General features: G+C 34.6%; 1 protein-coding gene across 3 annotated transcripts; it reads right to left on the minus strand.

Moving 5' to 3' along the window:
- Positions 1-17,438: 17,438 nt before the first annotated feature.
- On the minus strand, positions 17,439-54,379 carry LOC149782060 (protein mono-ADP-ribosyltransferase PARP12-like). 3 transcript variants are annotated; one of them, XR_016414214.1, is made up of 7 exons: positions 52,756-54,379; positions 46,175-46,312; positions 45,286-45,423; positions 40,671-41,066; positions 29,611-29,791; positions 24,005-24,344; positions 17,439-18,795 (listed from the first exon to the last, which is right to left on the minus strand). XR_016414214.1 is itself a non-coding variant. In XM_089933473.1 (6 exons), the coding sequence occupies exons 1-6, from the start codon at positions 53,640-53,642 to the stop codon at positions 24,141-24,143; spliced, it is 1,944 nt and encodes a 647-aa protein (XP_089789599.1). In that variant the 5' UTR covers positions 53,643-54,379; the 3' UTR covers positions 17,439-24,140. The 3 variants fall into 3 exon arrangements, 2 of the variants coding, with proteins under 2 accessions (XP_089789599.1, XP_089789600.1); XM_089933473.1 differs by having other exon boundaries at positions 17,439-24,344; XM_089933474.1 differs by lacking the exons at positions 17,439-18,795; positions 24,005-24,344 and adding an exon at positions 38,989-39,009 and having other exon boundaries at positions 29,655-29,791.
- Between the last annotated feature and the right edge of the window lie 609 nt (positions 54,380-54,988).

A 54,988-nucleotide genomic window follows, 5' to 3' on the forward strand; every position in this document is an offset into this window, starting at 1 on the left:
GGCGCTGGCGCCTCTACGTCGATTACACTCAAGACAGGTCAACACGGTATTTTCTCGTGTATGACCGCGACTTTTATCTTTTCTGTCTACGGTAAATTGTTTTGAATCATTACTCGAATACCTCCACAGCATTATACAATTGCAACTTGTGCAATGATTATTCTGCTGCTGTTTTAACTCAATAATAAATTCAACATCAAGATCAAAGTCGCGTTTATTTTTTTTATCAGATTGTTTGTGATTAATTTTTTTTTATTATATCATCATCAATGACGTTAAATTTATTAACGATTTCAGGAATTATAATTCTACGTAATTGAGATATTTTTCTGACCCTTGATACCGCTAAATAGACTAAATTTGACCACTCGATGTGATCGTCCACAATCCAGACTCGTGTGTCAGAAATAGTTAATCCCTGAGACGAGTGGATCGTCATAGCGTATCCCAACACCCATGGAGATTTGTCAGCGCGTAATGCATCTTCGACCACACTGATATCAACAGCGACAATATCATTTAATACGAGATTTTGATTCTCAGTCTGTCCTGGAATATCAACATTAATATTCTGTTTTCGTGTATCTGATGGTCTATAACATAAAGGAACAGGCAATTCTGAATATTTTTCTTTATGCAGCTGAAATAACTGCTGTTGTAAATCGTCTCTGATTATTTTTCTGCTTGCTACTATCAAATCGTTGGGTCTCCATAAATTTAAAAAATCACTAATTGAGGTCTCTGAGATTACTCCGCGTATTATTTCACACTGAATTTTGTTTGATTGTAATCTGATTAATTTTTTTAATTCCTTTAAATTTTCATCGAGAGCTCTATGATCATCATCTATTTCTTCGTAACAATCGACGAAATTTTTTAACCAATCATGTGGAGATGGTCCAACAAAAGGTGGCGGTTGACCATGATCGCCACACATTATTATAGCGGTATTTTTCGTCAACAACCAATCAAGAAACGTTTTTAATGTATCCAATGACACCGTACAAATCTCGTCCCAAATAATTATTTTAGGTATATATTTTTCTCCCATTCGTTCAGGAGTCCATGTATCCCCGCGCCACCGAAAGAAACTATGATACGTGCACGATTGTACTTGCCGTTGTTTCATCTCCCGTGCAAGTCTATGTGTGGGTGTCAGCACGATCATATCTGAATTTCTAAAAACATTAATTGCTCGAGTCGTTTTGCCGCCTCCACCAGGCCCACTGAGATATACTGTCTTATATCTAGTTATTGGATCACTCAACGATGGCGCTTTCGACATTTCTGATATTTATTACACTTACGATAAAAATGTCTCATCGGAACATCTGCTGATTCTGTATAATTGTGTAATATTCCTTTTTTATTCTCCACGAACTCCATCGTTCATCATTACTTGTAAATTTCATAACAGACTCGAAATATAAAACGAATCTGTTGCGACTCTGACTGCGGTCTCAGGAAATCTATTAATCATCGATAATAAATTTATAGAAACATAAGCCAATATGGAAGATCTTAGGTGAGTATACTGTGGGGATACATCATTTATGTAACTAACGATCGTACCCAATTTTGTTCCGTCGGATAAATAAACACTTTCTCGATTTACAAATATATTTTTCGCTGTTGTATCAGCGATTATAAAATCGTACTCGGCATCATCTAGAATTAATCGTGCGTGATGTCTTTTATGATCATATGCACCACCTTGAGTAAATTTACCTATAATTTTTCTACCGAGATCTTATGCGGTTTTGAGTTTAATCTCGAGAATTTTAGGAGCTTCTTTGATAATATCATATTCGGAAACGCCAGGACATTTTTCCTTAAACTCGCTAATAATTTCATCAATACTGATAGAATCTGACATGGGCAACCAAACTTCGCTCTGCGCGTGATATGATATAATTGCCTCACTGACAACCAACGATGTCAGTACCGCATAATCTAGCATATATCGTAATAAAACTATAGGTGCCCAATGTTTTTCACAAAAATGTCTGCCAAACCAAACATAACAAATCTTGTGAAGATTTTCGTTAAGCTCGAATGATTCAACACAAGCGAATCTAGTCAGATCAAAATCAGGTAACGGTCCATTAATTGCCACTCGCATCATCTCGTTTGTAGGGTGACCGAATCTTTTAAAGTACATAGAAAAATCTCCGTATCCTAGAAAACTTCCCGGATAACATGCAACCATATCAACCGAAATAACATCGTTGTAATTATATTTGGTATTCCACAATCCACCGTCTCCGTATTCGACGCAACTTGCGCGTACGTCCTCGAGTAAATCAAATCGTGTTGGTTTCCATGAATTTCTTTCTCTAGCGAAAAGAGCCGCAACAGATGGAACGGTAAAGCAATTAGTTAGTAATTTGTCAGTATTTTCGGCGTGTTTGTACTTGGAAAACTTCTCCGCGAGATTTTTCATCTCGTCATGGAGAAATTCTGTTCGATATATTTCACCGTTTGGTCTAACAAACTGATCAAATCCACCTTCCTCATTACTTTTAAATAACCATACCGATACAGAATCGTTTTTACTTATTTCATTGATAAAATCAAGCATATTCATATCTGGGGGGTAAAATCTAACAGTTCGATCACGTGGAAATATTGTTACTGCGCTGGTCCATGCGTGCGCGTTATGATCAATAATATTTATTGAAGCTCCTTTCGATTTATATTTCGATTCATATAGTATTTCTCCCGTTATTGTCGCTACGGTTATTGGAAATTTTAATAGTTTTCCTAACTCAGCAACATCTTTTATTGTAGCACCGGTATCCTTAACTGAATCAGCCCACGAGTTTATTTTTTCACGTCTTAAATCAGTTAATCCGTTTCCACGCATCGCGTTTGTAAAGTGTTCTATTACTCGTTCGGCTACACAATTTAACCTTGAAAATTTCATGGGTGTCAGTTTATCAACGTTGGTTTTTTTATTTATCTCATAGATTCCATAAATAACCGCTGTTACAGGATACGCTCGCTCATAATACGGTTTGTCAATACCCGTCAACAGACCCGGTCTGGAATTTTTACTTAATATGGCGATTTTATTATTACCAAGGACAGGATCATATTTGTCACGGATAATCCAACTACCTGTTTCTGTAAATACAATAAATTTTACTCTAAAGAAATATTTTTGATTGCCCTCGTATTCAGCGATGTAGTTAATGATAGTTGCCGCTCGCTTGTCATTCATTGTAGCGTCCTTGACAGTATTGCGTATAATCTTGAACGTTGACCATGTATGAGATGCACCATCCGTGTAAAATTCTTTCTTGGCGTCGTGAATTTTACTGATCAAACTTTTATTTTTCGGATCAACCAAATCTCGTACTGGTAAATCAGAAGATAATCTGTCGAGGTTGAATTTATATTTAACAGGCCTAGTTTGGGATAATCTCTCAAACTCATTCATATAATTAAAACAAATATTTAAAAAAAGAATATTATATATATACAATGTCTCAATGCAGATGGCTCATGATCGGTTCAGTAAATCGATGCAACAAATCCTGTGGAGGTGAATTTTGTTGGATGCACTTACAAAATATACGGCGAGGAAGTCTAGGACCAATACCGTGTCTGCGATGTGGTATTGGAGTGCGAGAAAAAACAGAATTATGTGGAAAGTGCGGTGGAAAACGGTTCAGAGAACTTAAAAGATATTATGACAAAAAAAAATAATAATAGTGAAAACGCTATAAAATCCGTGGAGGATTATATATCAAGATTTCAGACAAACAATGATTTAAACAAATAATAGTATTGCATATATGGAGCAAAATATATTTGTCCCACATCCTGTCATAACAAACTATGAATCAGATCGTAATGGTGTCATCAGAAATTGTAGGTTAAAAAGACCGGTTGGTTTTGTTACTAATACTGGTTATCTAATGTTTACTGTTGGGAAGAAACATTATCATTGTCTTCGTTTCATCTACGAATGTTTCTTCGGAATGGTCAAAGATGGTCTAGTGATCGATCATGTTGACGGGGATCCTCAAAATAATAGTTTATCCAACCTTCGTGTTGTCACGCAAAGCGTGAACTCTGCATGTGGTAATACTGGAAGATGTAAAACAATCGGAAAGAGGGTGGTAAATTCTACAAACACAGAAACTGGCGAAGTAATTATATATCGTTCGATATGTTCTGCTGCGAAATACTTTGATATTCACTCATATTCAGTACAAAAGTAGCAGAAAATATGCATAAAACCGCTTTCTCAAAAAAACATATGCAGAAAATCACCTTTCGGTATTGTTAACTATCATCACCACCTCGAATTATATTTATTTTTTTGGGTCAGAAATTGTCATTATTATACTACTTATTTTTTGACTCATGAAAGGGAGGTAATTTTATGATCCTCGGTATATGGTCATAATCATATACAACATCCAAGGTCTGTGATGCCTGGTGGAGCATACCCGTTTATGATTTCTAACTTACAAAAATATACAGTTCGTGTATTTTTCTGCCCTATTCGTGAAACATTTAGAACAGCACAACACATAGACATTACATCTAAACTACAGAAAACCGACATGTATATTCCAGCTTACTGAGTGCAGAATCCAGCGTCTAGTCTGTATCGATCGTGGCGGGTTAATTTTAGATCTACAGTACAGCACAGGGATCCTGCATGTATTTACTCGATTACAGAAATACGTGTATATAGTGTTTGGAATTAAAAATCAGTTGCATTTTCCTTGTTCAGTGCAGAAATATAATGCGAGATTGTGTACGTATGTGTGATTATGTATTTATGCGTATGTGTGGTTATTTTTTTATCGAGTAATATTAACAACTAAATACTCCCATGACTATGATACAGATTTACGAGTGGGAAATATCGTAATATATATTTCTCCATTGAACAGTTATAGAGAGGATGGAAAATCTCGTAATAGTCATAGGAAGGATGGAAAATCTCGTAATAGTCATAGGAAGGATGAAAAAATCTAGCAATTATGTTATAGTAAGGATGAAAAAATCTAGCAATTAGACGATCTGGACCGGATGTTCTATCATAGATGGCGTGTTATAATAAATAGGAAATTCCTTAATTCAGCTTTGTTTGGTGAGAATATATTATATAAACGTATTTCTTGAATTCAGAATTGTATTTTGAGTAAATATATTCGAAATTAGTTCCTTTTCAATGATTATTAGCTATATATTAACTTTCGAAACATATGTTTGTAACAAGTTTCGATGGCTCAATCGGTATCGTATTGGACTGTGACGCTCGCGGTCCAGGATCGAATCCCCATGGCTGACAACATGTCGGTGGTGTGCGCATAATTGCGATTTTTATAATAATTGGGGGCTCCGCCAAATCTCCCGGCTCAGCAAAACTCAATCACCATATCAACCGGTGGTTGATACATATTTTCGTATCACCCACGGGCTTGATTATTGTGGGTGGGATTTTGCTGAGCGTATATGTTTGTGCCGTCCTTTATTCAATTATTCATTGTATATATTTCATTTCATACTTAATGAACTTGCTAAAAAGCTCGAATAGAAGTTCATTTCAAAATATATGTTTGTGCCGTCCTTCATTCATAATCTGAGCTCGCTAAAGACTCGATAGGGGCTCTTCATTGAAACATCCCGACGAACTCGCTAAAGACTCGATAGGGGTTCTAGGGATAATTTTTTTTTATTTTAAAGATTTATATATTATATAATGAACCATGAAAATATCAAAGACATTATTTCTGCTATTAAAAAACTAGAAGAAAACGGAATTAATATATCTGATGAACTAAATCCTGAAAAAATATTATCTGATTTTGAAACGTTAGAAGAACTTAAAAATGAAAATAAGTATGTTCTATCATCTCAATATAAGTTCATAAAGCGGATTCAGGCAGCTATGTTTCAGTCACTGGCTATGGTGAACGATGATCAAGTAAATGAATTTATTCCTCTTTCTGTCGCAGTAGAAAAGATCAGGTCGGGATTATCCAGCGAATACGAAACAAAAAAAAACAATCAGTACCCGCATAAGATATTTAAGAAAAATTATGTCAGCGGGTAACGACCAAAGCAACCCTGAGCAGTAGTATAATTTCCCTCACTGTATATCACATCAGAATTAATTTACATAAAAAAATAAAATATTTCAGAATAATAATAAAATATTTTTTGGAAAACTGATTAATTTGTATACTTTTGAGTAGCAACCACCCCATCAAAATTACAAAACTGATTGATTTGTATACTTTTAAGTGGCAATCACCCCATCAGAATTAATAAATTACTTGATTTGCATACTTTTAAGTAGCAATCGCCCAATCAGAATTAATAAATTAATTAATTTACATAAATAATGAAATATTTCAGAATAATAATAAAATATTTTTTTGTAGTAATTTTTGGAAAACTGATTGATTTCTATACTTTTAAGTACCAACCACCCCATCAGAATTAATAAATTGATTGATTTGTATACTTTTGAGTAGCAACCACCCCATCAGAATTAGCAAACTGATTGATTTGTATAATTTTCAGTACCAATTACCCCATCAGATTGATTCATTTCAGAATTATTTCAGATTGTACAAAATTGATTAATTTGTGTAATTTATCCCATCAGTGATTATATTTATTTATTCTGAAATATTATTTTTTTAAGTTGATCGAGTTTAATACAGGAGTATGTATAATTTAGAATCTGATCTCTGTTACAGATGATCTCGATAATATGTTCTCGGCGGAGCTCATCTAACTGTTCTTGTGTTAATAAGAAATCCTCGCTTCCGTATTCATCAATAACTAAATTAACGCTAAATTGCTCTGTGTTTTGTGAAAGCACTATTCTGATGGCGTTTTCAAGTGCTTCTTTGTCATGTATAAAAACAATCACGTGCTGATACATTATATAATATTTACTGGATTAATTAAGATTTCACATACAGATTTATCACAAGCTCTTCTCAACGCATGTCAGTTAAGCGATTAAGGTGGTCTGTGAGCTTAAAATTTATTCGTATTAACATATTATTGTGACACCGCAGATACACAGGATTAGTTGGTTCTTGCACGATTAAACTTCCAGGGGGGACTTGTGGTGTAAATGTATATAAAATATATCCTTGTTGAGCCTGATTTAATTTTCCGAGATCTATTTGATAGCTGCCATCGACTACGTCACAAACCAGACTGACCACGATCGTGCTGGTCATATTAACGATTCCCGGAGATTTGTGTCTGCCGCCGCCATGTGGATCATTATTATGTCTAAGAACGGTTGGATGTGGTGCTAGTTTTCTCCATGCATCGAGTATTTTAGGAAAATGTTCATCGATAACATCATTGACAGATTTTCTTAATCTATCTGGATTATAATCAGGGAACTTAAATGTTGCAATATCAGCTTCGGATATTTTGTACTTGGTTGCGAAGGAATTTTTATAATCGCTTGATGACTTAAGAACTACATCTATAATTCTATTATAGATAATTTCAGAAGAATCAACTATAAAATTTAAAACCTCTATGTACCTGATGATATTATCGCGCGCAGATGTCAAATCAAGTAAATACTCCCGAAAACTATCACGTAAACTATTTAACTGTATTGTATGGTCTGAGTTTATTGAAGAAAATATAGAATCAATATTCGAAGCAATAATACGTCTATTAAGATTATAAGAAATAAGTACAGGATCATAATAAAGTTCTCCCCTTACCACATCTGGTTTTAGTTCTATATAATCTAACCAATTTGAATTCATTTCAATACCGTGACGAGAGCTATTTGTTGACGTAAAATCAGATTTTTTCGGTTCTGGTGGTCCTTTATACACCGGGGAAACATCTGGCCAACCTAGTACGGATCTTATCGTGGATTGATAGATATCAACGGCATAATCAGGAAAATGTATCTCAACCGTCGAGGACAGCGTCGGTTCATGAACGTTAATTGATATATTTGCTTCTTTTCCGGTTATTGATTTTATTCTACGTTGAAATTCTTCATTGATTTGTTCGATCTCATAACTACCAGTGGGTATTCCAACATCTATCCAGTCAGGAGTACCATCTGGTTTGTTCTTGTTAGCAAATACAAGCGAATTATTTGCTGGTGTACCATTAAATGATTTTGATCTGATATTTGGCCAGCTGTAATATACTCGTAATTGCGCTAGTGCTATTTCTTTAACTGGAACTGCAGTAGGAAAATTAATACTAAATTCAGGATTAGTTGAACTTACCGAAATCATCGTTATCTTTGACGGAGTTGTATTAGTCACGATCTGCTGGAGTAATTCTGTCATTATTAGTACTTGTATCTTTAATACCGATACCTTCGTCATATATTTTAGTCATCATTGAAAAAATCAGATATAATTCCATCACTGAGACTCGCTGATAACAACGAGGACAACTTCGAGTATGCTACCGTCGTTGTATGTAATCTTATCATGTAATCGGATAATTTTTCATTCATGCAAGTACATTTTTTTTTTTTTGTGATGATATTGAGCACACCTGCAATCGTTGTTGCTGCTGAAATACAAATAGTTACAGCTACTGGTGCCATCATTGTCACCGCTGATAATATAACACCTGCTCCAGCAACAACAGCGGATACTGAATAAACAATCACATCAACGATAATTAATCGTTGTCGATATTTTTTTTACTTTTACTGTATATTGTTCGACTTGATCTTTTAGCGCCTCCTGCCATTCACGTGCTTGATTGTATCTGTATTGTGCACCGTCTATATATTTTTATGCAGTAAATAATTGAGGTGTTTTAGCTACAAATTCCAAACACCTCCAGTAAACTGTTCTGGTTAATGTCTTATCATCTGCTTCCAAAATAAATTCCTCTTCGGTTCCGCTATTTAATAGAACAGATACAACCCCGGAAAACTTATCAGTTGAATGGCGCCATGGAAACGTTGTAAATATTTCAAATTTTGTAATACTGAACACAGACAGCCTGTACACGCCAGTGACTGTTGCGGTATATTTGATAGTTTTATTTTGCTGCGACCATGTTGAAAATCTAGCTGATACTGTGTATACGATGTTGGTAATATCAGCGGGGGTAACCCCGCCGGGAATTTTAATCAGACTGGTTTTGTTAACGATCTCAGGAATCCCCGCTACGACATCTTCAATTGTTTTTTTAGTTGTGTCGATGTTCGTCTTGATATCAGAAAGTTTCATGTCAACGGAGTGCGGAGTGCCGAAGAATTTTTCTGCGGTTCTTTGATGGTTTCTGCGAAATCTTGCAAAAGCGCCCACGTGAACGTCATACTCAGCCCGCAGCGTGGATAATTTACCATCTACGGTGTCGACGTATTTTTTTGTTGCTGCATCTTCGTCGGATGTTGGATCTCTTAAAACTACTATTTTATTTCCGTTCATGCTGAGTTCACCCGTCATTGTGTCACCGGTATTTTTCACGCGATTAGCAACGCTTCTTGCAATTTCATCTCTGATGGTTGTAAATGATACACTTGAATCTCTGATTCTACCACCGTCAGTAAACACAGGAATATTATCCGTAACTGCACCGAGTACTCGTCGAACTATATCATTCCATCTGATATTGCTCGTTTTTAGTTTACCATATCGATCTTGAAAAATAACGACCTCATCTGGATCAACTCCAGCAAGATTCATCATATCAGCAAGTTCATCTTTAGTCACATACTTCGACGGATCAACATCGCCGGATTTTCTCTTAACGCGGGAAGATCTTCCATAAATATCAACCATTATATTTTAAGATCCAAGATCTGTTTAAAACCCTTTACGTGCAACAAATCGGTTGCTTGTATAATCATGCACGACTTTATGTGGCGGTTTGGATGATTTTGATATAGCGTCGAGTACATTAATTACCTCACGGCCGCATATTGGCGGATCTGTCATTGTTTGTGTGGGTAGCGTTGAATACCAAACTTTACAACCAGAGGTTCTTGCGTGAAGTGGTGCGACATACTTGATAAATTCAACAGGTGGAGCTAACCCGTACGAATCAAAATAAACAATTCCACGTGGATCAACCGCGTATGATACCCAATGAGTACTGGGTCCTGAATTCGAGTCGAGATTAATAATACCTGTTTCGAGTTTGCTTGGTTGTTTTGGTAATTGATCTCGCATAAAAACACCTCTAAAGGCTTTTATTTTTAATCATTTAGCAGCATCAAGTAAATCAAAATTTGATGCTGCAACATCTAACGTGGGAGCCTCAGACCTCTTCCCCCAGCGAGATCCCGGTAATCTTAGACCGCGTCCCTTTTTTTTGTATCCATTTCCTGTTGCTTTCTTTAGAGCCATTCCAGCAGCGGTTCCAACAGCACCTAACGCGGCTGCTTTTGCTACAGCTGGAGCAGAAGCAGCTATTAACGCTGGAATAGCCGCAAGAAGTGGAAATATACCACCCGTTTTAACTACGTCCTTGATGGCGCTCGGAGAAAGACGTAATTGAACTCCAGTTTTTGATTCTAGGGCTTTATTGAAATGTTTAATCTGATTATTTGTCAACGATAATTTGTTTGGACCACCACCAATCTGATCTCGTTTTAGTGATATTTTAGTTCCGCATTTGCTGGTGGTTTTTGATTGAAGCTTTGTGACCTGACCGGGAGTCCGAGTAACATTTAACATGACTATACGACATTTTTATATAATAATAATTTTCTGAATAATTAAAGATTTTCCACTGGTGCATCAACGACCCTCATTCGACCACTACCACCTTCAAGTAACATGGCTTTATCGCTGAGTATGACCGCGATTGCTCTGTAGAAGGCACCAGCACCTGGTGGGTTAGTAACACGAGCTCGAAAGTGTATATCAACGACAGACTGTTTGGACAAATCAAGATGTTCCAGTGAAAAATAATAAATCGGATATAGATTTGAAAAATCTAATTGTGATATTTGCAAACCAGTATCTATATTCTGATCACGTCCCATGAATGACATTAAACGATGATATGCACGCGCTACATGATTTTGATCAAAATTTAACAATATATCTTCAGCTGGTTCTTGATGTCCATTTATTCGCAAGGAAACTTCATTAACTCCAAGATTGTCAAATATCATATGTGAATGTTCTTGATTATTTGTCCGGTCATTATTTTGCAGCGCAATAAAAATATGTCGTGGTGAAGAAACACCCTGTTGTGATGCTATATGCCATGTAAATAAACCATTAACATTACTTTGAATAGCATCTGTGGTTACTGTTAACCATGATAGCAATGATTTACCGCCTGAATCCATAAAAGAAAGTAATTTTTGTTCCTCAGTAAAAATGGAGTCATTACTGGCATCCATAATGAAAGTTTTGATATTTTTACTTTACCATCAGCAACACCAGCACCTTGCCAGATTGCATCATTATCATCACCTTTTCTTACGAGCACAGTTGTGTGTTTAGCTCCAAAGATGACCTTTCTAACATTTCTGCAAAATCCAAAGATGTGAGATAATGGAATTGCACATGAAAAATTTCTATCATTTCCTGACAACGCTGCTCGGCGTGTTGCAAACCCTAAGTTGTAAGTCGCATTAACACTTCCTATAATATCAAAAGCAGCACCTGGTCTGTCTGCGTGCTCAAAGTCAGCCGGTTGTGGATCAGATGCAGTATCTCGTGGCGTCCGTATTTTAATATACTGAACATGATCAGCGTGGTTAGTAATATCTTTAGCAAACATCATTGTTGGACGGGCTGATCTTGTGTAATCATCAGAATATCTCGCTAGACCAATTATTGTTGTAGCAACATCAACATCCTTCTGAATCGATTCGATATTTTTTCCATCAATCATGTATGTGGCGCTATCAAACAACGCCATAATCCCGTTGTTGACAAAACCAACACGCAAATTAGCAGCATATGGCGTATTAGCTATAACATTCGTTACAAGTCTACCTTCTACTTCAATAAACGCCTCAGCGGGCAAGAAATATCTACTTGTATCATGAACCTGTAATTCGATTCTCCCCCACTGATTTGGTTGTCTTGCGTCATAGGAATAAAATTGATAATCATGTACAGATTCATACTTAAGGACAGGTGCCTCCATATCAAATGCTGGGTCTGATTCGCGCTTGAACATTTTTATTATAATTACCATTTTTCCAAATGATGATCTAAATCATTGTCGACGAAGACCGCTTGCTGCTATTAAATTTGCTTTTATATTTTTTTCTGCTTCTTCAGATAATTCCGCTAGTTTTTTATTTGCAGCCTGATTGGGTCCTTGATCTGCTATCAAATTTGATGTTATATTTCTTTCTGCCTCTTTAGATAATTCCGCTAGTTTTTGATTTGCAGCCTGATTTATTATTTTACTTACGTCTGCGGGCATCACTTCAGTACTTGCCAGTTTCACTGGTGGTTGTCGTTTTCGTCGCAATAATCGTGCTAGTCTATCTTTGATCGCCGAGAACGCCTTACCAGCAACATTGACAATTGCTCCAGGAGCTTTTTCACGAACAATATCGATAGCTTTCATCGATAACTGTTTTGCAACAGGTACTGCTTTTGGAGCTATCCTTGTAAATAATCCCTGAATAACATTACCAAGTCCATCTCCGTAAGTAGCTCTGTAGATTGGTAATCGTGAGTTTACCGCTCTGACCTGTACGGGTTTACGATGATTATTATGTATGATCATCTTTTTTAATTTACCATTTATTTAACAACAAGTCATCAACAAGTTCATCGATAAGTTCTCGGTAAACTCCGATATCCATGATACCACCTTGAAATAATCGCCGACAAATATCAGATGCTTCATTAATTATTTCTGGTGAATTATTTCCGGCACGTTTTTCTCCTATGAGAACTTCTAACCGTGACACATCATTAATGATATTATCAGGACATAAACCAGATCCTGTTTTAGGTTCATCTTGAGGTGTTTTAAATACTGGTGGTTGCATCACCGGATGAAGTACTTCAGTGGTGACCGGGGGTATGTCAGGTGAGTCACTTACTCGAAATCCATGTAGTGAATCTACCGGTGAATATGTCATTGCCAGCGCAGAAATTTTTTTACGTTGTAAAGGTGGAGGAAGTTGATACTGGGATAGTTGTTCTTGTTGTTTCAGTCTTTCTCTATGAAGTCTTTTTATTTCTTTATTAAGATTTTATATTCTGGACCTCTAGCTTGTTTTTTGTTGTCCTATACGCGATATATATATATATATATATATATATATATATATATATATATATATATATATATATATATATATATAATAAGATTATCATCATTTACTTTTTCATAACGGGGTTTTAAAATACTAGATTTATTAAATAGTATATTTAATATTGCTTCGGGTAATTGTTCTTCTTTAGTATTTCTAATTTCTTCAACAACCCCTTTCCTAAATTTTGCAATCAATTCTACGTTTTTTTCTACTAGTTCGGGTTCAGGTGCATGTTCTCTTTGCACGTCGGCGACTTCAGTACGAAGTTTTCCAATACTTTCAAGTATTTCTTCGCCGACAGGTGGAGGTTGAGCCGCAGCTATATCAGTTGGAAGATCTCGTAAAATCTTCTTTGTCTGTTTAGTTCTTCTTGCTATTTTTTCAGTTTGTTCTGCTGTTTGTTTTGATACCGGAAGAAGATCTTCTTTGATGACAGCTGTAACTTGTTCAGTAGCTGCAGTGACGGGTTTAAACAGTTTTTTAGTTTCTTCTTCGTACTCAACTTGTGCTTCTTGCTGCGCTTGTAGATTTTTTCTAAATGAGTCTCTGACAGGAAGAAATTTTTTAATTGCTTCTAATCGTTCTCGTGCTATTCTTGCAGTATGAGATTCTGGATGTACCATTATTTTTAATATAACAATTTTTTAATTAATAGCAGCAGAGAGGGTCCAGTCTACAATTCTGTTTGGGACAAACAATAATCGTAGACGTGGTATTGACCTCTATGAAGGGTCACTATTTTTTTTGGTCTAAAAAACGTACGTGACGCGTTAAGTGGTCTGTTCACCCTCTCTGCTGCAACTGAGTTTAAATAACCACTTGAAAACCATGTAAACAGGGGTGGGGTTTGTGACCAAGTAAAGTCTTTCCTGAAGAAAATTAAAAAAGATATACAACTCACTCTCCATGATCAAGATGGTGCTTTAAGGAAATCAGTGATACTGAATGAGTAGTAACATACCCGACACCTGCTTGTGTCCATGATCAAACAATGGCTGGCAGGATCGTAAAGCAAACATGGTACCACTTCTCCATATATCCAGGCCCCTAATGAATATTCAGTTGAGTATATGGAATGTAAACGGTCTTGCTACATCATAAAATTTATGAAAATTTACCATGTTACTTTGTAGTCACATGTATCGTGCTATCTAATGAATGTTCAAAAGTTTGTAGCGCCTAAGAATAGAATTAAAGTTATCGTTAACTTTTCAATGACATTTCTACCAGTATGCAAAGTTGCCGCTTTATGTTAAAGTGTTATATTTTATGAAAGGACATTGTAACATTACTCACAAAGAGTATTTGGGATGGTAAAGAATGTGTGTGTGTGTGTGTGTGTGTGTGTGAGAGAGAGAGAGAGAGAGAGAGAGAGTTTTGGATGTTTAATGCAGCTTTAACAATTCAGTCATATTGCTACCATGTGTGACAGTTTATGGTAATGGCTAAGAATAGGGCATCATGCACTTAGCATGATGTCCACCCTGTCACATTATCCTGACACCAGGCCGACCAGTCCTAACACTAACCTCTTAATGCTGAGTGCCAAGTGAGGCAGCTGCTACTACCATTTTTATAAGTCTTTGGTATGACTCGGCTGAGGTTTGAACCTGGACCTCCCATATCCGAGGCGGACACTGTAACCACTATGCCACGGGAGCAGTTGAGATGGTGTAGAATGCTAAAATAATCAAAAGGACTGAGAATACTGGTGGCTTGGAAAGTTCAAGTGATAGTAATTTAGATCAGAGGGGAAAAAAACTCCATATATACTGCTTTATATGATTGTTTTTTTTTTAGTAAACATTATCAGGATACAATTTGTTCTAAATACTCTTAATACTATTTGTATAATTTGTTTACATATTTTATATTAACATTTGAAATATTATTTGCAGCTTCAGTGGGATTTCTTTTCACATGTATATTCTTATGTGGTTTCAAGCATTACCATCTGTAGAACCATATTCAAGGGCCATAACAAACATGAGGTCTATAAGAAAAATATGAGTTTCCTTGCTTGAGATATAAAATTGATATGAACTTGGATCTATACTTAGCTTTAGATGGATTATAATGTTTGCTACTATATTTAGTAGTACAGTACAAACTATATTTGGTAAAAAAGAACTGTCACTATGCCATAAGCATGGAGGGATTGAAATGCTTTCAAACCAAAAATAAAAACATAATGAGCCAACTGTATTAGCACCTCAAAGGACAGAATGTAGTGCAATTGAAATTTTGTTGATCATGCTGGCTTTGATTGTAGGATCTTCGCTGTTTGTCTAACCAGAGATCACATTCATTGTATGAGTTCTAAGGCAAACTACAATCCATTTCTTACGAAAACCACCTAATTCTTCTATCATCAACAATAAAAGTAGTCATTCTATTACCAAACCTTAACACATTAACCCCTGGTGACGAGTTTACGTGGCAGGAGGTAGTAGCCTGCTGCCGAGCTCTTTAGCGTCAAAGTCATGTATGATACACTAAAGTGGGTGGTATTATAGAAAGGTAGACAGATGTAGCTCTACAATGATACCAAATAATCTGGAAGTTCTAGTTGCACTACAAAATACAGAGGGAAAAACCTCATTTTTTGGACCTGATTTTTTTCAACCAAAAATTCGCCAGTGGTCGGAATCCGATTTTGTGTCTGAATTTTAGACTTTTGGGTCTCAGATACAAGGCAGACAGGTATGAACTGCAAACAGACAGATGAACCTTTGCATAAAGTAGGATACAATGGGCATTTGGAATAAAGAGTGGTCTCGATACGAAAATAATGGGTCCGTTAAGGAAATAAAAATAATAATAAGAACTCCAACTTTTACCCCTCTGCTCATGCGCAAGCCAAATAGCCATGAAAAACTATGTTTCTAACACAACTAGGCATTATGTTATTGGAAAATCACGTGGAAGTTGATGTCTAAGGATGTATTCAAAAATAGCTTTTTAAACGTGTTTCCTACTCGAATTTCAGGTGAAAACGACAAAAACTTCCTGGGGTTAATGTGTTAAATAGATCATCATAGTCACAATGTCCAAGATTATTAGAAATAGTGTACATTTGGATAAATCTGCATGAAATAGAATACAAACGAAGAGCCTCTGAAGTCTGCTTCTGAACTTTTAACCTCTGGTCCATAGATTAACAAAGAACTCAAAACTCCGAAGTGATATATAAAACTTGTTTTTCTAGGTCAGTGAAACTTTATTTTTTAAAATCCTGAAAGTACGATGCTTCTGAAATATCAGCAGTTAAAATGACAGACTGCCAAATTAGTGGTACTTTGAGCTTGAAATGTTTGTTTAAATAGTTTGGAGAAAATACGGCATTTTAGAAACCTGAAACAATGGACACTCATCCTTCAAGGACAATATTATATTGTCATTGGACTAATGCTTAAAGAATGACTTCATTGTATCATTCACTGTAATGTTTCAAAACATTTATAACTTTCATTTTAAGATTTCTCATGGTTTCTATAAACTTTTGACGGCTTCATCAGAATGGCCCTTTATTTAAATTAAGCTACAAATAACAATGATGAGAGAGCTGAATCATTTAAACATGAACAATGTTAGGCAACAAAATATACTGTGACCATCACACTCGTTCATACAAATGTCCATCATAAATTTAGTTTCTCTGCAGTAACATTTGTGTAACATCATAGATTGTCAATTTTGCTTATGGTATTGATCAATCAAGAGGTGTTGGTCACAGTGATCCTCGTTTTACAACTCAATCATGTTCTTTATGTCGAACTGAGACAATATCCCGAGTGCTACTGTTTGTTTCAGAGGGCTATTAGTAAACTTGAATCCACATATCAACATTAGGTCTCACTTTGGAATTCTTTTTGTAATACTTTTGGCACTGTGCACTTTAAAATCTCAGTGGAACTAGCTGTAAGAGACATTGTAGGAAATCTGGAATACCCTTATCATTCAGTATTCTAACATTGGCATCAATTAGACAGACTTAAATACTAGCTGTACTTTTTATTTTACTGTGATTCCATTTGGGAGTGCACATGACAGTACATGCATGAAATTCCATATAAAAGCACACACACACACTACTAACCTGAGAGAAAATCATTATTCCTGTCTCAAATACAATATGTCTGGTTACATATTTATGTGAAAGAAATTTATGTTGATTAATGTCACCAATACGATCAAATAGGTTCAGAACATTTTATTTTCTATAAGATACAAAACAGAGGAAAATTTTTTTGTGTTAGTAGTTTGGATAAAATAAAAACACTAACTATTTAACACGCCATAACACAAATACTTCATATTTCACAAACTGGTATGCAGATAGTATAAGGAAACAATACACACCCAAAACTTTATGATGTCAACAGCAACTATTGATTAAAGGACAAAACAATATTATATAACAAGCAAACATAATTTTGAAAAATAGCAACTTAAAAACATCTCTAATACATCATAGAAAGGCATACATTTGAAAATTAAACAAGATATATGATAGTTTTATTTTTAAAGCATGTACAGAGGCCATATTTATTAAGGCATCAGCAAATAAGGGTGTTGAAAATTAAAACTAAAGCCTCCAATATTTTTAAAACAAATTAAAGAAATAAGTATTATGTAGCAAGGATTTAAACCTGAATGACAACACTTTTCATCTATCTATATCAATGGTTTCCAAACCCTGGAACACGACCCAAATCAGGATTGTAAAGACGTTCTCGTACGTCACAGAGGATCACCAGGACTTTCTGAGGGTTGCAAAACTTGTCAAAATGCAGAAACTGGATAGTAGGACTCAGAAATCATATTTTTTAGGGTCACAGCCAAAAATGATTGGGAATCACTGATATAGATGTTAAGAAACAGTGCTCTAACCCACTTGACCATGCACCTACCTGACCATGCACCCACTTGACCATGCACCCATTTGACCATGCACCCACTTGACCATGTGCACCCACTTGACCATGCACCTGCTTGACCATGCACCCATTTGACCATGCACCCATCAGACATAAGGATCAAAATGGTAAAAGGTAAGGACTAGATCTGTTGTTGTTGTTGTAGGGTTTAATGCCATTTTTCAGCACACAATAGGCTATACATAGCGTCCAGAATTATTGGTGGAGGAAGAACCTGGGAATTATCCAGAAAGAACCACCGACCCTCAAGAAGCTACTGGCAAGCTTTCTCACATACCAACATTGGCTGAATCCAAGACTCGAACTCAGACAGAGGTGAGATGGCAGTGATCTGTAACGGAGAGTGCTTTAGACCACTCTGGGCCCTGACTAGATCTGAATGAGAACATACTGGACATGGGATTTAGCACTGACATATACACACACACACACACATAATTATGCATAATAACATTTTATATAACTTCATTTATAATTAAAGCTGAAGTCAGGATTAAAGTTGTCATAAGTCTTCAACAGGCTTGCTCTGTTTTGTACTTGATTTCTTGAAGAGAATGAGAATATATGATTTCTCCTGGCAGAGGCAACTGTACATATTCTGAGTGTAAACTGAAACTGGAGGGAAAAGGAAATGGAACACTAAGTTGCTTCATTTTCTATTAATATTGGTGTCACTTATCTTCTAATATATATATATATATAATCATACCTCAGTTTTAGGAATTGGTTGCAGGAAGAGATTATGAAAGACTTAAATCTATTTAACGCACAATAAGTATTCTTCTTTCAATACAATTTCCAGCAATCAGATCACTAGAACTATTTTCTGAATTTCTTTGGTTCACACTTGCATGTGCCAAAACAATTTAATTTACGTGTTTCCCACTCACTTGTATTACTTTTCAGATCATTTGCAGAGAATGATATAAACTAAATTGCACTATGTTTCTTTACATTGACTATGAGGGCAGTGTATTGGAAAGTGCAAATCTAGCGTACATTGTAAAACTTTGCACTGTATGATACTTAATTCAACATAAGAACTTTGAAAATATAAAAACAGTATGCTTAATAAAAAAATTTAGAGAGGGAGAGAAGTGGGAGTCCCCTTATTCCATAATATTCTCCTTTAAGTAATATTTTAACAAGTATATCTTTTAAGACTTTTCAAAAGCATCTTTAAAGAGGTCACTGTTAGCTAATCATTCAAGTGGTACTGAATAGATGGGCTTTGCTTCACATTTAAACAGCCAAGTTTTTATGTTTATAGGACACTGTACCCAAAAGAAAACTTGATAAATATACACATTCTGTTCAGTTACAGTTGAAAGAAAAATTGTAAAAGATATTTCAAACAGTTTAGCTAAATCCCCATATTACAAAATGGAATCTGTCCTTGCTGACCTAAATGTTAGGCAATAAAGTTAGCTGAAGTGATGTTGTTGTTGTTGCAGGGTTCAATGCCACTTGTCAGCACAAGATAGGATATACATGGCAGCCAGTATTAATGGTGGAGGAAGAACCAGAGAAAACCCCAGAAAAAACCACCAACCCACGAGAAGCTATTGGCAAGCTTTTTCACATACCCACATTGGCCGAACCTGAGACTCGAACCCATGCAGACAGAGGTGAGAGGGCAGTGATCCATAACGGTGAGTGATTTAGACCACTTGGCTACTTAGGGCCCCAGCTGAAGTGATGTTGTGAGATGTACTGAATGTGTTTTGCAGAAGGAAGTCAAGGTGAGTAAACCCCATGAGTAGGCCTAAAATGTGACCTGGTTAAATCAAATGTTGAAGTGTAGCCTGATTATTTCTTTCAAAACCTAAGTCTAACCATGGTTATTTATCTAGATCTGCAGCCTGGCAATCTCTCTCTCTCTCTCTCCCCAATTTTTAAAGATACTGTTGATAAGAAATAAATGTATTTAATAAGTCAGAATTTTAGGTGGCAATTTGATTCTGTGATTCCATTCGGTCACTTGTGTTTGCTCCTTCTTTTCTCTTTTAAGGAAAGCATTCTTTAATGATAGTAATCACAAGCACTCCCCCTTCATTGCCATTTACATTTGTTTGTTATAAGCTCTCATCAACATACATTGGTGATTTTATAATGATCACGATTATCATTTCTGGTTTTGGTCTTAGGTCCAAACAATATGGTAAACCCCTCTCTCTCTCTCTCTCAGTTAAGAGTCGGTATAGGTCAATCAAATCTGCATTGAAAACTCTGACAAAAAATCTTATTAGGAGCAAAAGTTTTTATGCTTTTGTTTGTGCTACTCCTTAATTTTGACAATTTTAAATATGGGCAAATTAGTAAACAAAATATAAAATGATTTTGCATTGTTCATCAACTGTGTATTTATCCAGCATTGATTTATGTTTGTTTAAACTGACCTATTTGTCTGACAGGGGCTATAGGTATAATGATTTTACTGTCATGGGATGAACTGGTGCTATGTTACCAGGATAGTGATCATCTATACTGTATGCAAATTACAGATACATCTATTTTAAATGAGTCCATGCACGGTAAACACCTAATATATTTAATGATAGTTTTTTGTGACAGAGTTAAAGTTAATTTAATTATAGGTGTAAAATTAATTAAAAAGATCGACCATGAGTATGTTTTTAAATCAGTGAAATATGAACCAAAAAAAGTCTTTTGTAAACTTCAGTCACAAATCATACAGTTTGCATGGCATATTTTATCATAACAGCATTATGTCAGTTCATATTTCACTGAATTAAAACTATAAATGGTCAATCCTTAAAATGATTTGAAAAAGTTGACTGTCTTATTATAAACAAAAATATAATTGAATGAAACCTATCTGGCACAGTATTACATGTCTGGAATTAAAGATACAAATGATACTGTGAAGATAACAAAAATATGATGCTGTGTAGAAAAAAAAGTACATATGATTGATGCTGTGTAGATAAAATTGTATAAATTATGCTGTATAGATAAAAATGTACATATGCTGTGAAGATAAAATTGTATAAATTATGCTGTATAGATAAAAATGTACATATGCTGTATTGATAAAATTGTACAAATGATGCTGTGTAGATAAATTGTACATATGATGCTGTGTAGATAAAATTGTATAAATGATGATGTGTAGACAAAACTGTACATATGGTGCTCTGTATATAAAATTGTACATATGATGATGTGTAGGTAAATTGTACATATGATGCTGTGTAGTAAAATTGTACATATCATGCCATGTAGATAAGACTGTACATATGATAACATGTAGATAAAATTGTACATATGATGCTGTGTAGATAAAAATGCACAAATGATGCTGTGTAGATAAATTGTACATATGATGCTGTGTAGATAAAATTGTACATATCATGTTGTGTAAATAAAAATGTGCAAATGATGCCAAGTGTTTAAAAAAGTACAAAATGATGATGTTGTGTAGATAAATATATACAAAATGATGATGTTGTGTGGATAAATATATACAAATTATGATGGTGAGTAGATGTGTCATATAAAATTTAAAATATTAGCAGTTACAGTATATAATTTTTTTAAAACTTCATTGGGGAAATGTCCTTGATGCAGTGAATTAGCATCATGATAAGTTATGTGTGTGTGTGATTTGGATTTTTAATGTAGCTCTAACAATTTTGCAGTCATATCACTATGATGTTTACAGTGTGGCATTTTATAGTGATGTTTAGCACCGCGGCATCATGCCGCAGACATGTAGCATAATGTTCCACCCAGTCACATTATCCTGACACCAGGCTGACCAGTCTTAATACTAACCTTGTAATGCTGATGCCTAGCAAGGCAACTGTTAGTACCATTTTTTATAAGTCTTTGGTATGACTCAGCCGGGGTTCGAACCCGTGACCTCCCGCATCCAAGGCAGATGCTCTAACCACTCTAAGTAGTGTAGATAAATGTATACAAATTATGATGTTGAGTAGATGTCTCATATAAAATTTAAAATATTAGCAACTACAGTACATAATTTTTTTTAAAAACTTCATTGAAGAAATGTGCTTGAGGCAGTGAATTAGCACCATAATAAGTTACAATGACTGAGCAACTTGTTTCATGAAATAAAGAATAGTACTTTATATTTTTATTAAAAGCCTAAAATACAAAATGTAAAATCACTGAATATACCATTCCTTAAAATTATGCATACTACATGTGACAAAATAAAAGCAACAAATATTTAAAGCACTTTAATATGGGAAGAAAAACAAACGTTAAACTTGAAATTATTTGAAAATATTTTAGAATTTCAAATGTGGTTAATATGTAGCGAAAAATTCTCAACATATAAATTAAAAAACTTAAATCAAAATATATTCTTACTAAAGCAAAATCAATATTGCAAAATTAGAGGAATACTGATTAAGTCATTCACACAAGTATGCCCCTGTCTATCCTTCATGCCATCCATACCCAATGACCTTCCTAGATGAGTATATAGTCAGAAAACAATATTAAATCTTGTAAAAACAGTTTAAGTAGAATGACTGGTCAACATTTTCATGTTCTGATAATGTCCGTAATAGATATATATATATATATATATATATATATATATATATATATATATATATATATATATATATATACGTACATATACATATCAATTTTGATCACAATATGTACAAAATATGTTCACATGGTCATCCAATCACATGCAAGAATGCTGCATTAATGAGGTCATCCAAGCTCTCACTGAGACGAGTCTATGCACCAAGTCTAATTACAGCATGTTCAATGGTGTTCATGGGCAAGTACTAATGGATGGAAAATGAAGAATGGATATGGGTATATTTGCACAAAAATGTAACAGCAAAAGTCTGCAAGCAACTTTAAAAAGTTAATCCCTTTAAAAAATTGTAATTATGCAGTCTCACAAGAAAAAAATGTAAATATGTAAAAATTCTTTAAAAGGTATACAAATAACTAAAAAATATAACAAGATATAAAATCATTAAACTGTAAGTAATAATTTATTCTTGAGACAACATTCCTTTTTTTTAAAAAAAATGACATTTTTGATCTGGCGGTCTATTATTTTAAAAAATATTAACAGCTGTACACATAAAAAACCAAGAAGAACAATCCTATTTCGCATTGGAAGTCAATATACTCAACAAAAAAGAATGGGCACTGTTGTCAGTGGACACTGACAGGGTATGCATTCTGGATGTGGTTCACCGACCACAGAATGAATGCATAGTTCAGGCATAGTAAATGTGTCTTATATGCAAGTAACATAGTACAAGTCACATGGGTCATGTAGGCATTCAACACTGACTATTTCAGTAATGGGTGTCATTTTTTAGAATTTGATTCTACATACCTTTAAGAGGCAAGTATTCACTTCATTTGGAACAATTTACATCCATATTCCTTTGGAATGTCATTATTTAGACACCCTGAGAGATGCACTGCAGCAAAATCAATGTTAAAGTATGTAGACATTTGGGACAAAATGAACCTAAACGTGTGATCCAGTACAATCCGGATCTGAATATCGCATGATGTGCTGTCACAATGAAAGATACACATATTGATTAACAAACTCTTACTACCTTTGTTTGTGACGATTCCACTCAACTTTTATCTTGACCCAAGTTTAGTACATGGCCACAATAGTAAAAGTCCATAGTGATAGATAATTTTTTGTCTAGAAGTTTCTTGGTGACAGTTAAGGTGCAAAACATTTAATAATTAGGATCGAAGAGACGTTGGTTAAAGAAAATTAGTGTTAAACTTTAAAAAAACAATTTATATTTAACTTAAAATGAGTAAATGTGCATACTTGACCCATGTGACTTGTAGCATAATTTCTGTAATACTGCTCTGTAGGACAGCTGTCACTCTCCAATCATAAGTTTGGTTCTGCATCTGATGTCTTCATTATAATACAAATGTTGGAATTATGCATTAATCGTGCACTAATCCTGTGATGAAGTATGATGTTCCGGACGCCGCTTTACTTTGCATGTTGATTCAGTAGCCATATTTTGTTGAAACATGGTGAAGAAGTTCAAAATGTATTCATGGCCCTGAGTCTCAAACTGACATTGACCTTTGGGATTTTCCAGATACTTCTGCTCAATCACATCACTGCCAATATTGGTCTGGTACCCAGTCATGTTCTGAAATTAGAAGATTTTGTTCTATCACGTTGCTGTCAATATTGGTCTGGTACCTTATTTTGTTCTGAAATCAAAATATTCTGTTCTATCACATTGCTGTCATTATTAGTCTGATACCCTATTTTGTTCTGAAATCAGAAAATTCTGTTCTATCACACTGCTGTCATTATTAGTCTGGTACCCTATTTTGTTCTGAAATCAGAAGATTCCGTTCTATCACATTGTTGTCATTATTAGTCTGGTACCCTATTTTGTTCTGAAATCAGAAGATTATCACATTGCTGTCATTATTAGTCTGATACCCTATTTTGGTCTGAAATTAGAAGATTTTGTTCTATCACATTGCTGTCAATATTGGTCTGGTACCTTATTTTGTTCTGAAATCAAAATATTCTGTTCTATCACATTGCTGTCACTATTAGTCTGATACCTTATTTTGTTCTGAAATCAGAAGATTCCGTTCTATCACATTGTTGTCATTATTAGCTTGATACCCTATTTTGTTCTGAAATCAGAAGATTCTGTTCTATCACATTGCTGTCAATATTAGTCTGATACCCATTTTGTTCTGAAATCAGAAGATTCTGTTTTAACACATTCCTGTCAATATTGGTGTGGTAGCTTATTTTGTTCTGAACTCAAAAGATTCTGTTCTATCACACTGCTGTTATTATTATTCTGGTACCCTATTTTGTTCTGAAATCAGAAGATTATGTTTTATCACATTCCTGTCAATATTGGTCTGGTAGCTTATTTTGTTCTGAACTCAAAAGATTCTGTTCTATCACACTGCTGTCATTATTAGTCTGGTACCCTATCTTGTTTTGAACTCAAAAGATTCTGATCTATCACACTGCTGACAATATTGGTTTGGTACCCTGTCTTGTTCTGAAATCAAATAATTCTGTTCCATCACACTGCTGCCAATATTGGTCTGGTGCTCTGTTTAGTCATGAAATCAAAACAATGTGTTAAGTCATGACAACTTTGTACAAAAAAATGAGTTGTGTCCATTAAATACATAAGACTGAGATGATAGGTGTATTTAAGTTTGACTGGGCTGAATTGGTCATTTGGTGATCTTTGGCATATCAGCACAAGTAGGCTATTCACATGTAATGCTAAGGCAACTGGAGTAAACTGTTTTGCCCATGGATACTCTACCATGATAGATGACCCAGTCCCACCCTAGAAAAGGTTATTGTTTGTGCTCATTTTGTTAGCTGTCTGTTCAAAGTAAGATTTGAAATTATAGCATGTTTCTTGCCTTATTTAATGTATTTTTACCCAATTTTACTTAAGTTTATTTATTTTACTGATGGGGTGGGGAGTAGAGTTTGATATTTGCAATTATGGTTCTTTATAAGCAGATTCAAGTTTGTGTTTTCCTTATATACACATACAGTAACTGCATATATAGGTCATTTTTGTATATTGGCAAAGCATTTTCTCTGTAATGGTAAAGCAGTTTCTACACAGTTTTGTCAGTTTTTAATATAAGTTTTAATTAATTTTTACTTCAATTTATACTGAAAAGTATTAGCTTTTGTTTTATGTCTGCTATATCAGGTCTGAGTTATAAAATCATCTTTCTTCTTATCCTGATTTCAGATGATACAAATAATTTTCGCATGACCAACAACAAATGGGAAAGGGAAGTTTTGTCTGTCCATCTCTTCAGCCTACTTGGTTCGGTTATGTATTGTTTTAGTTCAGTTATTCAGGTTCTGTCCCTAATAGGGTGATAAAGTTTTGTGTAGGTCAAATTTGGTGAAAACTCAACTGTCATGCTAAATTTAATGTGTAAGTGCTTTGCTTATCCCTCTGGGGAAACAAGTAAAACACCCCAGTGAAAACTTTCCCCCAACAAAAATGCCCCCATTTTTCACAAAATTGCCTCCAATAAAAAATGCCCCCACTTTTCACAAAATCGCCCCCATAGCTAAATCACCTCCAATAAGAAAAATGTCCCTAATATTCATGCATAATTGCTGCTGTAAAGCACTTTAAATAACATGAACATTCATCTTACATATATGATATTGCAAACATTTATTTTTTTCTACAATTATCAAATCTTTTTAAGTTTGATCCAGGTAATGTTGTTATTAAGGTGCTGAGAGACAAAGCCATAAAAAGGCTGCTGAAAAACACGCAATAACTCCCAGAAAACACCTTGAAATTTTATAATAAGCCTCATATGGCTTGCATGATTCTGTAAACAGCGGATATTTTTATGATTGTAAAAAATTTAAAGTTTCATTCATGCAATACGTTGTTCCTGAGCTGCAGAGAAACACAGCCAAAACAGCTGGCTGCCAGAAAACACCTTTACGTCTTATAGTGTCATATTTCATGTATGATTCTATAAACAACCATTATTTCTATGACCTCTCCAGTAACCTAGTGGTTAGAGCATCGGTCTCGGAAGCGGGAGGCTGTGGGTTTGATCCCCGGCCAAGTCATAGCAAAAACTTACAAAAATAGTACGAGCAGCTGCTTCGCTTGGCTCTCAGCATTAAGAGGTTAGTGTTAGGACTGGTCGGCAAGGTATCAGGATAATGTGACTTGGTTCGACATCATGCTACATGTCTGTGGCATGATGCCCCAGTGCTGGACATCACTATAAACTGCCACACTGCAGACATCGTAGCAATATGACTGAAAAATTGTTAAAGCTACATTAAAAGTCCTAATCACACACACACACACACATGATATGATAACCTGTGTTCTAAGTCTGATCTGTCAAGGGACATGCTGTTACTGATCCGCCATGAAGTGCAGCCAAAAATGAAATAAAGCACCTCTCTCAGTTGTTCAGCATTTTTCAATCTCTTCAATATGTCAAGGACATGACAACCGCTGTTTCTTTAAACATAAAGTTATCGACTATTTTCCAGTTCATTTTGGTAAACATTCTAATTCTAATGAACTATTAAAAAAAGTATAGAACAAAATCAATCAAGGTTTGAATCAAAGCAATGAATTATAATAGTAAAAACAATCCATTATAATTATCCTTAATGACATGTAAGTATTAATTATTGGCAAATGCATTACCAATGATTACAAAGATGAATAAAAGAGTATAATTCAAACATAGATCTATAAATGAACCTAACTGAACTAATAAAAAGGCAGCAACAAAATCAATACCATGTAAAAATAAAATAAAATTTAGTATTTTTTTTAAGTTGAAAACCTTGTAATGAAGGTAATGTTTTTTTAAATCAGTGCATCTTTAACATGGCATGATTTTGAAAAGGTTACCATGTGAAAAGTGGGGGCATTTTTAACATGGTATGATTTTGAAAAGGTTACCATGTGAAAAGTGGGGGCATTTTTAACATGGTATGATTTTGAAAAGGTTACCATGTGAAAAGTGAGGGCATTTTTAACATGGTATGATTTTGAAAAGGTAACTATCATGGCAATGACATTGTGAAATAGTTGTTCTATGTCGTGAAATGGTTTTCTTTGCACATGAAAGCTGACTTATACCTGCCAAGTCCTGCAGTATCTCTGTCAACAGCTGTGACATCAATATGGAGTCTCATAATGGCCAGGGTGTTATAAAAAGTTTATTGATTCCTGGGTCTTGTAATCACCTCATAAAGCAATACAAAATGTCAAAGATACATCCTGACTGTAATTACTTGAGTGTATGATGGTCGCTTTTTGTCAAAATATTAACCGATGCTGGAATTCTGAAGAAGGATATAAGCAAGCAGGAAGAGGACAACGATTTAAAGGTTCATATAGCTGTCACAGAGTATGTTTCTCAAGGACTTTTCAGGTTGTTTTCAAGGACTTCCAAAAGTCTTCAATGACAATTTTTCCATGACAGAACTTGAACTTTCTTTATACATTACATGTACTTTTCTTATTACTGCATAAATAGACACTAATGAAGAAGAAATACACATAACTTAGCATGCCACTTGAGGAAATGAATGCTATTCCTTCTGGTAACTAACTGTGTCATTTGTAATTTGACCCACACATTCTAAGCATTTATCTTATAATTCATTATTTATGAAAAAATGTGTAAAATAAACAAAATGTCAAGCTACAAAGCATACAGAGGCAAACCTAAACAAGAATCATGATTAGCTTACAGTGAAATGAATGCTAAAAAATAATATATTAAATGTTAGAGAGCATTACTAAAATGAGAATGTTAGGAACATAAAGGATCATTTGAGTTCAAGGATGTAAAATGTCAAGTACTGAGATGTTGATGTTGATGTTGATGTTGTGGGGTTTAACGCCATTTTTCAGCACACGATAGGCTATACATGGCGGCCAGTATTAATGGTGGAGGAAGAACCCGGGAAAACACTGGGAAGAACCACCGACCCACGAGAAGCTACTGGCAAGCTTTCTCACATACCCACATTGGCTGAATCCTAGACTCAAACAAGTACTGAGAAGAAATGTAAGTAGTAATGACCAATAGATTTGAGAAATGTCCATTATATTTGAGAATTAAAATGTCTTTTATACCAAGGAATGAACAATTGAGATACAAAATATTTGTCTTTGATAAAGACTGGGGATAAATAAATAAGAAAATAAAAGTAAACTTCCCATTTTGAATTAGAAAAGGGATGTTGTGCCAGTCTATCTATCAAAGAGGAGACCACTCTTGTCCAACTTTCACTGTGGATAGTAAGCAATATTTTAGCACTATTGTTATTAAAATAAGCCAAAAAAACCAACATCTTATTTTTCCTTGGAAGGGCTGGTTTTCTTGAGATGTAGTGGAAGGACTGAAAATGTATAATGACTGGGTAATGAATTTGAAGAATAAAGGGAAGAAAAAAATTACATTGATAGATAGAAAGTGGGTGAGTTTTAAAGACTCAGAGAACTTATAGTATTATACATGTACTCCAAGTCTTGTACCACGCAATCATATCCATTTGGCAACTCTATTTTTATAACATTCATTTTAAATGGTACTCATATTAGCTGAATAATTCATCATTGTTTATCCATCCAATGACAAAATAACTGGTGATTTTTCTTATGTTTACTGTGATTTTTACTTGGTATGTTCATTCTCATTTCATTTTTGTGCCATTTTTGTGTAAAGATGAAACTTTACCCCTCAGTGACCAAAAAACTTTGACACATCTAAAATTATGTGACATTATGCTATAAAACCTGACATCACTGTGATGTATTAAGTATGATGATTCATTTTATGTTGTACATCTAAATGTATTTAATAACAGAGTGGTCTGTATTAAAAAGTAACCTTTGAGCCATATTCCACCCAGTTTCCTCTTTTATCTTGCCAAAACCAGTGCCATCTAGTGGCTAATGGCTGGCTTCCTTCCACAAAGGAAACTGTAGAGAGACGTCTGATTTTCAGCTTTTTCTTGTCATGAGTCTTTCCTTCCATCTTCTCAAAGAAGATATGTACCTGTCGTCCACCTCTGAGGAAGAATAATATACATTATTATAAATCACAAAATTATCACACACAGACATATACAGTCCAGGTCATGACATACATACAATTAAAATCACACTGAATAAATTATAGTTGTTGTTGTTTTTGTGGGGTTGAATGCCATTTTTCAGCACAAAATAGGCTATATACATGTCAGCCAGTATAAATGGTGGAGGGAGAACAAGGGATCATCCCAGGAAGAATATATGACCCAAAGGAAGTTACTGGCAATCTTTCTTAAGTACCTACAATGGCTGAGCCTGAGACTCAAACCCCAAATAGATTATATATTATATATCCAGAGATCTGTACAGGATACACCCATGAGCCTTTTAGCATAGTAACATTTTGAAAGGGCAATCACATAAACATCAGGAAAATATCATAAAAGCACACAAAAATTAATCATCCTTACTTGGCTCTAGCACAACACAGAATTTAAATACAACATTTCTTTTTAATTAACAAAAATAGTTTCAAAAACATATAAGATATAAATGATTTTTTGAATGAAGATGGTTCATGGATAACTATTGATGATGTAAAATTACAGTTTATATATTTTCATGGTTTGCTATTGGTACTAAAACAAGATCATTATTTACAAGACTTTCATAAATCATAATATATATTATATTATATTATATTATATTATATCACATTATATTATATTATATTATATTATATTATATTATATTATATTATATTATATTATATTATATTATATCACATTATATTATATTATATTATATTATATTATATTATATTATATTATATTATATTATATCACATTATATTATATTATATTATATCATATTATATTATATTATATTATATTATATTATATCACATTATATTATATTATATTATATTATATTATATCACATTATATTATATTATATTATATTATATTATATTATATTATATTATATTATATTATATCACATTATATTATATTATATCATATTATATTATATTATATCATATTATATTATATTATTATATCATATTATATTATATTGTATTATATTTAAAAAATTAAAAACATATGAAGGAATATTAAGTTCAATTGATTGAACATGACAAAATGTGATCTTCTAGAAAAATGCAGAGTTTGGAGTTTAATGATTTACAAAATAAAATATTTACATTATAACTACTAATGTCTTCCTTAAGAAAATGGTATTTTTTTTTAGTAAGCTTTGTTCACTTTGTATGTCAGATATTGAAAATATGGTATCTTCAGGACTGATAAATTTCTCAGAATTTTGTTAATAAAATATTAAATTTAATTGTGCACACACAATGTGCCTTTCTAGAAAAAGACTATATTTGGAATACATGAAATGATCCAAGCTGATGAAGTGCTAAATCTATAAATTGTATAGAACAATACAATAATATGTGTTGTATTGAAATATTTATACCAAATTTGTTACCAATTGTTAGGGAACATCCATTTAGTACATACACATGGAGGGGGATTTAACCCAAATGCATACACTTGCATGTGGGGGGGTTTCCTGATGATACATATGCATAGGAAATGGGGGGGGGGAGAACCTCAATAATAATTTGTTTAATACGTAACCTGTTTGACTGAGTTCAGTAGGCGTTTGAATTTTAGCGGACACTAGACAAACTTTTTAAAGTTACACAGCTTATTGTTTTGATGCAGCCAGACATTCAACGTCGGTAAACTATGTTTTATTAAACACGTTAATATTATTAATTCTTGATCATTTCTGCACAGATTAAATATATGCCAATCTTTAGAATTTTTTGGGGGGTGCATCAATCATATGTGCAGGTGGGGGGTGTAGAAAAGTATGCATGTGTAAAGGGAGTGGGCAGGGGTCGCGAAATTAAAATTAAGCGTTGCCAGATTTTTGCATACTTACTAAATGGATGGCCCCTTAAGAAAATAGTTAAACTGAAATTTTATAGTAGAAATATGCATAGTTTATAAAAAGTGAAGCTATTGGAAATTTTGTAGGAAGAATCTGACAGAATAGAACTGAAAAACTGTGAGCAAAAGTTAGATTCCATTATCAGTGTATGACTATCAACATATAGTTTTTCTATGACAAGGTACACACATTATAGATGAAATAAAAAAATTGGATCTAAAAATAATCTCGGTTGTAATAAGGAGATCCTACGCTGCTGCACATTTAAAAGGCGAGTATTATTTTTATGCTGAAGGTACAAGAAATTCATGTATATATCCTAAGATGTATTATAGTGACATGGAGTTCCCCAGAAAAAAAACTAATGAAACAAAGGAAGTAAAATATAAGTAAATACCTAATTTAACATTGGTGTTGCCAAAACATAAGCTGTAATATTAATACTAATTATGAAATTCTTCCATTTAACTCCGAGCAAGGTTTAAATAAAAGTAAATTAAGGTAGTACCTGTACTTACTATTTCAAAACCAATCAGCAATATGATTTGAGAATATTGAAATGATACTAAAAATGAAAATACAATTGATAATAAAAATGATTATAGCTAGCTATTCCTCTATCACCATTGGATAATTGGAGACATGCTGGAGATAACTGTATACTCAAAGACACTGCTATCACTTTTTTAAAAGTTCCTAATGTAAATGACAAATTATTCATACATTCGTTCTCAACATAGTGTTTGAAAGGCACATTTTATACTTCTATGTTTACTCATGATGCTTCAGATATGTCTAGAAATACAGTGGTCTTCCTCGTATACGGCCACCCCTTCTGCACAGGGAAAGTGGCCTTATAAGACAGGTGGCCTTTCCAGAGAGTGTTTGTGAGATGTGTATGTATATGTGTATATAGTAAAGCTACATATAACTTAAAGCAGTTAATATCTTTATTTAAAAGTAGCATTAGTTATTAAAATGTTCTTCTTGTTTTAAAAACAGATTTTTCACGGTAACATAAATTAACAGTTCTTATTCTTAGGCATGAAATGTGAGTGGGGTGTTGTTGGCATGCACATTACAAAACCATTCAAAAATGTTATTTGAGCCTTGGTACATACTCTGTTTTGTATTTAAAGTAATTCTCTTTCCATAATCTCCATTTTCCCCACTGTTACAGAAAATTCTCCTTATTTTGCGCTCTTGTTTATTTGAGTCTTCCCAATATTAATTTTTTGGCGTGTGAAACCTCTCCATTGTCATCAAGTCTAATAACTTATTTTTCTTCTAAAGTATTATTTCTTTGTTTACGTGATGATGTGTTAAAGTTCTGTAATGATTAAGTTATTCCTATGTGGCTAATTGTACAATACTGCAGTTTAATTCTGCTGAACAAATGTTTGTAAATGAAATGCCTTATTATACAGGAGGTGATACATGAACTGTCACATGAGTTTTTGGTCTTTGTCTGGTACCTTGTTTTGTTTAATGTTAAGTGTGTGTGTGTGTGTGTGTGTGTGTGTGTGTGTGTGTGTTAATCCACAAAATCTATTTTAGCCTATATGACCATGTTATGATCTTGACAGTCATAATCATCAATTTAATAAAAAATCATCCACTGTGTGAAGCCCAAAGCTTTATCAAAACACCGCTGACCCCATTTCTATCTGACCATGTTATGATCTTGACAATTAAAATTGTCTCGTCATAATCATGAATTTTAAAAAAAATCTGCTGTGTGAAGCCCAAAGCTCTATCACAATACTGCTGACCCCATTTCCTGCAAATGTCGGCATTCATGATATAATAATAATCTTAGAGGCACATATACTTTAAACAACACTTCTTTCAGTAACGAAAACCTGACATCCAGAAATAGACAGTGGGAAAGATAATCAGATTACTTACCTCACCATAATTAAATATTGGTCTGGACAAATTAATAATAAAATGTGGCCACTTGTGAGGGGTAAATTTTACCTTTGTGCACTAATATGGTGGCTGCTGGTCACGTTATTGGGGTGGCCTCTCTTGAGGGGTACTTTTGAACACAAATTCGTTGGTGCCAAGGGATTCTGGCTGTAAAGAGTGGGTGGCTGCTGGTCAAGTTAGCTGGGTGGCCTTTCTTGAGAGGTACTTTTGAACACAAACTTATCGGTGCCAAGGGATTCTGGCTGTAAAGAGTGGGTGGCTGCTGGTCAAGTTAGCTGGATGGCCTTTCTTGAGGGGTACTTTTGAACACAAATTCGTTGGTGCCAAGGGATTCTGGCTGTAAAGAGTGGGTGGCTGCTGGTCAAGTTAATGTGGTGCCCTTTCTTGAGGGGTATTTTTGAACACAAACTTGTTGGTGCCAAGAGATCCTGGCTGTAAAGAGTGGGTGGCTGCTGGTCAAGTTAATGGGGCGCCCTTTCTTGAGGGGTACTTTTGAACATAAACTTGTCAATGCCAAGGGATTCTGGCTGTAAAGAGTGGGTGGCTGCTGGTCAAGTTAATGGGGCGCCCTTTCTTGAGGGGTACTTTTTGAACACAAACTTGTCGGTGCCAAGGGATTCTGGCTGTAAAGAGTGTGTGGCTGCTGGTCAAGTTAATGGGATGCCCTTTCTTGAGGGGTACTTTTGAACACAAACTTTTCAGTGCCAAGGGATTCTGGCTGTAAAGAGTGGGTAGCTACTGGTCAAGTTAGCGGGGTGACCTTTGTTGAGGGGTACTTTTGAACACAAACTTGTCAGTGCCAAGGGATTCTGGCTGTAAAGAGTGGTTGGCTGCTGGTCAAGTTAGCTGGGTGGTCTTTCTTGAGGGGTACTTTTGAACACAAATTCGTTGGTGCCAAGGGATTCTGGCTGTAAAGAGTGGTTGGCTGCTGGTAAAGTTAGCGGGGTGACCTTTCTTGAGGGGTACTTTTGAACACAAATTCATTGGTGCCAAGGGATTCTGGCTGTAAAGAGTGGGTGGCTGCTGGTAAAGTTAGCAGGATGACCTTTCTTGAGGGGTACTTTTGAACACAAATTCATTGGTGCCAAGGGATTCTGGCTGTAAAGAGTGAGTGGCTGCTGGTCAAGTTAGCTGGGTGGCCTTTCTTGAGGGATACTTTTGAACACAAACTCGTCGGTGCCAAGGGATTCTGATTGTAAAGAGTTGGTGGCTGCTAGTCAGGGGCTGTTCATGAGGGGGATCACTGTTATCATATATTAAGCAACAGGTCAGCTTTTGTTCAAAGTTTACTATTTACACCCTAGAGTGAGAATAATACTGGTAGAATCTATATTGGAGTTTGAACTTGGACAAGGAAATCCCAATCAGAGTAACATTATTTGTCTCCCATCAGGGTCTGTGACAAATAATGTAACACCTTGACTGAAATTTCTATGTTTCAGCACAAACTCCAACATTGTTTTCTGCATATTTAACACAAACAGTAATGATCAGGTGCTATTATTTCTCTCACATTTTCTATACACCATTTCTTTACAAGTACAATCATCCTATGTCTGTTGTTCTTACAGTTTCTTTTTACAATTTGTGCAATTTTAAATTTTTAATGTAGCTTTAAAAAATTTCAGTCAAATCACTATGATGTCTGTGGTGTGGCAGTTGATAGTGACGTCCAGCACTGGAGCATCACGCTGAAGACATGTAGCATGATGTCCCACGCAGTCACATTATTCTGACACAAGACAGACCAGTACTAACACTAACCTCTTAATGCTGAGCGCCTAGCATTTTTAAACTTTAAAAGATATACATACATATATATATATATATAGAATCTGTAATACAAGCATAACAAGTTATATGCTACTGTTTTGTCAACACACCACATTAATATGAATATTTTAATGAAGACAGTGGTGGGATCAGTCAATCAAAAGTACACAAGTTCTATGTGTGAAAAAATGTCAAGAACAAATGTTTTAAAGTACTGGGTTTGTATCAAATTTAATCAATAGATGTTATATAAAAATAACAAATAATTAATTTTGTTTATAATTATAAAATTTTACATTTTATAAAGAAGTTTAAATGAGAAACTTGAAAACTGAAATAACTGGATGGCGATATGAAAAATAAAGTCTGCCAAGCTTGTCTGAAATTGGTTTGTTTCATGATTTTCTTTAGAAAGAAGATAAAAGTAGCAATTATTGATTGGCAAAAGAGCAACAACAATCTGTGCAGCACATGATGGATGAAGGGACATGTTGAAAGTTGAACTGACTTACAAAAATGTCAGCTAAAATTATATAAAAATGTAATAAAAATTAAAATGAAATTGAACAAAAATTGTGAGAAGAAACACAAATGAACTAAAAATATGGAAATTAGCATTAATAAAACTTTTAATAGCTGAAAATGACTAAGGGTTAATTTCTAAATATAATTAAATAAAAGAGTTAAAAAGTTAAAAAAATTAAAATGTGACAATACCTTGTCCAAAACTGTTTTCTGCCTTTGAATGCTAATCATATTTATAATCATGAAATTATATCTAAAAAAGTGAGGCATTGGATTTGTAGTCATGAGTTTTGTTGGACACATGGAACTTGTGACAATGAATGACCAGATGTTTCTGACAGGCAATTCATTTTATATGAAAAAATTAATTAAAATTTCATTATTCCCCGACCTTTAAAAGCTGAGCAATGGAAATATGTTAAAAACCTATTTCAAAGCTAAATTATCATAAAAGTTTAATAAATTTTGATGTTCAAAATACCTCATTTGAACATGTACAAAAATTATTAATAAACTTCTGTTAGATTACACTTAAATTCTTATTTTCTATAATAATAATTTGTTTGTGGACTTGTAAATTAATTTTAATTCTTTTAAAGTCCTTACTGGTTAAATTTGCTTTATTTTGCTCAAATTTTTCCAATCCTGGTGAGAGAGAGATAAAGAGAAAGAAATATCAACTGACTGCTTGAAAGCAACTGCCATTCACACATGACATGGTGTATGGTGCAAGATAACCAAGGCTGAACGATATCCAAGGTAACTATATGACAGGTCATGCAAATAAAAAAATCAATATTTGAAAATACATTCACTGTGAGTGTAAATTACAAACTATTAGCTTGTACGGTTTACAGAAAGTATTATTAAAGCAAGTAAATGTTGTGTATACTATTTACCCTGCAAACATCAATGCCTGTCTGTATCAATTATTACTACAGATGGCAAACAAATATAAGCCCAGGCAGTGAATAAACATTGGTAGTGAGCAATAAACATTGTTTGAACTTACCTGCAGGACATGAAATACAAAGTTACTTTATTACAGAGCAAGCTGACCCCAGAAGCTGACTTTGGATTCTTTTAAGTGTGCCAATTTTATTTTATAGATACCAAGTCAGCCATCATAGGGTAGCCAACTTTGGTTCCTTTTTCCCGGTATTCATGGGAATTTTGAAAACAAATTGAAACAGCTGAACAGTTTTTAAAGCAACACAATCTAGTGCTTCATGAATGGATATCAATGACCCAGCATCTTCCAGACAATTTGAATAAAATAAAGTCATTCAATGAATTCACTATGGCCAGAAGAAAAGAAGATGATTTTGCTGACAATAATGATTATTAACATGGATCAAACTCTAGTATGCTTTGATCTCATTCCTGGATGGACTGTTGATAAAAAGGGTGTATAAGTATGAGAATTCACATTGCTTGTGCAAATAAAAATCTAAGTTACGTCCTAGCAGTTTCCGCAGCTGGAGATGTGTTGCCTCCAATGATACTTTTTCATGGCATAAGGAAGCTAAAAAAAAATCATGCATCAAAACTATGGATCATATGTATGTTCCAAAAGAGCAGGGTTGATGAGAGGATGCTGATGCTGCAGTGGATTAAAGAGTTTTATATCAAGAACAGTTTAATATTTTTAAATAAAAGTTTAGTGAATTTTCTTACAAATTATTTTCAAATCATTTAAAAGGTGTCACACAACTTATGACTCTTAAAAAACGATGAGTCCCAGAACATACAGTGCACAAACAAATTACTTTAAAAATTAATTTTTGGTGTCCCAAGAAACACAATTTCCCAAAATATACTGAAAATATGGTATCTCCAAAATGTACAAGGTGTTCAGACTGCCAGCTGTAAAGTAGTACTTATGCTGCCACCTATGCAATAGCTTTGCTGTAAATAAGATGATTTTATAAACTGCATCAAAAGTTAAAATGCCTATACAAGTCTCTAATTTATGACCCAAATATATGAATAATTTCATTATAAATGTCACCAAAAATGAGTTAATGTGCAGTTGATAAAGCAATTCAAATCATTCACTAAAACAAATTTAGATTTTAATAAATCAATGCTGATTTGACAATTGCTCAGTATGATTTTAACTTGGCCCAAGGGAGGTAACTGCTACAACTAGCCTGCTGTAAACAGTCACCTGCATAATCAACAGTGGAAGCCAAGAGCATTATTGCCATTCTTTCATTGAAGGATACATGGGTTTCAAGATGGTTATAACATTAAGGATACCCTGGTAATTAATGTTGCACTTAATGTTTGGATTAGCTGGTTGGTTGGTATGGGTTTAACGCCATTTTTTCAGCACATGATAGGCTAAACATGGTGGCCAGTATATTTCGCCGAGCAAAAACCAGAGGAAACCCTAGGAAGAGCCACCAACTCATGGGAAACTTTTTCACATACCATGTTGGCTGAGCCTGAGACCTGAACCCATGCCAACAGAGGTGAGATGTCAGTGATCTAAAAATGCAAGCGCCTCAGACTACTTGGCCACCCAGGGCCCTGGAAATATTAGGATCTATGCTCTTTGTTTGAATTCACAAGTTGAACAAACAATGTAGACCATGATCAGCTTGTGCATCATGTGATGGTAGATCTGGTTCTACTATGTTTGCAGAAGACACTTATCACAGCTAGTAAAACATGTCATGGCAGATAGTAGATCTGGTTCTACAATATTTACAGTTAACCCTTAACAGCTGGTGTGTCATGTGATGGCAGATGGTAGATCTGGTTCTACAGTGTTGCAGTAGACCAGCTGGTACAATATGTGCTTGTAGATCTTGTTCAACAGTATGCACAGGCACTCAAGAATCCAAAGCCTTGCATTGAATAAGCCAAACATTTTCGAAAGATGCTCAGTTTTTCTTATCTGCACCTGCCCGTGACATGCTTCATTTTCCCTGTGACACATTTCTTTGGTCATCCATATTGGCAAATAAAGCTGAATACTTGACCAGCATAAACAAACAGCATGACTTAGCCTAATTAATCTGGTACATCTTACTTGAATGATCAGCAGACAGTCCTGGAAAAGATGTGATTGTAATGTGACACACCTTGTGAGAACACATGCAAGATGGAGTGTAATTTACATAATTTCATGTATCATGTGTGTACGTGTTAAGAGAACCTAAGGGTTTAATTTGATACCATTTTTTTTAATAGCCTCAGTTATAGGTCACTGCTACTCCATATGTAGACAGATAAATGTCTTGATAATTAAATTTGGGTTCTAGTAATTGTTATCAATCATGAGAATCAAATTTAATTATCAAGGTTCTTTAATGCTAGCCCATGAATTAGGGGATTTTCCAACAGAAATAATTTTCATAATTCAATGAACTGAATTATCAAAATTATTCTTTTAACACCAGGCAATACACATCAGTAAGAATAGAACAAAAAATTTCATCCACCTTGTTGTCAATTGCTTGGTCTAGTGGTGTGTGTGTGTGTGTGTGATTTGGATTTTTAACATAACTTTAAAAAAATCGCTATGATGTCTGCAGCGTGGCAGTTTATAGTGATTTCTATCACTGGGGCATCATGCTGGAAACATGTAGCATGATGTCTCACCCAGTCACATTATCCTGACACCAGGTCAACTAGTCCTAACACTAACTTCTTTATGCCGAGTCCCTAGCGAGGCAACTGGTAGTACCATTTTTTAAGTCTTTGGTATGACTCAGCTGCAATTTGAACCCATGACCTCCCATATCTGAGGCAGATGCTCTAACCACTAGACAGCTGGAGTGGTCAATGGTCTAGTGGTTAGATGGACAGGACAGCCTGTCATGCATGAATACCAGGTTTTAATCCCACAATTTACTTTTTTTCATTTTGTTTTTTATGTACTTGATTTTATCTTGAATTAGGAAAGAAAACTATGTTACTAATCATATTTTTAGTGTGAATATACACAAAGCACAACAGAACATAAACAGTAAACAGATGAAGTTATCATGCAGGACAGCATAAGAAATTTGTTACCAATACATTTGTGACTGGGTGGGACATCATACTACATGTCTGCGGCATGATACCCCAGTGCCAGACATCACTATAAACTGCCAAACTGCAGACATGACATTGTAGCGATATGACTGAATTTTTTTTAAAGCTATGTTAAAAATCCAAATAACACACACACCAATACATTTGAGCATAAAATAAAATTACATTTGTTTGTTCTGATTGAATAATTGATATTCTTTCAAGTACTTGATGAAATATATACATTATTTACTTGATAAAAGCAACATTCTCTAATTTCTTCATGCAACTAGTTGTAACAGCATTTCTAGCTCAAAAATGAAAATCAAAGGTACTTGGGTTAGAACAGATGACAATAATTTCTTGCAGTAATCATTTAAACTAGAGAGTTCTTACACTACCAAGTATTTTATGTTCATGTAATTATAAAAAATGACTGTTCTTTTTAATCCTTAAAGTATCAAGTGTATGTGATTCACCTTTTTAGAATACCTATTGTACTGCCTAGTAGCTATTTATTTATTTACCTATCTATCATAAAGTACTAATTAATAAATGAAAAAAATTATTTGAAAAACATTTTGCAATTGAAGTTCGGGACAATGAAGACTGAGGTTGAGAATTATAATATGGCAGGGGACTTGGATTCTGAGAAATTGGTATCAGCCCTGATAAATAAGCAATTTCAAATACCTGTCTTCACAAGAACAGTTATCACAGTTTGGGTTAGTGAAGTTGAACTCAACATCGAAATTATTCTGTTGATCAAGGTCTTCCCACACACCAACAGACTGGTACTGTATTTGCCATTGGTACGGCACATTCTTGTGCTCATTTCTGCATGACCGTCCGAACTGACACCGTCCTCGCAAATGGTAAAGGCAGATTACTTTTTCTTGGGTAGGGTTCGCTGACAGATGTCTGTTTGGAGTGTTCTTTATGTTTGGCTGGCTTTGATGCCTTACTGATGCTGCTGACTTTCTTCTTGCTCCTTCAATGGAAGACCCCTCACCTGAATCCATGTAAGAAGGGTCTGGCTGTGACCAAAAAGATTGTTTCTGCATAAAATGGTCTGGAGTAAACACAGCCCTGCAAGACAATTGTCATCACCATCATTATCTTCATCATCATCAATATCTCATTCATCATCATCTGCTTCATTATCATCATTATTATAATCATTACTGTCAAAACAATAGTCAGACCTACTTCCATGACTTACCATAATAGATCTCCATGCCTTTTATTATTAATTAATGCATCTTCCTTAACACCCATGAAACCTCTTCCTACTCCTCCAGGGGACTGTGACCAAAAAGTCATAACACTAATTATGTTTTGCATCTTCTAGCTATGACTGTGTATAATGTAGCAAAATATAATCAACAATGTCACTGTAAAAGTTTTGTGCATTTAACATTAGTGGGGTAGTGAAATAACAATGTTTTCAAATGCATTAATATTTAATACAAATTGTCAATTTCTTAGTGGCTTTGGAGCTGTCTCCAGGGGATTGTGACCAAACTATCTTTGCTAACTCATAAAGTACTTGGTATTATGCAACAACACCATAACCAGTCAAAAGTATGGTTGAGTAATGGCTGATGATCAAATTCTGCTGAATAAGCAAGAACCAGATTTTAGGCTCAATAAGCAAGAAGAATAGAACACTTTTTGATTCGCTTTGGTTTGAAATACAAGGAAGATGTTTAAGGTGAAACATTGTTAGTAGTATGTCATTACAATATACTATGATAACACTTGACATTTTGATGGACTACTCCTTACATACTTTGATAACACTTGACATTTTGATGGACTATTCATTATATACTATGATAACACTTGACATTTTGATGGACTATTCATTACATACTATGACAAAAACTTGAAATTTTGATGGACTACTCATTACATACTATGATAACACTTGACATTTTGATGGACTACTCATTACATACTATGATAACACTTGACATTTTGATGGACTACTCATTACATACTATGACAAAAACTTGAAATTTTGATGGACTACTCATTACATACTATGATAACACTTGACATTTTGATGGACTATTCATTACATACTATGATAACACTTGACATTTTGATGGACTACTCATTACATACTATGATAACACTTGACATTTTGATGGACTACTCATTACATACTATGATAACACTTGACATTTTGATGGACTGCTATTACATACTTTGATAACACTTGACATTTTGATGGACAACTCATTACATACTTTGATAACACTTGACATTTTGATGGACTGCGCATTACATACTTTGATAACACTTGACATTTGGATTGACTACTCATTACATATTTTGATAACACTTGACATTTTGATGGACTATTCATTACATACTATGATAACACTTGACATTTTGATGGACTACTCATTACATACTTTGATAAAACTTGACATTTTGATGGACTACTCATTACATACTATGATAACACTTGACATTTTGATGGACTACTCATTACATACTATGATAACACTTGACATTTTGATGGACTACTCATTACATACTATGATAACACTTGACATTTTGATGGACTGCTATTACATACTTTGATAACACTTGACATTTTGATGGACAACTCATTACATACTTTGATAACACTTGACATTTTGATGGACTGCGCATTACATACTTTGATAACAATTGACATTTGGATGGACTACTCATTACATATTTTGATAACACTTGACATTTTGATGGACTACTCATTACATACTTTGATAACACTTGACACTTTGAAGGACTACCAGCACCTTGCCATTTGCATGCATCTCCATAAGCTGTCTGTAAAAGCTAGACATTACTTTTATTTTAACACCACACTAATCTCCTATCTGTCAAAAAACAATCCTTCATATTTTTTCCCATAATAAAGAGAAACAGAACTTGAAGAACATGTTATTTGCATAATAGAATGTACAGGTTCAGCAAATTGTGCTGACAGTATCACATGTTTTTCAGTGGCAATACATACTGCTACATACTGTATGTAATACATACTGCAATACATACTGATACATACTGCAATACATATTAATACATACTGCAATGCATATTGATACATACTGCAAAAAATATTGATACATACTGCAACACATATTAATACAAACTGCAACACATAGAGCTACATACTCCAATGCATATCAATACATAATGCAATACATATTGATACATACTGCAATACATATTAATACATACTGCAATGCATATTGATACAAACTGCAATAAATATTGATACATACTGCAACACATATTAATACAAACTGCAATACATAGAGCTACATACTCCAATGCATATCAATACATACTGCAATGCATATTGATACATACTGCAATACATATTGATACTTACTGCAACACATATTACTGTAAACTGCAAAACATACAGCTATTTATTTCAATTCATATTGATACATACTGAAATACATATTGATACTGCAATACATATTGACACATACTGCAATACATACTGATAACACTGCAACAGATATTGATACATACTGCAATACATATTGATACATAATGCAACACACATTAATAGAAACTAAAATACATACAGCTACATACTCCAATGGATACTGATACATACTGTAATACATATTGATACTGCAAAACATACTGATACATCCTGCAACACATACTGATGCATACTGCAATGCATATTGATATATATTGCAACACATATTGATACATATTGCAATACATAGTGATACATATTGCAATACATATTGATACATACTGCAATGCATAGTGATACATAATGCAATACAATCATTTTAACACAATATGATTTTAACTGGCAAGATTCGCACCTAATTATCCTTTAACCCCCTCCAAAGGATCTGAAGGGAAGCAGCCAAAAACTGGACCACTCTTAAAGATGGTTACTATATAATACTACAAAAGTTTTGTGAACTGTATCTATATAGGATATGTGAGATTTGTGTGAGATATGGATTTTTAACGTAGCTTTAACAATTTTCAGTAATATCGCTATGATGCCTGCAGTGTGGCAGCTTAAAGTGATGTCTAGCACTGGGGCATCATGCTGCAGACATGTAGCATGATGTCCCACCTGGTCACATTTTCCTGACACCAGGCCAACCAGTCCTAACACTAACCTTATAATGCTGAGCGCCAAGTGAGGCAGCTGTTAGTACCATTTCTGTAAGTCTTTGGTATGACTCGGCCAGGGATCGAACCCATGACCTTCAGCATCTGAGGTGGATGCTCTAACCACTAGGCCACCAGAGTGGTACTACAGGATATGTAGTAAGAGACAAACAGACTGACAAACAGAAAGAGAGTATCACAGTATCTCCATTTTGGACATTACAATGTGGGAACAAAGAACAGCAACTAACAACACAGTGATAATTTGGATAGCAAATAATGTAGTCCACCATATCTCTAACACTCACAACACTGTATATCTTGATAAACAGTAACCAAAGTTAGACTTAACAGTGAATAATAGAGGTTGTGTTATTAAAATATTTGTTCATCAGCAAGAATTCTTTGTGAGAATAGTATCAGGTAAATAACAATATATCTACTCAAAACATGAATCACCTTGCCAATAGGAGAACACTTGGAGTGGCTGAAACATACATATATAGAGAAAAATGTCCAAGTCAGCAAAGTCTGAAAATTTGGTCACGATGAACAACTTTTGTTCGGTTTAGTTTATCACACTAGTTTGCATCTACATGTCAATTTTCATGTATAGTGAAAAAATGGTAAAAAAAACTAAATGTGTAATATAGATATCAATGAAAATGCATGTCACTCAACCAAGAAAATTAAGTCACAGTGACCTAACATTGGTATGGTTCAGTTACCATCTTTCAAATGCAATCGTATACCAATTTTCATGAGTTTAGCTAAAATATTGTCCAGGATATTGAGGGTTAAGCAAATGAACAGCTACAAATATAAAAATCCCTTGAGGATGATAAATAGGACACACTAACCTAGTTTTGGAATGACCAAATTATTTTAGAAATCTACATAACAATTTTCATGACAGTAGACAAAATAGGGATCCACCATATTGGGTGTGTAATGAAAGAACATCAGAAAGTAAGAAAAGTCATTAGAGCATTCAAAAATTAGGTCACAGTGACCTAATCTTTGTATGGCTGGCTTACTCTTTCTGAGGTGCACACATTGTATTACAAGCAAATATTTGCTCTTGCAAGTCCACTGACAGATTTTTGTCATGTCAGGGTGCTCTTTTTGTTTGGTTGACTTCAGTGCTTCTGACCTTGATGATTTTCTCTTTGCACCACCTGAAGCTCCTTCATTATCATCGGAATAGCTCTCATCTGAATCATTGTCACAAAAGACCAGCAGTGGTGGTAAAGATAGGTTCTGCATAGTAAGGTCTGAAGTGGACATGGCTCTGCAATAAAAAATTATCATCATTATTGCTACAGTAACTTAATTCCATAGCTTGCCATGTCAAATCACCATGTTTGTTTATTACATATTAATATCACCCCCACCCACCCCCAGGTTGGCTGCGACCAAATGGTCATAAGACATGATCTTTTGTCACAAGGTACAAATTAAAGTCACATGACTTCAACTGACTTGTACCTTGATAAACAGTAACCTATATTAGACTCAGACTGGTTATGGTAATTAAAGAGGAAATTTCTTAAACACAAATACAATAGCACATTTGGAGAAGCTGCCATAAGTCTAAGTCACTAAAGCCTGAAAATTAGATCACAGCGACTTATTTATATTTGGTTGGGTTTCTCACCTTGAGATGTAACCACTAATTTTAAATGTAGGTGAAAAAGGGTTCAAGTTACTGAGGATGTAGTGAAAAGACAGCTGAAATTTTAAAAAGTCACTCAAACATGAGAATTAGGACACACTAACCTAATTTTGATATGGATGAATTACTTTTATCAAGATGTATCTATATGCCAATTTTTGTGAGGTAAGGCAAAATAGTGGTTCAAGATACTGAAGATACAATGAATGAACAACTGCAACTACAAAAATTACTCATATTCAGATTAGGTCATTGAATTAGGCCACATTGACTTAGTTGTGATATGAATGGAAAACTATTTCTGTACAGGCAGATAGAGTCCACTGACAGATTTCCTGTGCTCTTTATCTTAATACCATTTCCTGACCTTGGTGATCTTCTTCTTGTACCGCCTGTGGCTCCTTTAAATTTATTAGAAGAGCTATCATCTGAATCACTGTCTGAAGAGTCAGGCGTTAGCCGAAAAGACAGGTTTTGCATAGCAAGGTTTGGAGTAGACATAGCCCTGTAAAAACAATTGTCATCATCATCATTATTGGTACATCAAGGTAGCTAGATCTATGACTCCTAATGTCAAACTTCCATACTTTTAATTACATATTAATAATCCCTCATTCATCCACATCTCTACCCCAACCCACCCAGAGGTTTATGACCAAAGGGTCATAAGACAAAATCTGACATAAAATGTTATGCGTTTTTCAGCCATAACTGCATATGTGCAGTATAGTGAAAACTGAGGAAATCAAATGTGAGTGTGCACATTTATCTATTTACCACATCCCAGGGAGAGAATGTGTAAAACATTATACTTTTCTTACAGATGCCACATGATAACAACCAATTACTGTGAATTTCAGCTAAAGATATAGATGTGGTAAGAGACAGAGCAGAATGATCATGTATCACAGAAGTTTGATGCTAATAGGGATGCCTAAAAAGCACTAATAATTTGGACATTAAAACTGAATTCTACAGTATCTCCAAAACATGACAAACTGTACCTTAGATTCAACTTACACAGATTAATAAAAGAGTATCATTGTATGTGTCCTTAAATCAAACCATTTATGAATCAGTTGATAATTCTGCTAACTTAAAGTGACATGTATGATTGCAGGTAAATGACAAGGGGTTTATGCATAAAACACAAATCTCCTTGACAACTAGAGCACATATTAAGTGGTATCAAGAAATATCAGTGTCATTAAGCAAGAAAATTAGGGCACAGTGACCTACTGTGAGTTTCTCTCCATGAGATGCATCTGCATATCAATTTTCACCAATATGGGGGAATCCAAGACATTGAGTATTGTGAAGAGATAGATGAAAATGCAGATATCATGAGCATTCAAATTAGGTCACAGTGACCTATAATTAGTATGGCTCAATTACTCTACTTGAAATGCCCGTCACATTTAGTGAATGTAGATGAAAGAGATTCAAAGTACTGATGATGTAATAACTAGACAGCTGATAATACATACATCACTCATGTATGAAAATCAGGTCACAATAACCTAGTTTTTACAAGATAGACTTGCTCACTTTGATATGCATCCACACTGCAATTTTTTCATTTGTGTGAGGTGATACTGAATCAAAGATATTGAGGATGTTATAAACATACTAAGCATCACTGCTAAAAAGAGTCTCTCAATAGACAGATGCTCTACTTCCTGAAAAGAACTTTCAGGATGCCTCAGAAAGTCCATTTTTCTGTCTAGTTATTCTTTTCAAATGCTTTGTATTGAAACCAAATGTCAAATTTGACTTTAATTTTTTTTCTTTCTATTTCTGAGTTGACATGTTCACAAGATACCTGCAAAGGCAATTCTTTGCCATAACCTTTGACCTTGAAAATGATATCATGGATAGAAAACCAGTAAATGTATCTCAGACTCTCATGATATATTCACATGTACAGGTTAGTTAAACCTATAATTATTAATATTTTTTACAAATGAACAGCTGTCACTAAGGCTTGCATATAAGGTTACAGTTGCCATTGATTTGGCTGAATTACTCCTTCTGAGTTACCACAGACTACATTTCATAAATGTATATAAAATAGGATCTGAGATATTTTGGATGTAGTAAAAAAATTTTTTTACAACTAACAACCTAAGACATCTATGGAATAAAAAGAAACAAGAGACTCCTTGCTGTTGAGTGTGCCTTTCATTTAGCTAAGCAAAAGATTTTGACAAATAATTTAGGGTGTGGATACCTGTATGGGCATGCATGTACATGGATGCCAGTTATCACCATGTCAATCTTCTGCTTGGGGGTGGGGATGGGGTGGGTGGGGAATGACAAAAGTAAGTATTGTAAATGTGATCTGTACAATGTGTCTCCCCGTATCCGACTTGCAAAAAATTTCACACTAGTTTAACAAAAGTCTTTATAATGGTCAAAATACTGCAATTACAGTTACCACATTCAAATGGATGATGTCTCTGGCACCATACCATCACTGTTTTGTTAGAGCAAAAGTGACGTATGTCTCTGATACCAATAATAATTACCTATTTACTATTTGTGATGAAGGTCATTCCTTAAGACCTTCATCTTAAAATAATCTGACATGGACATGGCAGTCTCTGTCAATAATGTTGGTATATCTACCCCTACACTTAACCCTGTATATTAAGTGATCTAATCTTAGAACACTGATACACTGTTATGTTCAATATTTCTACTGTGATAGGCCCACTAGAGGTATGAATTATGATTTTGTTTTAAACAAAAGGACTGAGCTTATAAATTGATGAGGTTTTGGTAACTATAAATTTGGCAATATATGGTAAAAGTAGGGCACAATGGCTTGTCATCAAGCATGGGTATATTCATATAGAATTTTGGTTAGTCAGAGATAGAGTGAGAAAAACGAAAGGAATAAGATGTTTTGAACAAGCTAGATTACATAATAATTACAGTAAAAAAAGAGAACTCTAAGCATAAATAAACAATGTAACAGCTGTCACGAAATGTTTCAATCTACTGGATCCTCAAACCATGAGTCACAATAATGAAACATTTGGGATCTCTGCGAAGCATTCATTACGAGTCAATTATTATAAGAATGCAATCCATTCCTCTGTGTATCTTCCTCGGTAAAGAGATGGTGTTCAAGATAATCATAAACTCAGGAACAGTATACTCTAATGTTTGTCTGATAATCGAATTTGTTGAATTAACCTGAATATCAGATAAATAAGTATTACTGATGGTCCATTGCTGATTATTATCATGTCAATTTGTATGCAAATTTAACATGAGCTGAAATTAAGTCTTGTTTGTTATTGTTACTTAAATACAGAAAAAAAAACACTTAATAATTATTCACATACCAAGTTATCCATTAATTGTTTCACTCTGTTTGAAGAAAGAAGCAGCATTAATAAAGACTTGTTGAGGAAAGAAGCAATTAATACAGATTTGCTAAGGAAAAGAGCATTGCTAATACAGGCTCACTGAAGAAAGAAACTTTATTAATACAGACTTGTTGAAGAAAGAATTTAGTTGTAATAGAGAATCATTAAAGAATGAAGCAGTAGTAATACAGACTCATGGAAGAAAGAAGCAGTAGTAATACAGACTAATGGAAGAAAGAAGCAGTAGTAATACAGACTCATTGAAGAAAGAAGCAGTAGTAATACAGACTCATGGAAGAAAGAAGCAGTAGTAATACAGACTCATTGAAGAAAGAAGCAGTAGTAATACAGACTCATGGAAGAAAGAAGCAGTAATAATACAGACTCATTGAAGAAAGAAGCAGTAGTAATACAGACTCATGGAAGAAAGAAGCAATAGTAATAAAGACTCATGGAAGAAAGAAGCAGTAGTAATACAGACTCATTGAAGAAAGAAGCAGTAGTAATACAGACTCATGGAGGAAGGAAGCAGTAGTAATACAGACTCATGGAAGAAACGAAGCAGTAGTATTACAGACTAATGGAAGAAAGAAGCAGTAGTAATACAGACTCATTGAAGAAAGAAGCAGTAGTAATATAGACTCATTGAAGAAAGAAGCAGTAGTAATACAGACTCATTGAAGAAAGAAGCAGTAGTAATACAGACACATGGAAGAAAGAAGCAGTAGTAATACAGACTCATTGAAGAAAGAAGCAGTAGTAATACAGACACATGGAAGAAAGAAGCAGTAGTAATACAGACTCATTGAAGAAAGAAGCAGTAGTAATACAGACTCATTGAAGAAAGAAGCAGTAGTAATACAGACTCATTGAAGAAAGAAGCAGTAGTAATACAGACTCATTGAAGAAAGAAGCAGTAGTAATACAGACACATGGAAGAAAGAAGCAGTAGTAATACAGACTCATTGAAGAAAGAAGCAGTAGTAATACAGACTCATTGAAGAAAGAAGCAGTAGTAATACAGACACATGGAAGAAAGAAGCAGTAGTAATACAGACTCATTGAAGAAAGAAGCAGTAGTAATACAGACACATGGAAGAAAGAAGCAGTAGTAATACAGACTCATTGAAGAAAGAAGCAGTAGTAATACAGACACATGGAAGAAAGAAGCAGTAGTAATACAGACTCATGGAAGAAAGAAGCAGTAGGAATACAGACTAATGGAAGAAAGAAGCTGTAGTAATACAGACACATGGAAGAAAGAAGCAGTAGTAATACAGACTCATGGAAGAAAGAAGCAGTAGTAATACAGACTCATTGAAGAAAGAAGCAGTAGTAATACAGACAACATGGAAGAAAGAAGCAGTAGTAATACAGACTCATGGAAGAAAAAAGCAGTAGTAAATACAGACACATGGAAGAAAGAAGCAGTAGTAATACAGACTCATGAAAGAAAGAAGCAGTAGTAATACAGACTCATTGAAGAAGGAAGCAGTAGTAATACAGACTCATGGAAGAAAGAAGCAGAAGTAATACAGACTAATGGAAGAAAGAAGCAGTAGTAATACAGACTCATGGAAGAAAGAAGCAGTAGTAATACAGACTCATGGAAGAAAGAAGCAGTAGTAATACAGACAACATGGAAGAAAGAAGCAGTAGTAATATAGACTCATTGAAGAAAGAAGCAGTAGTAATACAGACTCATTGAAGAAAGAAGCAGTAGTAATACAGACTCATTGAAGAAAGAAGCAGTAGTAATAAAGACTCATTGAAAAAAGAAGCAGTAGTAATACAGACTCATGGAGGAAGGAAGTAGCAGTAATACAGACTCATTGAAGAAAGAAGCAGTACTGTAGTAATACAGACTCATGGAAGAAAGAAGCAGTAGTAATACAGACTCATGGAAGAAAGAAGCAGTAGTAATACAGACTCATTGAAGAAAGAAGCAGTAGTAATACAGACTTATGGAAGAAAGAAGCAGTAGTAATACAGACTCATGGAAGAAAGAAGCAGTAGTAATACAGACTCATTGAAGAAAGAAGCAGTAGTAATACAGACAACATGGAAGAAAGAAGCAGTAGTAATACAGACTCATGGAAGAAAAAAGCAGTAGTAAATACAGACACATGGAAGAAAGAAGCAGTAGTAATACAGACTCATGAAAGAAAGAAGCAGTAGTAATACAGACTCATGGAAGAAAAAAGCAGTAGTAAATACAGACACATGGAAGAAAGAAGCAGTAGTAATACAGACTCATGAAAGAAAGAAGCAGTAGTAATACAGACTCATTGAAGAAGGAAGCAGTAGTAATACAGACTCATGGAAGAAAGAAGCAGAAGTAATACAGACTAATGGAAGAAAGAAGCAGTAGTAATGCAGACTCATGGAAGAAAGAAGCAGTAGTAATACAGACTCATGGAAGAAAGAAGCAGTAGTAATACAGACAACATGGAAGAAAGAAGCAGTAGTAATATAGACTCATTGAATAAAGAAGCAGTAGTAATACAGACTCATTGAAGAAAGAAGCAGTAGTAATACAGACTCATTGAAGAAAGAAGCAGTAGTAATAAAGATTCATTGAAAAAAGAAGCAGTAGTAATACAGACTTATGGAGGAAGGAAGTAGCAGTAATACAGACTCATTGAAGAAAGAAGCAGTACTGTAGTAATACAGACTCATGGAAGAAAGAAGCAGTAGTAATACAGACTCATGGAAGAAAGAAGCAGTAGTAATACAGACTCATTGAAGAAAGAAGCAGTAATAATACAGACAACATGGAAGAAAGAAGCAGTAGTAATACAGACTCATTGAAGAAAGAAGAAGTAGTAATACGGACTCATGGAAGAAAGAAGCAGTACTAATACAGACTCACTGAAGAAAGAAGCAGTAGTAATACAGACTTATGGAAGAAAGAAGCAGTAGTAATACAGACTCATGGAAGAAAGAAGCAGTAGTAATACAGACTCATTGAAGAAAGAAGCAGTAGTAATACAGACTCATGGAAGAAAGAAGCAGTAGTAATACAGACTCATTGAAGAAAGAAGCAGTAGTAATACAGGCTCATGGAGGAAGGAAGCAGTAGTAATACAGACTCATTGAAGAAAGAAGCTGTAGTAATACAGACACATGGAAGAAAGAAGCAGTAGTAATACAGACTCATGGAAGAAAGAAGCAGTAGTAATACAGACTCATGGAAGAAAGAAGCAGTAGTAATACAGACTCATTGAAGAAAGAAGCACTAGTAATACAGATTCATGGAAGAAAGAATCAGTAGTAATACAGACTCATGGAAGAAAGAAGCAGTAGTAATACAGACTGATGGAAGAAAGAAGCAGTAGCAATACAGACTCATGGAGGAAAGAAGCAGTAGTAATACAGACTCATTGAAGAAACACTAGTAATAAAGATTCATTGTGTACTGTAATGCACATATATGTATAATTAAGTAATTATTTGAGAGACAGTATACAATATTGTAGTCAATAACTATAGTTTTCAGTGAGAAAAAAAAACATTTCAAGTCTGAGAAAGTCAATCTGAGAACAGATAAAAATATAAGTGAACTGAATACCATTTTGAAGCAAAACTTTGGCCTATTCTAGGTCCCTGGTGAGACACTTCATTAATTTCAACTTCATCTCTTGACAAGGCATCTCGTAATTCTGCAAGGATTTCTCTGGGAGTTCTGCTGATATTTATTTTGTAGCGAGTCAGAGTTTCTTTCACATCAGGTGCAAAAATGTTGTGATTTCTTTTGCAGCGTTGTCCAAAAGAGCATCTGTCCATAATGTAATGCTTACATATATGTAAATGTGGGCATGGTTTCCTATGTCTCTGATAGCGGCATCCTTCTCCCACATTGTAAAATTTACATATTCTTGGAACTGTCATTTCAGATCGACTTTCGGCTAGATTCAGCAAATATTTCAGCTCTTGTCCTTTTAGATGATCCAACATATAGTTTCGCCTTACTTGCATATTGTGTTCTGTTCTAAGATCATGTCCAAATTTACAGTTATTTTCAAATGTACAAGTATCAAAAATATAATATTTACATACATGTAGCCCATTGCAAGGAACAAGGGGTCGTCCTGGACAATGACCATTCCTGGCACAGTGAATTTTGCAAAATTCAATCTTGGATAGTGGTTTGACTTCTAGTTGGTGTTGAGATATCCTAGTTAATGCAAAGTGATCTGGGTAACTATTCAGGATTTCGTTTAATTGGGACATGTCAAGTGCAGAAATAAACCGACTGTCTGTAAGCCCATTAACACTAAGGTTACTGAGTTCATCATGTATCTCCTTCAAAGACACTGAGCACTGCTCAGAGCATAAAATTTTCAAAACATGTCTTGCTATTTGTTCACGGAGATCAAAGCTGCCAGGTGGAGCTGGTACTCGCAAATGTTGCTGCATAAATTCTGGAGGAGGCGAACTATCTCGGCTGAATGCCATGGTAATTGGAGAAGATATTTCAATAAAAATCAGAACTATACAATAAAAAAGAAGCTGTTTTTCGGAAGAAGAATCCAATACATAAATATCTGATCTTGCAACTTATTGCCTCATACTGTACATCATCATTGTCTTATACCATACATTTATCACACCATCATTTTATCATACTATACATATATCACTTCATTACTATTAGATGTATTAAACAAATTATTGTTATATTTCCGAAAGTCCGGAAACGTAAACAGCTTTCAGTTTTTCTTTCTCTATAAAACACGACTCCCTCAAATCACTTGAGGTTTACAAGTGAAAATTCGGCCGAAAATAAGTGAATCAGTCAGGTTTCAGGCGTCACTGTTTTTAAAACCTCTATCAACTAAGAATCAAACAAGGTGGCGTTGAAAGACACGTCATTTTGATAACGAAAGAACGCTTATAAACCATTAATTATCGACTAGTTGTAGGCGGATGTACTTGACAATACCCGGTAGTCATAGCACAGATCCTAATAAAACGAAAGTAGGTCGTCATTGAAGCATTTAGGGAGTAGACCTTGTCCACAGTAAAGATGGTTTGCAATTCAGGTTCATTCAGTTTTCCTTTCGTTCATTTAAATACTTGTACAGGTTGGAATTTTGTGATTGAAATTTTGTCTATCAGTATACATCCTATATCCTTATGACGCGATGAAAATCTCAAAGAGAAAGTTATGTAATATGTATTGTAAATAATGTAATTGGAGTCTGGTTACCTGACGGTTATTTAATCTTCTCTTTTAATAGAAAACATGATGGTTAAAATGGGTAGGAAACCAGACTAATGATACATGCGCACAGTCTCGTTCAACACACTTTCGTAAGACTCCTTGAGAGCAAAGAAGCAAATGACTCCATGCAGCTACGCCAGTCTTGTTGAATTAGAGTATACACAACGATCGGAACATCGCTCGGGCATTTCCGTCAGATTACGAAATAACATCGGACGTGCTTGGTGGAATCAATTAGATTTGCTCGAAGATTCGCCTCTGGCGGGATGCACCACCTATGTTGCCAGAGCGAAGGCAAACGTTGTCCCGATTGTTTCTTTGTCTCCTTCATGTTGGTCCATGTGGACTCGGGTTGCAATTATTACTTCAGTTTTGAGGGTCCCCGAGTGGTCTAAAGCGCTCTCCGTTACGGATCACTGCCATCTCACCTCTGTCTGCGTAGGTTCGAGTCTCGGATTCGGCTAATGTGGGCATATGAGAAAGCTTGCCAGTAGCTTCTCGTGGGTCGGTCGTTCTTTCTGGGGTTTTCCCGGGTTCTTCCTTCACCATTAATATTGGCCGCCATGTATAGCCTATC

The sequence above is a fragment of the Sinohyriopsis cumingii genome, chromosome 15 (assembly GCF_028554795.1).
Source record: "Sinohyriopsis cumingii isolate HCF-2022 chromosome 15, ASM2855479v2, whole genome shotgun sequence".
Classification (NCBI taxonomy): Eukaryota; Metazoa; Mollusca; class Bivalvia; order Unionida; family Unionidae; genus Sinohyriopsis; species Sinohyriopsis cumingii.

Excerpts from the sequence above, each read along its gene's own strand:
- LOC149782060 (XM_089933473.1), bottom strand. The coding sequence starts at position 53,642 with ATGGCATTCAGCCGAGATAGTTCGCCTCCTCCAGAATTTATGCAGCAA. Across the intron at positions 29,792-40,670 it reads AACTGTTCTTGTGAAGACAG|AGGTGGACGACAGGTACATA; the intron begins GTATTTGAAATT and ends ATTCTTCCTCAG. Across the intron at positions 24,345-29,610 it reads GGGTGGAATATGGCTCAAAG|AACATGACTGGGTACCAGAC; the intron begins GTTACTTTTTAA and ends TTCTAATTTCAG.